General features: G+C 42.8%; 1 protein-coding gene across 2 annotated transcripts; it reads left to right on the forward strand.

The window, feature by feature from the left end:
- The first annotated feature begins 6689 nt into the window (after window positions 1-6689).
- Window positions 6690-20581, forward strand: SPIC (Spi-C transcription factor). Of its 2 annotated transcripts, none has more exons than XM_075205309.1 (5): window positions 6690-6878; window positions 11700-11793; window positions 12373-12482; window positions 17145-17253; window positions 19894-20581. In XM_075205309.1, exons 1-5 carry the CDS (start codon window positions 6876-6878, stop codon window positions 20322-20324), a joined length of 747 nt encoding a protein of 248 aa, XP_075061410.1. In that variant the 5' UTR covers window positions 6690-6875; the 3' UTR covers window positions 20325-20581. The 2 variants fall into 2 exon arrangements, with proteins under 2 accessions (XP_075061410.1, XP_075061411.1); XM_075205310.1 differs by having other exon boundaries at window positions 6692-6878; window positions 12376-12482.
- Window positions 20582-72089: the final 51508 nt, after the last annotated feature.

Raw genomic sequence — 72089 nt, forward strand, 5'->3', positions numbered from 1 at the left:
GCCCAGTTTTTAACTTATGGTAACCTCAAACCTTTAGTTCTTTCCTTATGCCTATCCCAAGCATGTTTAAACTGCCTTACTATATTAGCCTCTACCACCTCTGATGGGAGACTATTCCACTTATCCACTACCCTTTCTGTGAAGTAGTTTTTTTCTCAAATTTCCTCTGAACCTTCAGTTCCAGTGCATGTCCTCGTGTTCTAATATTACTCTTCCTTTGAAAAATGTGTACCTCCTTTACCTTGTTAAAACTTTGATATATTTGAAAGTTTCTATTATGTCCCCCCTGTTCTGTAGTTGCCACACTCTTGACTATTCCTCTAGTCTACCTAGATCATCAATCATTTGTTTTACCCCTCTTGGTGTGTCTACCCTGTTGCATATCTTTGTGTCATTTGCAAAAAGGTATACTTTCCCTTCAATACCATTTGCAATGTCATCAATAAAGATATTACAAAGCACGTTCCAATTATGGATGGGCAGCACAGTGGCCTAGTAGTTAGCTCTTCTACCTCACACCACTGGGGTCATGAGTTTGATTCCCGACCATGGCCTTATCTGTATGGATTTGTATGTTCTCCCTGTGTTTGCGTGGGTTTCCTCTGGGTACTCCGGTTTCCTCCCACACTCCAAAGACATAATGGTAGGTTAATTGGCTGCTATCTCAATTGACCCTAGTCTCTCCCTCTCTCTCTGTCTGTGTCTGTGTCTGTGTGTATGTTAGGGAATTTAGGCTGTAAGCTCCAATGAGGCAGGGACTGATGTAAATGAGTTCTCTGTACAGCACTGTGTACTTCCCTGGTAACCTTTCCCTCCTGTGAATGCACTCCATTCTCAACTCTACCTTTCCTCTCCTGATCTCTCTCCCTCCCTTCTTTCCAGGGTAACCGCATGCCTCTCTGCCATCTCCTCCTGGATGTCCTCTAGATTTCTTAAACTCAATCTTGCTAAAACTGAACTCATTGTCTTTCCTCCCTCTCGTACCTCCTTCCCCTCTGACCTCTCCATCACTGTTGACAACTCATCTATCTCCCCTGTTCCCCAACTCCGCTGCCTAGGTGTCATCCTCGACTCCTCTCTCTCCTTTGCCCCTCACATTCACTCTCTCGCCAAATCCTGCCGTTTCCAGCTTCGCAACATTGCCCGCATTCGGCCCTTCCTCTCCCAGGATGCCACCAAATCTCTCGTCCACTCTCTGATTATCTCCCGCTTGGACTACTGCAACCTTCTCCTTATCGGCCTCCCCCTCTCTCATCTCGCTCCCCTTAGATCTGTACTTAACGCCGCTGCTAGGCTTATTTTCCTCTCTCGCCGTTCCACCTCTGTATCCCCACTCTACCAAGCCCTTCACTGGCTCCCCTTCCCCTACAGAATCCTTTTCAAGCTCCTCACTCTGACTTACAAGGCCCTCGCCAACTCCACTGCTCCCTACATCTCTAACCTTATCTCTATTCACACTCCCTCCCGCTCACTGCGATCGTCCAACGATCGTCGCCTCTCTTCCCCTCTGATTACCTCCTCTCACGCACGTATCCAAGACTTCTCCCATGCCGCTCCCCTCCATTGGAACAAGCTCCCTCGCTCCATCAGAACTTCCCCTAATCTGTCCTCTTTCAAACGAACATTAAAAACCCACCTTTTCCTTAAAGCCTTCCAGTCTCATGCCTAAACTCCCACCGGTCGGCTACCTCTCTTTCTCATCCCTTCTTCCCTTCTCCCCCTTCCTCCCATCTCTCCGTCTCATCCATGTGTCTGTCTGTCTTCCCCTCCCTTTAGATTGTTCGCTCCTTTGAGCAGGGCTCTCCTACCTTCTGTTTCCATCACTTTTAACTGCGCTCTCCAGCTACTCAGCTCACCTCCTCTCTGTCCCTCTGTCCCTCTGCCCTCTGTCTCCTCTCGCTTCTCTCCGCTCCCCTCAGTGACTCTCAACCTGTCATCCGTGCCCACCCTCTTGGGCCATAGTTACCTGCCTGTACTCACTTTTCCCCTCCCTCCCTCTCTTTCATGCTGTGCCCGAGCCCCCAGAGTTATAGTGCTTACTGTTACTTGTACTGTGCTGTCTCACCTTGTACTGTGCCATTGTTTGTCCTTGTACGGCGCTACGGATACTTTGTGGCGCCCTATAAGTAAAAATTAATAATAATAATAATAATAATAATAATAAAATATTACAACTCTCTGTTTTCTTTCCTGCAGCCAAGATCTTATTTTAACAATGCACCTCTCCCAAATGGTTTCCTTTGCTGATGTTCTTTCCACCAGAGGTCCATGCCAACATCACCTGAGACACTGTTACTAGTGAAACATTACCAAGTTTAACTGTCTTGTTCACTGAAGCCCTGCCAAAAGAACGTTAACACTCACCACTTCATAGTCACCGAGGCAATCAGGGCATCCCAACATTTTTATACATGACCCTGGAATGTTATTTGCTTAATTAACCAATGTGCTACAACTGTGCGGAAGCCTATGGTTTTAATTTGCTTGATAGCCATCATTTACCTAGCTGTTTCCATTTTTTGTCCTCTAATGCTATACCCACTTCTTGTTCTGCTAGACCATTTGTGGGATTGTGGGCCCATATGGAAATAAAAAAGTGGCTTCAAAGTCCTGTCAACCTTTCTTTTAGAACAAGCCCCTTCATCCAATTTAATGTTTAGCTCAGTTAAGCCCTACTCAGTTCTTAAATAAGTTATAGGATGCAGAGGACTTCTGTATTGTTTTAGCTTCATATTTGTATTTTCATATGTTTTTATTTAAATGATAGACATGGGGTTATAAATGCACAGCCCCACGTAAAGTGGATGGGGCAGATGGTATCTTATTGAAAGTACCGGTCACCTCAGAGGATTTGTAAAAATGGGAATGCCCACCCAAAATTCACAATCTTTCCCCCTGGTGCTCCTTTAAATATCTCACCCAGCAATACAAAATTTGAAATACTGCATGTGGATGCAGTAAGAGGAGAAATTCTTAAGCTAGCCCACATATATTTAGGACCATAAAAATTCACCTTACTCATAAACAGGAGAAAACAGCCCCATCCAGGCAATGTTGAACCACAGCTCTAGCAGACGATAATGGGAGTTGCCGTTTACTTATAACTGAAGAGCTGTAGGTGACCTTCATCTATTCACAAATAATAATGATACACAGTACACGTTGAGGGATATTTATGAAAATGACTGCAAAAGTAACTGGAAAAGGGTACTATAATACATGCAACCAACCAGATTCTATCTTTTTTTAAGTGTAGTTTGGAAAATGAAAGGAAATGTCTGATTGGGTACTGTGGGTTTCCAGCATCTTTTTCACTTGCACCAATTTTCACAAATGTCATAAGTTTACATGACTGTTCTCATTATTTGTGGTTATAAAAGTTCCGATGTCTGCGTATATTGATTGTTTAACATTTATCTTGTTAACTGCTTGTATACTTAGACTGCACAACCCAACGTATATAAGTTATGAAACACTTTTCCCCACAATGACATTTAGATTTGTGGGTTTCCAAGAATTGTGCAAGATGGGATGTGTCAGGAACAATAAAAAACTGAGGCAAAACCATTTTGGAAAACCCCCAGTTGAGGCACTTCCCCAAAACTGTTATATATTGACAATGTATACTAATGTAGCCAAAGTACATTATAATATGTGAGACTATGTTAACTGGTAGCAAAAAAATATCTTGTGTTGATTTTCATCTCAAGGTAGGACGAACAAATCAACAAGAGCTTAAAAACAGTTTCTGAATGTAATATAATGCACTTTATTATCTTGAAAGCAGAATAGCAGAATAATAGGTATGTACCTGTGAAAATTACATCTGCCAGCTGCAGCAACAAATACTGTGAAGTTAAACAAATGAGCTAGGTGAATGGCATCAATTCCATCTCAAAGCTGGGGAATGACATAAAGAAACACATTTTTATGGCTGTTACATTGTTGCATGACCCCTATGGAACAGATTTTTATTATAATGTTTGCAAATACTGGCAGGTGAAAGGACATTTGTACACTGCTTTAGAGATGAATAGTGCTGTTCATTGTTTTTCTGTTCTAGAATGTTTTCTCACTTTTAGAAAATCTAAGCTCTTTGAACATAATTTGTATTGCTTTGTGCATGACAATAGGCCAAATGAAACAATAGTAACAATATTATGTGTAATAGAGGTTCCAATCTGATTAACTACTATGGGCAAATGTTAATTTAATAAGTGGTCCCTTTTAAATACAATTATATTGAAACATAAAAAAATATTATTTAGTTTACTGACAAATATAATGTTACTTGAAATAGATATGTATTTATCTTTGTGTAATATTTTTTTCAAAATACTTTTGAAGCCCATGGCAAGAGCAGGTTGTAAGAATTGCATCTTCAATACATAATAAGATAAATAATATTTGTAGAGTCAGTCAGTACTTAATACTTAAAATTAGAGATATTTGCAGGTAGAATAATTGCCAAGAAGAAAGCTTTAAGGACTGTGGACTAGATTCACTAAACTGCAGGTTTGGAAAAGTGGAGATGTTGCCTATAGCAATCAATTATATTCTAGCTGTCATTTTGTAGCTCATACTATATAAACTAGAATGTGATTGGTTGCTATAGGCAACATTTCCACTTTTTCAAACCCACACTTTATTAAACATACCCCTGAGACTCAGAAAATTAAGTTAGTACCTACAAGTATGTGTGTTGGAAAATTGTGTTTACAAAATGAAATATGGTTTCTGTTAATGACAGAATACAATTTATTTCATTGACATTATGATGAACTATATAGTAAACATATCTACAAACTGAGCTAGTCACATTTTATAGTGAAACATTTTGATATATTTAAGCAATCCATTAGTGTAAAAATAAATCTATAATGTTCTGGCTCATTATTCTAAGTATAGAAATGGTTGTTTAATCACCATATTCTAGTATGGTTATTTTGAGAAAATGGTTAGTTACAAAAGTGCAAAATATTCAATTGTGCATATGCACCTCTAATTGCTCACCTAGCATATTTATAGATGCACACCTATATCCTGATTTTTATCTAATTCCCCCTAAATATAAATATATACTAATTTTTTCTGGATTGCTTGGCTAAGTAGTAATACGCATGATGTAGTCCAGCCTACTACCATTTTAAAAAAAAACACTTCATTAACTTTTTGCTTTTTCCTCCTAAAATACATTTAGGGCTGGATTTACTAAGCTGCGGGTTTGAAGAAGTGGGGATGTTGCCTATAGCAACCAATCAGATTCTAGCTTTCATTTACTTAGTACCTTCTACAAAATGACAGCTAGAATCTGATTGGTTGCTATAGGCAACATCCCCACTTTTTCAAACCCGCAGCTTAGTAAATCTAGCCCTTAGCCTCAATTATGTCTTTAAACATGACAGTGACAGGACACCAGATCTATCTTCTCTACATGTGTCCATTTTTCATGTTTGAATGTTTTTATCACATTGGATACAATGTACCTAGAAATGTACACTCTACGTGACATTCCATTTCAAGGAGTTCAAGGATCAAGGATCAAGCTAGTATGTTCCTATAAATGCAGAGAAGTGCTAATAGAGTTAAATGACCCCAGCCTACAGACAGTATATTTGTCATTTGGAACTGCTCAAGCAATAGCAAGAGGTGAAAGTAAGTTCACCCATCACCTCTGTTGTCACAATAGTGGCAATATGGAAAATGTACCTTTGACACTTGAGGTACTGGCAAGTACTCCTGACTCCTCCACTGCCACAGCAGAAGGTTCCTATGGGGCCTGGTCATAAAAGCAACAAAAGCTGCGACCCTTGCTGCTATGCCACTGGAGACAAACAAACTGAACTTTACTATTATTTTTCATGTGGTAGAAAACGAGTGTCAGACTATAGCATACAGTTATGGACATTAAACATAAAGTATATTTTAGCCAAGTCATAATAACCTGTCTGCAAAAAAATCTACTTGTAAATATTTTGCTTCAAAATATTATAAAATGGAAAAAAAATATTATTACAAACTGAAACTATGTGAATCCTCTATAAAGAAAATATTTCTTTGGGATCGTGTGTTTCGTGCTAATCACAATGCAACACATGCCTTGTTTCATTTTTTAACTACCGTCATTAACTTTTCTTACAACCCTGATCATCTGCAAACTACCGTATCATGCACCTCTAATATATATTGAACAATAGGTGGAGTACCACTAGTTGTTTAGCCTTGTGTGTCATTACTTATTATTATTATTGTAAAAAATTTCTTTGTGGGAAATTCATCTGATGATACTATATACATCTATCTAGGTACTCTATCTATTTTCATATACAGTAAAAACCCTAAAATGGATAACCAAAAGTAATTTTACAGCTAAACCTAATAAACTTCATTAATCTTTATTGCCAGCAAAAAACCCAGGTGACACAAGGTACTTTTATTGGAAATGTTAAGCTGAAACAATATATGTACAGTTATACAAATGCTGGCTTAGTGGGATTCCATATTTACATTTAAGCTATTGTCTGACAATATGCTCAGAAACGTCAGGGGTTAAGGGCAGTGTGCTGCAATTTAAATAGTAGCACGTTTTAGTGACGTGTAAAAGGAGAAGGACTTAAATATCTGCTACCTCACTATGGTAAATTATGGAACCCTGCAACAAAGGTAAACCAATTTTACACAGCGTTCTGATTATTTTGTCATCCTGTTAACCGAAGCTGTAAATGACAATAACAGTAAATACATTGATAATGTAATTGTGAAGACAAAACTATCAATTATCGACAGTGGGTATTTCTGCTGCATTTCAACAACTCTTTTCTGAATAATAATTTGTATAAATTTTATATTGCAGGAACAGTGGGGAAATAATAAATATGGTAAGTTAAAAATTCATTTTTATTGATACTATTTGGCTATTGTGTGTTTTATTTTACTTTTAAATTTTTAACTATGTCTTCTGTAAGCACTATGTAATTCTGATCAATGTGTCAGTTTACAACAAAATGTAGCATTATTTTAACAGTTTTAAAGACAATTTGTTGAATGAAAACGGGCAAAGTACAAATTGAAAATTACTAGACTGTTATACTCTGTGATGTAAGATTATATGTCTCACAAATATTTTCAGCAAAAATAACTTTACATATAACAAGTATTAATTAGCTTTAAATCAGATTTTGCTAATCATGACATAAAACCAATTCAGTGTAAAGTTACAAATAAAATGTAAGTATGATTAAATCTTGGAAAACAATATGAATAGTGTATTCTAAGCATAGTAATAACATTATCTAAATAATCACAGTACATCCTTTTCATAATGATAAGGTTCTCCAGTATAACACTACTTAGTACAGTACATACTTCTCATAATGATAAGGTGCTCCAGTATACCACTACTTAGTACAGTACATCCTCTCATAATGATAACGTTCTCCAGTATACCACTACTTAGTACAGTACATCCTTCTCATAATGATACGGTTCTCCAATATACCACTACTTAGTACATTACATCCTCTCATAATGATAAGGTTCTCCAGTATACCACTACTTAGTACTGTATACCACTACTTAGTACTGTACATCCTCTCATAATGATAAGGTTCTCCAGTATACCACTACTTAGTACAGTCAATCCTCCTCATAATGATAATGTTCTCCAGTATACCACTACTTAGTACATTACAATATATTCGTGCATGCTTGCCAAGCGTCCTAAAAATGTTTCCATTTTGGTGGGATTTTATATAGTGCAAAAAGGTGCAGAAAAAAGTTTGAATATACAGTATCTCTCGAATTATTTGGGATTGAATTTTTTAATTTTTAATTTTTTTTTAAAAGTGCTGATATACTCAAATATGTTGGAGCTATATATTCTGTTTATTTGTGGATATCTGCAGAGTAAAATGGTTTAAATATGTTTCTCTATCACACAGTTTGGTTACAATATTATAAAAAGCAACAATAAAAACAAACTCATAGAACAATGCATATGCACAAAATTATTGCAAATTAAATTTAGCATAAATAATTAAAAAAACTAGAGATATCTAGATAGTTTTTAGACAATTTATTAAATTCTGGTGTAAAAATAGATTGTAATGATTTTTATTAATAGAACTAAAGGTAGGAGCAAACTATAATCCCCTCGTCAGATAAAAGGGTATCTTGATTGTACCACCTACAGAGCACCAGTCTTGAATGAAGGTTTAATTTGACACTGTAACACAAACAGGTGTGCAAAATGCTAAATCTCGGTAATCTGGTGCCCATGGTGGTACCCAATCTTTGTAGATAAAAATTGCAAAATAAGAGCTTAACTGAGAGATAGGACTAAATCCACCTAGAAGGTGCAATCTTACACCTTGGTAAAACTGTATTGCACTGCGAGGAAGGGATTTTACAATGTGGCACATCCTAGCTGAACACTAAACAGTGTTAAATTAAACTGGACCCGTGTTTGTGTGCTACCTAAAAAAATGGCATTATTTTCTTTGCATGCATTGAAATCCCTTGCATCACAACATGGTTTGTCCAGGTGCAAATTTGCACTCTTTAGTTGGATTTGTTCCTAACTCTAAATGAGGCCCAACATAATTATGGGTCAAAATGAACTTGATTCAAGTGGCTATGAAATATATCAGTTTATAGTTATGCTACTCAGATCTGTATTTGAATTTGAGTTGGTGATAGTTATGTTTTGGAGTGTTTGTACTTATGCCTTTCATGAATATTTATGACTAAATGACTATATTAAAATGTCAATCACATATTTATGGAAAGCCCTAGAAACCACTGAAATATGTTTCATAGTTTCTCCTAGAACCAGTGTTTTACATAAAAGCTGACACACAGTAAGAGAGGAAAGTAAGAGCGAGACAAAAGCAAGACTCTGCTGTAATGTACACACATTGATAACTTTGAAATAATGTGCATAATACACTGACCATATACAATGTATGTGTGGATATTATTATTATTATTATTATTATTATTATTATAAAATGTTCTCCTTAACAAGTCTAAGGACCAATAAAGTTGTGTACCTAGACCATTGTGCTCACGATAAAGTGTGTTATAAAGCCCAGACCACTGCATGTCATACAGAGGTAAAATAAATCTGATACGCTACCCCACTCCCATACAAACATTTTTAGAATTATGTTTTACTTAGGAAGTTAACAACAAACAGTACTTGTTGTAACATACTAGACTCATTCTCCAAACCCCCAGGAAGCCAATTGGTATGAATCCTAGTATTTTCCCTGTTTTGTGTAAAGATCATATGAATGTTCTCTCTATATTGTTTACTAAGATGCGTAAAAGGGCCACAGTAGCAGATGAATGGGCATCGCCAGACCCTGCTCACCTGTGGGCTGCATAATTTTGCCCCTGTTTTTTTTTTATCGTATAGAGGTTACTAGAATTCTCTGTGCATTACAGAGATCTCTAGTCAGATGGGGCTGTGTTGTATTTCATTATCGATATATGACATAGCAATTTTTTATATTTCCCTGGCTATATAAAACCATGCCCACACTAGACAAACCACACCAGGATGTTTTTTGCCACGCTAATTTTTCTGTTGCAGCAACTTGGTAGAAGGGCCTCGACCACTTGCTTATGTTTGCTTCCCAGGCTAAATGTTGCCAGTCCTCCCTTGTTAGCAGTTACAAGTGTACTATGCAGCAAAACAAAGTGCAAAAGCCATAAGAAAAATATATTTTGTGACATAATGTGCCTTCCTATGTGCCTCTGTGTTTACTTTAGTGTGACCATGCATGGCGTAGAGATGTATGATGGCATGTTTTGCAGAGGCACACAAATTACTCATGGCGATGATGTATAATCCCTGTTAGCAGGAATCACTGGCTCTAGGAAATCCCCTGTTAGATAATGGAAATAGCTATACCATTTACTTGAGTACAACCATTTTCTGCACCGGGTGCTGGGGGCTTAACAGGAAGATTCTTGAAGCCACACATGATCGGTGGGCTTCAAAAAATGAGTTCCAAATAGTGCAAGGGAACTTATAGTCACCCCTCAAAGCTTATGATTGGCTTTTTTAGGTAAAAAAGCAAACCCTTCTCCTGGGCTACCAGAGAATCGAGCACCTATTAAAACATTTTTCAAAAAAGTAAAGATATGGGAGGATGAGGGGAACATAATAAAACAGCTTGTGCATCTAACTGCAGTAAAAGCCAGCCATCGAAATTCTATGACACTGACTTCCGAGGATCGGGGCGGGTCATGGTGTAGAATTTACAGGAGTGGTAGTTAAAGGGTTAAGTAAACATAGGTTACGCTATGCCCCGTTAAGTAATTCATCTTTGTAAGCTGACAGTAGTTTTTTGTACTGTCTTTGCTTTCACTCTCTTTCCAAATGCTATTGTATAAAAGAAAAGGAATTGCAAAAAAACTAAATGTGTCAAAAGCACATATATATGAACCGAACTGAAAAGAGCCTGACTCTGTAAACTCCATGGAGATCGTGATCGTGAGTGCTGACACACTACATGTCGGTTGGTGATTGGTCTGAAAATATTAAACAGTACGACCTAACAAATGAGCCAACAATTGACACATTGGAACGGCTTTCAACCATCGTGTCACTATACACACTAACCCAACTTCCGACCAAACGGGTCGTATGTCGGCTGATTGCCCAATTATTGGACAAAAACACTCAAGTGTGTACCTAGCCTAAGGAAGGTGCCCAGAAGATCTTGGGCCGAAGTCATTAAGGAGTGCAAAGCAAAAAAAAGGAGTAAATGTTCTCCGGAACAAACCATGTTACAATGCAATGGGTGCAAATTATTATTATTATTGATTTTTATTTATAGGGCACCACTAGGTGTCCGTAGCGCTGCACAGGGACAAACGAAATTACAATACGAGGTGAGACAGCACAGTACAGTAAACAATAAGCACAGTAACTCAGTGAGCTCAAAGCACAGCTAGAGAGGGCGGGGGAGGGGAGAGGGGAAGGTCCGCCAACGACGGAGTCCAAGAGGGAAGGCACGGATGACAGGGAGACCCCCAAGGGGAGAGGAGGGAGCGAGAGGGGACGGGGGGAAGAGGGTCCTCAGGGAGGAGGGCTAAGTAGCTGGAGAGCAGAGTTAACAGTGGTGAAGACAGGAGGAAAGAATACCCTGCTCAAAGGAGCATACAATCTAAGGGATTTAGATTAGTTTATTACTTTGCACATAAGTTAAATAGTGGTTGTTTTTTTCATCTAGCACACAAATACTTGATAGCTTTATTTTTACACTGAAATGTAAACTTGATCTAGGACATGCCCTATCCTAACTATAAATCTGTCTCCGCGTTTTAAATTTACTTCCCCCTCCAATGCAACATGTTTTGCCCAGGTGCAAAGTTTTTTATGCTTTGCTCTCCTTTATGACTCAGGCCCTTTGTGTTTACATAGTTTAATTCACATTTACATAAACTGATTGTGGAAATAGACCTGTTTAGATTGATAGTATATGTTTTCATTTACTATTTTGTAAACTGTATTATTTTGTACACTAAGCAAAGATTATTGACAAATCACAGTGACACATGAGAGGGAATATAAAGATACGTTCCCATGTTGGACATTGAAAGCAAAACTATACACCCAAACTAAACAAAGTAATATTTAATCAATAATTAACGACATAGAACTTACAAAGTTATTGCCATATTTTCAGCATTTTTTCCAAGAAGACATATTGGGAGATGCATTTGAAGATGCCTTGGAGGTGCTACAGGATAATTCAACCAATGACAATCTTCATCCAGCAGGTACAAAAATATCTTACCATAAAAGTAGTTTATGGGTAACCGTCCATCACATTCTACAATATTCAATATTCATAATTTGTCTAAAATCATAGTCATCAGAGATCAAAGAACAATAATATTTTTTATCTCCCATCCCTCCCTGAAGAATACTGCCATAGGAAGACAATGAATTTGTTTATGTTCTTTCAAATAGTAAATATTACAAACATTAATTAGAATCTTATTTGTATAAAGATCTACTTGTTTTTTCAAAATATTTGTACAGCAAGTTATATGTCTTGCTGTATTCCCTCAATAAGTGTTCACACTTGAACATAAGCCCTTCAGAATTTTTTTGATGGTCACAATCATCATAATCAATTATTTATATATATAGCGCCATTAATTCAGCGCTGTACAGAGAACACACACACATCAGTCCCTACCCCATTGAGTTTACAGTCTAAATTACAATAATGTTCTTCTGCTTTTTGTATATAACGCATACCCCTGCGTATTTTTCAACCTTTAATCTAAATAATTTAGTAAAATTTATGTCAATCTAGAATTTTCCAAGTTTAACTAATATTTTCTGTCAAGCAGCAGAATGCAAAATGTATACAACCATCCTCAATAGCCAGCATCAAAGTGATACCTACATACCGATACCTTCTGTAGAGACAGCAGCACACCACTGGACAGATTCAGCAGTAAGTAAACATTCTGTGTTGGAAAATTTCATGGATAATTTGCTGCTGAGCAGATGTATTTAAGCACATCCTGCCCAGCAGTTTTTATAATACCCATCATAATATGATTATAACATGCCTCATGCTGAGATGGCCGTACGCCTGTTTGCTTTGAGTAATATACTCAAATTTGTAGTACGTATGCCCACCATAAAGGTGCGCTCCTACATCTGTATACAGATTTGGTGGCATCTCCTTACGCTTCATGAAACAGAACAGATGAAGGAGAGATGGAGCTGTCAAACATAGTCTCAGTACAGTAAGAACATGTGCACTACGACTGAGGCAGACCCGCACGTAGACAAAGATATGCCTGTCAGTAACCATATCACTTGCGGGTGCAGAGGGCTGGTGCAAATACTCACTGATGATGGGGATGATAGCATGGAGAGCTACTTCTAATTGGCTGATTGCCAATTGACCTCTGAACCAGAGAGTGCCTTCTTTGTTGATTGTATTTATATTATATAATTTAATTGGTGTATTCTAGAATTAATTTGTTGATACTTTTATTTATACACAAAAAGGTAGATTATACTTGCTGCATAGTTGTTGTTTTTTAAAAATTTAAATCAAACCGAATAGTGAATGCATTTTCCACTATCAAAACAAATTTTAAAAAACTTTAATTGTGCTTATAACCTGTTTGGTTTAAATATATCTGGGTGTAAGTACGCCTGATGCTACCTGGCGCATATGCTATCTTCAGATGCGTCTGATATGGTCGGAAATGCAATATATTTATGTGCCTCTTTTTAGAGCATATGCGCCCCACTCAGCCCCAAATGTGTTATTTGGCATTTAAAATAGATCACATCAATTCACATATAGAGAATAAAATGTGAGAGTGAGAATTGTATACTACACAAAACAAAATTGAAGAATATTCACATTTGCAGTTATAACATTTTCCAGGGACAAATTTTTAAAAACTAGCACTGTTCCTGGAAATGTGGGACATATAATAATTAATAGTTAACTGGTACACTAATGCACTTGGCTTATGTGGGAAGTGATATATTTATGTGCTACAGACATGGTATCCTGCACCTAATAAACCTAGATAAAGTGATACTTGGTCATACGTCGCTGTGGAGCGCTGCGTGTGGTAGCTGGATGACCTGGATATGGATGTGGTGAGGTAGAGGAACAAGGGTTCCATATGGTGGTTGGTGAGTTGTGGATATTGATGGTTAGGATGCACAGAAAACACATATCATGAGAGATCTGAGATGTTGGTAATGTAGTAACGGTATTAGTGCGTGGGCATAGCGCAGTCAATTATGGATAATATGTACAATGGAAAAAAAATGAGGGGAGATAGAAAGTAAAGAGAGAGATGGGGAAAAGGCAGCAGAAAGTAAAAGAAAGGGGGAGGGTCTCGTGTGATGCTGGGAGAGTAAAATGGAAATATAATGTGGACTGATCTAGTGAGAGAAAGTGGGAACATGCAGATTTATGAATGTGAGTGAAAGCAAGGATAGATGCCATATAAGATTGCAGGTATTAACTATATGTGAAGGAGGAGCGTGGGTGTGCAGGCAGTGGGATATATATATATATTGTATGCAGAGTGAGAAAGGACTGTGTGGATGAGATCTGAATGGGTGGGAGAGGAGAGCTTGAGAAGAGATCTGCGGGGTGGTCAGAATTGAAGGCTGGTAAAGATATATTTGAGTACAATGATGTTTAGTAGATTTGAAAAATGAAATAGATTTTTTTTTTTTTTTAAAGAACAGTGTTGGAAATGGATGATATATAACAGTTTGCATGAATAATAAGAACCTAGTATGTGGATAGTATGCGGACATAGACTATCAATATAAAGTTAACATCAAACAGTGAATGAAGATAGCTAAATATAATAATACAAACATAGTATTGTAAGTAAACAACAGACAATGAAGAGCAAATAACAAACAATAAACACATACTATAAGACAAAAGACATAAAATAGAAGAAGCAACTTGCGATATCTGTAGAGGTTAACTATGTGATGCTCATACCAAATGCATTTCACCAACAGTAGTGGTTTCCCTAGTGCGCTTGAAAGCGACCAAACTATTAAAAATCCTGCATTCTCTGGATTTATACTCATTGAACCCACTGAGGAGATTTCATGGATGCCTGACATAGTAGTCAACTCTTCCATAAGGGCGCTTTCCTCCCTGCATGGTGGGCAGAAACATGTGCGATGAATCCCAGTTTGGGCTCAGTTTTAGAATTAAAAGCCTGAACATGGATTCACTACACATTGCTGACTCTATTCTCAAAAGAGCAGAGCCAGGGCCTCTATAGCGGATTAGCCAGTATCCCAAAGCCATCAAGCCTCATAGCAGCCGCATGGTCAGTTCAGCTTCTGACTAATACTACATAACACATGAACTGCATATATGCTGATATGATAATACACTGTAAATTGTATTGTTATAATCAAAGAACAGTTTCTTTTATAGTTATAATAGTTTGATCTGAAATAGCAAGCTACCATACAGGGAAAGCATTTCAACACTCCACAGAGACTGCGCTGACCAAGGTTGTCAATGATTTGATCACAGCAAAAAATAATAACCATTACTCTCTTCTAATTCTCCTGGATCTCTCTGCTGCATTTGACACTGTTGACCACTCTCTCCTCATACAAAAGCTGCAATCTCTAGGTCTTGAAGGCACTGCCCTATCCTGGTTCTCATCCTACCTATCTTATCGCTCTTTCAGTGTTATTTTCTCTGGATCCACCTCTGCTCTGCTTCCTTTATCAGTTGGAGACCACAAGGCTCAGTCCTAGGACCTCTGTTATTCTCTATCTACACCACTTCTCTTGGAAAACTAATAAGCTCCTTTGGATTTCAGTATCATCTCTATGCGGATGATACACAAATTTATCTATCCTCTCCTGATCTTTCACCATCTGTGTTGTCTCGCGTTACTGACTGTCTTTCTGCCATTTCATCTTGGATGTCTTCTCGCCTACTCAAACTCAATCTTTCAAAAACTGAATTAATAATATTCCCACCCAAAAACAGAAGCTTCCTACCTGACATTTCTATTTCTGTTGATAACATGACCATAAATCCCACCCCGCAAGCTCGTTGCCTAGGTGTAATCCTTGATTCACAACTGTTGTTTATTCCCCACATCAACTCTATATCTAAATCATGTTACATACAACTAAAGAACATTTCCAGAATACGCACATATCTGACACAAGACACTGCAAAAACATTAATTCATGCACTCATCATCTCCCGCATCGACTATTGCAATTCCCTCCTTACTGGTCTTCCCAAGGTCAGACTTGAACCCCTACAATCTATTTTGCACGCAGCGGCTAGATTGATTTTCCTTACTAACCGTTTTTCCTCTGCTGAGCCACTCTGTCAGTCTTTACATTGGCTGCCTGTATTTCAACGAATCCAATATAAAATTCTTCTACTAACATACAAGGCCGTCAACAAAATTGCACCGACATACATTTCTTCACTGGTCTCGAAATATCTCCCTACTCGACACCTCCGTTCTGCACAAGATCTACGTCTCTCCTCCACTCTCATCACATCCTCCCATTCTCAGTTACAGGATTTTTTCTGGGCTGCACCCACTTTGTGGAATTCCCTCTCACACACAATAAGACTTTCCTCCAATCTTTAAACCTTCAAGCGTTCACTGAAAACCCACCTCTTCAGACAAGGTTATGATATTCCTCAACCACTATCTTAATTTCCCTAGATTACCCTATTACCATCCTCTACACTGCTAACGCAAGACAACAACCCTCTGACCAACATTGCAACACACACAGCCCACTCAATACTTTTACCTTTGCGTTCTAGCTGGTCCATTGTGCAATATGATGTAGCACATGCCCTTGTGTTTCTAACTCCCATTGTCCTATAGATTGTAAGCTTGCGAGCAGTGTTCTCTTACCTCTCTGTCTGTATGTACTACCCAGTATTGTCTTATCAATGTTTGTTCCCAATTGTAAAGCGCTACGGAATTTGCTGGCGCTATATAAATAAATGTTGTTGATGATGATGATTTCTCAACATGAAAGTTCCTTTTATTAAACTAGGCAAAAGACCAACTAGGTTCTCTCAATCTGTGATATGTGTACTGCCTATGTACCTCAGTCTTTGGTGGTACTTTAACCTTCTACGTTTAGCCCAAAATAACTATTTACCGTTCAAGTAAAAAATAAAGTATAGAAAAAGTAAAAATGGTTGTAATAATTAACCATTGATTGAATTATGTGTGTACTCAATAACCCTTTCCAGACACAGTGGGGTGCTTGATAAACATTTATAAATATAATGGGTATTGGGTAAAAATGTATAGGTATAAAGGTAATGTACACACAGACATTTTTTTGTCATAGAGGAGTGATTTGGAGAGAGTTCGAATATGAAGAGTACTGTTTGCATCATTTTTTACACTCGTTCTCACTCCAATGCTGGCTGCAAGCCTAAAAGATCATCAGTTGTTTCATGAGAAACCATGCACTAAGCTGTATTAAAGTAGTCAAGTCTATAGCTTCCACTAGATGGCACCAGTGATTTAAATGAATACATATTTTATTCTAGTTAGTTATAATTATTTTCTAAAAACAAATCTTCTTCCTACAGATAAACAACTCAAACACTTTTGTGGACTTAATGCACCGTAACATGCAGAGCAATGAAGAGCGTCAGTTGATGTACACATTACATGCAAGTAGGACCCCACAAAAACACGGTAAACATATTATTAATATATATACTATATGCAACATGATTTTTTTAAAAACAAAATGCTCCATGATAACTTCTGGTTCACTTAAAAATTCCAGTGTGATAACTTATATGAAAAGATAGGGTATGGATGATAGCCGGAACTCCTGGAATGCAGGAATGTGTCGACTTCCTGCAGCGCCCCCTGCTGCTTGGTGTCTTCAGTAAAGCATGCTGTATTTTCTCTCCCTGAATAGTGCATACTGTTCTGCTACACTGATATGTTCTCTGTACTGGGTGAGGTGTTTACAAAATATATACTGTATATCTCCTATGTGTATACTGGCACAACTATTCCACATATAATACTGATTATGTCTATATGTATATTTAACTACATCTGCAGTTGTCAGTATCATTATGTAATGCAAGGGAGAGCACGTAGGTTGCAGGAGATCCCTCTTCTGTGATACTCTCCCCATAGGCTTAAGTGGCTAATGCGATTTTTAGATTGTGTTAACCATTGGGGTCAAAATCTGAAAAGCTAAGCTTTTCGGAGCTTGATAAGTTTAACCTGATGGCAGTCCCCATTGAAAATTATGCAATACTTTGTGTGATGCAGGATGTATCTCTGATAGGCATTGCTACTATACTTAAAAATGCCTAAACTTTGTAGAAACAGACGTTTCCGCATGGTTTACGGCTTGCCAAACAGGCCCCTTATCCTCCCCATCTCCTCCTTCTCACTTTATGCAATAAATGATCCATTTATCTCCACGCATATTGTGGTTATGGGGAAACTTTGAATACATAGATTTCTGTGAATCAACTACTGAATTGTTAATTGTTCATTTTAAAAGTGTTGCATAACTATTGTAACTCGCTATTCAATACCTCTGTATCCCCTTTTTTCTGTGTCCTCCTTTTATTTTGCAAAAGTAGCCTACCTTTAGCTGCAGGCAAAGTAGTTGACAGTCCTACAAGGATGCTGTACCCTCACAATGGATCCCTGCTTTTTAATCACCAAACATGTAATAAAGGAAAAAAGACACTTGAGTTGTGTGAAGGTCACCTACAGCATTTTCTTTAACATAACACCACTTCATCTTCATCGTCATCATCATCCTCAGCCATTCATATAGCGCCACTAATTCTGCAGCGTTGTACAGAGAACTCACTCACATCAGTCCCTGCACCTTTGGAGATTACAGTCTAAATTGCCTAACATACACACACACACACACACACACACACACACACAGAACGAAAGAGACTAAGGTCAATTTTTAATAGAAGCCAATTAACCTAATAATATATTTTTGGCGTGTGGGAGCATACTAGAGCACCCACCCAGAGGAAACCCACGCAAACACGGGGAGAACATAAAAACACCAATTGCAGAAGATATTACTCTAGCCATTATTGTATATACCATAGATCAATCCTCATATACAGTCACTGCTAAACATAAAAAAAAACATAAAAAAAATGGGTAAATCATCTACGTGGTCCATCTCTCAATAGCCATGACTGATTTACACTATAATATGAGGATCATGAGTGGGGTTGTTACATCCATGGGGCGCAAGAAAAGCCCCACCCGCAAAAAAGAACAGCCCAACCTTCCACGTTTGAAAAGCAACACTGCGACTCCTGCCAATTTGTCAGGGCTGTAGGGGCCAGGATGATTAATGAGTGATCCCAGTATAAAGAACAAGTGTCCCTAAAACTCTTAACACATAATTTTGTCTAACTCTCTTCATCACTTTAATAAATATAAAAATCGTCTTTTCTAATGTCTTGATCCCTCATGGTCCCAATGAGAAAATACAAGTGGCCATCATGGGAAACACTTGCTATTGGTTTTTGTGGGTAAAGTAAATCTGGGTTACTCCCAGTTATAGTAATTTCAGTCATATTGGGCCTGATTCATCTTTGGAGATATCCTGCACACAACTTGCATTTAAAAAAAAGAGCGTAGTTCCAACATTATTTAAATCCAAGCAGATGTCATTATACATTTCCATTTGAATCTGGATATAAGTACGCTCTGGCTAAACATTACTTTCCGCGTATCTACAGACAGATCAGAGCGCAGGATATGCAGATGCATATGTTCAATATAAAGTCCCATCAGAACTCGTAAAAAAAAATGTCTAAAATAAATTAACAACTGATAATACTATAATCATTAAGAAAATATTTGTTAACATATCTTCTCTTTTTTTAAAGTAAATACATAAATCAGAATGTTCTTAATATGTTCTGCACATAACATGCATTTTTATAGATTTTTTTATCTAGTGGTATGCATATGTCAAGTCAAGTCAGCAAGATACCAACGGCAATATGAACAGCGGGACTGTCAGGGGCGGTTCGGGTCAGGCTGAATGTGCTTCTCATATCATTATAGCAGTAATGCATGAAACACCATTAACACATCTGGTTGGAAAGCATGGCCCTATAGGTTGCTCATACAGATTTTAAATGTCCATAGGAATTAACCATTACTGTTCCTTTATTATGTGATTTATGTGGGCAATGGGTAATTAGGATCATATCGGATCACAATATTTATGCAATCTAACAGAGCAAAGCTAGGTATTGTTGATGTAGAGACTTTTCTAGTCAACCTAAGTAATCACATTTTATGCTTTATAAATAGGAAGAAACAAGCTCCGTCTCTATGAATATATTTACGAGGCTCTGTGTGACATCAACATGATGGACTGTATCAAGTGGGTGGACCAAGCCAATGGTATTTTCCAATTTGTCTCCAAAAACAAAGAAAAACTGGCAGAGCTGTGGGGTAAGGAAAAAGGCAACCGTAAATTGATGACTTACCAGAAAATGGCCAGAGCCCTGCGTAATTACGGCAGAACCGGAGAAGTTATGAAAATAAAAAAAAAGCTGACATACCAGTTTAGTGAAGTAGTTTTACAAAGACTGTCCCCTGCTGGCTTATCGGAGAAAGAAACCATATACTGCCAATATCTTCCACAAGGCATGGAGTACTGTAATAGCCACCATTGTTGGGAGGTTAATACGTATGCTTATAACAACAATGTGTATCCTTTCAGCCATCAATATATATAAATTAATTTATCCATCCTAGGGTCCATAAATCCCTTTTGTTGTTGAGAACAATGTCTCACACATACATTATACACTGGGGAGAAAAGAATTATACTTCACTGTTATTTCCTTTGCAAAAGACAAACAGTGGATTGAGGAAATGAATATTGCTTTATGTAATTTCAAACAAACCCTATACTTAATACTATACTAACCCTAACCATATACTAAACAAATGACTGTATTACATAAAAAATAAAAAGAAACTGGAGTGATGAGTCTGATATACTGTATCTTTGATACTTTGATATGTATGATTGAAGTTGTTCTATGTTGTTCTGGTTGTAAACAAAAGACTGTTGTCAGTTATTGAAACAATGTATGTTGGTTACAGAAAAATTAGGGGTGTGCACCGGCCACTTTTCGTGTTTTGGGTTTTGGGTTCTGATTACCTTCAGGTTTTGGGTTCTGATTGGGTTTGCCAAAACACCCCACTTAAGGTTTTGGTTCTGATTTTGGGTTTTGTGTTCTGATTTTTTTTTTTAAAAAGCATAAAAAGTGCTAAAAATCCATATATTTTTTTTTCCACTCCTACGCTATTATTAACCTCAATAACATTCCTTTCCACTAATTTCCAGTCTATTCTGAACACCTCACACCTCACAATATTGTTTTTAGGCCAAAAGGTTGCACCGAGGTAGCTGGATGTCTAAGCTAAGCGACACAAGTGGGCGGCACAAACACGTGGCCCATCTAGGAGTGGCACTGCAGTGGCAGACAGGATGGCAGTTTGAAAAACTAGGCCCCAAAGAGCAAATAATGCCAAAAAAAGAGGTGCAAGAAGGAATTGTCCTTGGGCCCTCCCACCCACCCTTATGTTGGTGAAATAGGACATGCGCACTTTAACAAACCAATCATTTCAGCGACAGGGCCTACAAAAATGTGGCTGAAATGATTGGTTCGTTTGGACCCCCACAAAACGAGCTGGCAAAGAAAAAAAAGAGGTGCAAGATGGAATTGTCCTTGGGCCCTCCCACCCACGATTATGTTGCGGAAAAAGGACATGCACACTTTAACAAACCAATCATTTCAGTGACAGGGCCTACCAAACCACTGTGGCTGAATTATTGGTTTGTTTGGGCCCCCACACAAAAAAAGCAATTCATCTCTCCCTGTACAAAGTAAACTGGCTCTACTGAGGCAAGATGTACTTCCTCATCCTCACACATTATCAATTCGTCCCCGCTGGACTCCACAATCACAGGTTCCTCTGTAGTCTCTGGAGGCCATTGCTGGTCTTGATTGAAGAATTGATAATTCATTTTTATGAACATCATCTTCTCAACATTTTGCAGAAGCAACCTCCTTCGCCGCTCACTGACCAGGTTCCCCGCTGCACTAAAAACTCTTTCGGAGTACACACTGGAGCGGGGACAACTCAGGTAAAATAGAGCCAGTTTGTACAGGGGCTTCCAAACTGCCTTTTTTTCCTGCCAGTAAAAGTAAGGACTGTCTGACATGTCTACTTGGATGGTGTCAGCAAAGTAATCCTCCACAATTTTTTCAATGGTGACAGCATCCAATGCAGCAACAGTAGACATGTCAGCAATGGTTGGCAGGTCCTTCAGTGCGGACCAGATGTTCTCTGCATCCCCGCCAGCGGGTCGTTTATGAAATCTCAGCTGTTTCCTCGCAGCCACAGGTGTGGAAGAAAATGAAGGAGGAGCTGTTAACATATCACGGTCCTCTTTAGAGGACAATCTCCTGACCAGCAGGTCTTTGCACCGCTGTAGACTTGTGTCCGCCGGAAACAGAGACACAACATACGCTTTAAACCAAGGATCGAGCACGGTGGCCAGAATGTATTCCTCTGACTTTTAAAGAGTGACCACCCTCGGATCCTAGCAAAGCATACGAAGGGCTTCATCCACAAGAGCTACATACTTTGTGGAATCGCAATGGTTTACCAGCTCCTCCCTCACTTTCTCCAGCTGCTTCTGCAACAGCCTGATCAGGGGAATCACCTGACTCAAGCTGGCAGTGTCGGAACTGACTTCTCGTGTGGCAAGTTCAAACGGCTGGAGAACCTTGCACAACACGGAAATCAGTCTCCACTGCGCTTGACTCAGGCGCATCCCCACTCATTTGCCTATGTCGTAGGTGGCTGTGTAGGCTTGAATGGCCTTTTGCTGATCCTCCATCCTCTGCAGCATATAGAGGGTGGAGTTCCAGTGCGTCACAACCTCTTGTTTGAGGTGATGGTAGGGCAGGTTCAGGCTTTTCTGATGTTGCTCGAGTCTGCGGTAGGCAGTGGCAGAATGCCGAAAGTGTCCAGCAATTATGCGGGCCACCGCAAGCATATCCTGCACACCCCTGTCACTCTTCAGGTAATGCTGCACCACCAAATTTATTGTGTGGGCAAAACATGGCACGTGCGGGAAATTGCCCATATGTAATGCCCGCACAATGTTACTGGCGTTATCCGACACCACAAATCCCCAGGAGAGTGTAAGTGGGGTAAGCCACTGTGAAATGTTTTCTCTCAGTTTCTCTAAGAGGTTGTTAGCGTTGTGCCTCTTACTGAAACCAATGATACACAACGTTGCCTGCCTTGGAACGAGCAGGCGTTTGGGAGATGCTCCTACTGATGCAGCTGGTGCTGTTGCTGCGGAAGTCGATGCATCTACCCAGTGGGCTGTCACAGTCATATAGTCCTTAATTTGCCCTAAACCACTTGTCCACATGTCCGTAGTTAAGTGGACAGTAGGTACAACCACATTTTTCAGAGCACTGAGGACACTTTTTCGTACTTCTCTGTACATCCTGGGTATCGCCCTCCTAGTGAAGTGGAATCTAGACGGGATTTGGTACCGGGGACACAATACCTCCATCAACTGTCTAAATCCCACTCCACTGATGGCGGACACCGGACACACATCTAACACCAACATAGCTGTTAAGGCCGCAGTTATCAGCTTTGCCATAGGATGACTACTGTCGTACTTCGTGCTCATGGCAAACGACTGTTGTACGGTCAATTGTTTAGTGAAAGACGTAGCAGTCTTACGACTTACCCTCTGGGAAGATGATCGACTACCAGCAGCAACAGCAGCAGCAGCAGTAGTAGGCGTACCGCTGCAGGATCCTCCGGAAGAATCCCGGATTGAAGAGGACTCAGTCATGCCGGTGACATGGCCTGCAGGACCATCTCTGATCGAGATCGTGGAGGAAATTGACGAGGAGGGTGTTGCTGGTGTGGATACAACAGGACCAAGGGATTTAGGTGTCCCTGGACTGCTGACGGTCCTAGCCACAGTTCCTCAACTAAACACTGAATTATGAAGGTTCTTCAGGTGACATATAAGGGAGAATGTCCCTAGGTGGCCAAGATCCTTACCCCTGCTTATTTGAGCTTTACATAAGGTACATATGGCAATATATTTGTTGTCCGGATTTGGATAGAAATAATTCCAGACCGAAGAGGTGGATTTGTTAGTCTTTTGGCCAGGCATGACGATGGGCTTTTTCATCCCATGGACAACAACTGTTTATCCCCCTGGTGCCTCATTTAACATAACCACATCAGCATCCTCCTCGTCAAGTTCCTCCTCAGCGCCAGCTACATCAATATCCTCCTCCCGGTGTACAACATTGACACCTTCATTAGCCAAATCTGTAACTGCACTGTGGGTGATCCTTCCAGCATATGCAGAGAGCATGCTGCAAATGGTGGAAGGAGCCACCTCTTCCCGTACAGTGATGGGAAGGTCAGGCTTCGCAACCACTAACACCCTTGGACTCGCCTTGGGGATTTGTGATGCCATCTCTTTAGAAGGCAGGGTTGTTTGCTGTGTTGTTGATGACAGCTTAACTCTCTTAAATTTTTTACAGGGGGGGGAGGAGGAGGGCTTAGATCCTTGGGTGAAGCTGAACCGCTAGTCATGAACACGGGCCAGGGCCTAAGCCGTTCCTTGTCACTCCATGTCGTAAATGGCATATTGGCAAGTTTACGTTTTTCCTCAGATGATTTTAATTTTCTTTTTTTGCCAATTTTAGTGAACTTTGGCTTTTTGGATTTTACATGCCCTCTACTAGGAGATTGGGCATCGGCCTTGGCAGACGACGTCGATGGCATTTTATCGTCTATGTCATGACTAGTGGCAGCAGCTTCAGCATTAGGAGGAAGTGGTTCTTGATCTTTCCCTACTTTATCCTCCAAATTTTTGTACTCCATTATATGTAGCACAAGAGAGCATACCCCTAAACCACACACACCCGGCAAAGGCTTTACAAATTATATGTAGTTAGATTGAATGTAGTTAGATTGTAGAACCAATTTTTTTATACTGCAGGAACAGTGAACGTAGTTATATATTGCAGTACTAATTTTTTTATACTGCAGGAACAGTGAACGTAGTTATATATTGCAGTACAAATTCCTTTATACTGCAGGAACAGTGAACGTAGTTATATATTGCAGTACAAATTCCTTTATACTGCAGGAACAGTGAACGTAGTTATATATTGCAGTACTAATTCTTTTATACTGCAGGAACAGTGAACATAGTTATATATTGCAGTACTAATTTTTTTATACTGCAGGAACAGTGAACGTAGTTATATATTGCAGTACTAATTTTTTTAGACTGCAGGAACAGTGAACGTAGTTAGATTGCAGTACTATTTTTTTTATACTGCAGGAACAGTGAACGTAGTTATATACTGCAGTACAAATTCTTTTATACTGCAGGAACAGTGAACATAGTTATATATTGCAGTACTAATTTTTTTATACTGCAGGAACAGTGAACGTAGTTATATATTGCAGTACTAATTTTTTTAGGCTGCAGGAACAGTGAACGTAGTTAGATTGCAGTACTAATTTTTTTAGACTAAAGGGACAGTGAACGTTGATATATAGCAGTACCAATGGACTTAGTAGGACAGAGCACAGGACACAGCACCACTGGACTCAGCAGGACAGAGCACAGGACAAAGCACCACTGGATTCAGCAGGACAGAGAGAGGAGGTGTTTTGTTTCAGCTCTGACTTCCAGAAGCCTGCAGGGTAAAGTTCTGTGCCTAGCCCAGCCTTGATGGAGGATCCTGGGGGGGAGTGGAGGAGAGCCCCCAGGCTTCTGGGCCTATGGAGTTATGTATGGAGAATAATACTACCAGCCGGCCTGATATCAACCGGGCCACGGATCTGGTCCCTCCAACTGAAGGGAGTGGATGTGTGGATGTGTTTTCCCTAAGCATGATGGAGGAGATGGACGTACACCCAGGGCCTAGTGAACTTACCAGGCCTAAGCTATCCCGTATGAAGTCTAATACGGGGGGGGCAGGAGGTGGAGATGTGTACCCTGACTCCAGTGAGGCAACTGGGGCCCGGGGTGAAACTGTCAGCGGGGTTGAACATGCAGCCGTGTGTGGACCTGGAAACCCTGCAGCCTGTGCTGATACAACAGGCTAGGGGAGGATCCTCCCATACGGGACCCAGGATGGGGTCTGGAGGGGCCCGGGAGATCCAGGCATCTGACTCTGTGATGCAACAGGAGTCGGGATCGGGTGAGGTGGAGGACGGGCCTAATATGGCGGTGGATCCGGCAACAGTGTGTCTGCCCGATTCGGAGGACAGTGAGCCAGATGAGATGGAGATTGGTGCTCAGATCAAGACACTGGAACTGGAAATCAGCGGTCTTGACAGACTTATCACTAACAAGAGAAAGAAAAGGAATCGCGCTTTTAGCCGCGACAGAGCGATGTACTCGACGGAGATTGAAGAGCTAGCCGAAACCCTGAAAGAAAAGGAAGAATTGCTGGTTAAATTAAAAGTGATTAAACAGGCAACGCTCCTAGAAGACTCAGCGTCGCTGCCTCCAAACATGGCGGCCGGGTCGCAGGAGGTAACCGAAGATGGCGGTCTCTACAGCGAGATCCGTGTGTTGGAGGGTGAGCAAAGGTCGGTGAAGGGCCAGGTAGGAACCGAAGGTGTCCCCGGTGGGTGTACAGTGCGGGCTTCTGTAGGGGGGACCGTATTGTATTCCCAGCCGCCCGCAGCTTTTCCGGAAGATACCGGAAGTGACAAATCGGCCCAGAGACCGGTAAGCTCCATGATCCCTTCGGACTCAAAGAATGTTAAGATTAATGTAATAAAAGCAATACCTAGCGGTAATGTGGCAACAGCTGAGGCGGGGTCTGATCCAGGGAGTACCAGGATGGTAGCCTGTGACACAGCAGCTGTGCTGTCCTCCGTGGCGCAGTCTCGCTGTCGGCCTGACCCAGCGATCCTGATCAGTACATCCGTTGCTGACAATGCTAATGCTACAGATAATGCTAATTTTATTGATTGTGCTAATGTAGCTGATAATGCTAATATTACTGACAATGCTAATGTCACTGGTAATGCTTGCGTTACTGATAATGCTAATATTATTGACAATGCTGGTGTAGTTATCAATGTTACTGACAATGCTAATATTGCTGATAATGCTAATGTCGCAGATAATGTTAATGTTACCGATAATGCTAATGCTACTGATACGGTTGGAGTAGTTAAAAATGCTGTCTCGGTGTGTACAGATGAGAGGGTGGTTGCGATTGAGCATAAGGAGCGGGGGGGGGGGTAATTTGAGGAGTGAACTCAGCCCGACTCAGGCCAAAATCATTGATACTACATATGGTCCCTTATGCATAACAGACAGAGCCAGGAAAGCGGCTGCTTTAATAGAAAGTGCGTCTAAGACTATGCCTAACATGTTGGTTGGTGGGAATGTACTAGTGAGCAGTTCTGGAGTCTGTATGACAGCCTCAGAAGAGGCAGGCCCTTCATCGCGTCAAAACTTGTGGGGGGGTAGCAGTCTTAGGGTACAGGGAGATATTGTTGTCCAGGGCTCGATTATGAGGTCAAAAGATCCTCTCCCGGGGCCAAGTACAAGTTCTCTCCCGGGGTCAGGCCAGGTAGATCCAAGTTCCCTCCCGGGGCCAAATACAAGTCCTAAGAGTCCTCTCCCGGGGCCAAGTATTCACCCAGGGCTGATGTCATATGCGGGTGCAGTATCTAACTTAGGTTTAAGGCCCAGTATGAATACCCAGAATATAGGGCCTGGCCCAACGGCGGCTCAGCCCTTCAGGCGTCGCAACGTTGTACAACTAAAATATATGGGGAAAGACCCCCCTAACAGACCAGATTTTTTAAAAATTTTCCTAGAGTCATTTAAGTTTGTCCCAGCAGATCTCTTTGCCTGCATCCACCCTGTTAACACTGCGGAGTATGATGTAAGCTTCGTGTCATATCAGGGCCTGCAGACTTTCTGGAGCAGGTGGGGTGGGTGCAGGTCAAGAGATCCATGGGTTAATTATAAGGCTATCGCCATAACTCGCCAGGAGCGAGTTAAAATTACTATATTGGTAAGAAACGAGTCTATACCAGCAGCGGACCTTGGGTTTTGGGTGGGGAGATTTGCAAAGATGGTTTCGCCTCTGGTCAAAGTGCCAGACCCAAGTCATGGCGTCTGGGGTGGCGGATGGTCCACCACAGTAGATCTAAAATGCACGGAGGCTGGCCTAGTACACTTGCCGTCCGCGGCTTTCATTGGTCGCGATAGGATCCAATGTTTCTACCCGGGCCAGCCGAGGATGTGCCACAGATGTGGGGACTTCCGCCACCTCAGTGCCAACTGTCCCCAACAAAAGTGTGGGCATTGTGGGGGCATGGGCCACGAAACCAGGACATGCAACCAAATCAGGTGCAATTTATGTGGCACAATAGGCCACCCCTTCAGTAAGTGCCCCCATGCGGCTCATAACGCCGCGGTTACAGATGAAGAAATAATGAGGGCAGTCGAGGTGGTAGAAAATGTGGAACCAGTGGAGAAACCGGCAGAACCCATGGAAAGTCCTGCTCCTCCTCCAAATCCCCCGCCCCTTGTAACTAAGTTATCAGTACCTTCGATGGCCAAAGTTCAGACAAATGAATGGTCCAGGCAAAAGAGCAAAAGCAAGAAGAAGGGTACGGGGAAGGAAGGGTTAGTTCTATCAAACAGGTTCCAGTTCTTGTCAAGCGAGGAAGAAAGTATGGAGGAGGGGGAGATTAGGGTGAATAGGGAAGGTGCTTTAGTCCAAGTAACCAGGCAAAATAGGAAATCACAAAAGTCAAGGGACCTGCCTTTAGGGGAGATAGCAAAAATAATGAGAAAGACCAGTGTCAGGAAAACTGCTAGGCACTATTTGAAGGATAAAGTGACAACCCCATCTGGGCCTCCTTCCGTAGAAGACCTAGTTCCCCCCTTGATACAGGATCCCCACCCTGGCCATCCCATAGAAGCCGGCCCCCCTAGTGGGGTGCCAGAGTCCCCGGTGGTGAGAGATCGGTCTTCAGGGAGTGACCCGGTCCTTGTTCCTCAGAGTCAGGATCCTCCCATGTGTCCTGTACCCTTCTAATCAGAAACCCCTTGAGGTCCCCCATAGCAAACCCTCTGGTTTGCCTCATGATCCGGTTAAGTTGTTGGGAGCAGGGCCCCTGGGTGGCGGTGATCCTGGTGGGTCAACGGGTAGGATGCTAGGGTCAGGCGGAGTCCCTCCCTTGGGGGAAGAAGTTGTCCTCAGGGGGGAGGAGTCTTTGCAGGCAGGCCTTAGTTATAAAAGGTTTGGCTCCTCTGATGAGGATTCAGGGAGGAAAATAAAAAAGAAGTGAGTTGTTACTACTGTCTAAAGCTCTGAAGGATGGCTTCCCAGCCCATTAGATTTGCCACTATTAATGTGGCATCTATTCTTTCCGAACGAGCTCGTTATCTGGCCTTTGATTTTTTCAGCACGGTTGAGGCTGATTTTTTATTTTTGCAGGAGACCAGATTAGGTCAACTAGCCGACCTACATAAAGCCAAAAGAGAGTGGAGGCGTGGGCCCTCCTACTGGTCTCTTGCGGCCGAGCCGTACGGTGGGGTGGCGGTGCTTTTTACCGGCATGATAACCATCCAGCGAGTCATTGAGCTTGAGGTAGGTAGGTGCATGGTGATAGATGTCAAACTGAGGGGGCATGACTTAAGGCTGATTAATATTTATGGACCCCAAACAAAGTGGGGTCGGAAATGCCTCTTCAGCGCCATAAAGCCATACCTTTTTACAGCCCGGCAGATAGTCTTTGGTGGTGATTTTAACACCGTCACTAGGACAAAAGACAGGGGAGGTTCAAGGACTTCTCTGGGCTATGATTCCCTTTTTATAGTAAGTATGGTCAGGCAGGCTGGTCTGGTGGATGCACACATTCGTCATTTTCCAGACCACACGGGTTTCACTTTTTATAGAGGTAGTTGTAGGTCTAGGATAGATAGGTTTTTTGTTAAGGAGAGCTCGAAAACCTTGGCTCCAGAGCTGAGGCCGGTAGAGTTCTCCGACCACGTTTACCTATCTATGTCCTTGAATGCTTCGGAGACTCTTCGGAAGGGTAGGGGTCTTTGGCGCCTGAACTCTAAGCTCCTAGAGGAGGAGTTGATAAGACAGTCTTTTAGGGACTTCTTTGAATCCCAGGAATCACTTTTGGAGGCAGGTTGGAGTAGGTCTGAATGGTGGGAGATGCTGAAGAAAAGGACCCGGAGCTTTTTTCGGGGCCTTGTAGCCAGAAATAACTTGTTAAAAGAGAGCACCTACATGGCACTGAGGAAAAAACTTGGGTTCTTGATCTCTGGCCAGGGGGATAGTGGGGAGATCCCCTGGGTGAAGGCTCAGATGAGAGAGATACAGTATGGCCGGTATGCATCCTTGGTTCTGGAGAGGGATTATGGGAGGTACCATTTGCCCGATCCTTTCCAGAGCTGTAGGAACTCGGTAGATGCTAAGGAGGTGAGGGGCTTGCGCGATGCTGAGGGTGTCCTTAGGGAGGAGAAGGAGGGCATTCTTGGTGTTGTGCGGTCCTTCTATTCCGATCTCTTATCGGAGAAGTCACTTGACAAAGAGAGGATGGACCAGTTTTTGAGGGAAACTCCTGGCCTTGGTGATTTTAGCGGCCTGCTTGAGTCCTTGGGCGATGAAATAACGGTGGACGAGGTCAGGATGGCGATAGATGGTTTATCTGTCAAGAAAGCCCCAGGCCCAGATGGTCTTACATCTGAGTTCTTTAAAATCTTTGGGGACATCCTGGCTCCGCGTCTCGTGGAGGTCTTTAATGAGAGCCTGGGCAGAGGTTTATTGCCTCCCTCCATGAGGGTCTCTGCCCTTATCTTACTGTCCAAGGGGAAAGATCAGTCATGTATTGAGAACTGGCGCCCCATCGCTCTTCTCAATACTGACAGGAAGATTCTGGCGAAGGTGCTTTTTAATAGAGTGATGCAGGTTTCCGGCCAGTTGCTCTCTCCTTCTCAGCACTGCACTGTGAAGGGCCGAAGCACTTTCAGTGCTGTCCTGACGGTGCGGGAGGCCTTTGAGCGGTGCCGTGCGGACTAGTGGGGGAAGTACCTTTTAGCCTTAGATCAGTCGAAGGCTTTTGATAGGGTAAATCATGAGTACCTTTGGGCTCTACTTCTGTGGTATGGTCTTCCAGTGCGGGTGGTGAATTGGCTCCGTACCATTTATAGACAAGCCGAGAGCTTCCCTCTTGTGAATGGTTGGGTGGGTCAGTCCTTTGAGGTCAGCTCTGGAGTAAGACAAGGTTGTCCCCTGAGCCCCCTCCTGTATGTGTTTGCCATAGATCCCTTCGTCAGAAGGGTTGGTGGTAGCTCGTTGGGAGGTGTGCTGTTGGGTCCGGAGTGCCCCTTGAAGGTAGTGGCCTACGCTGATGATGTTACTGTTGTCTTGTCGAGTTCCGCGGAAGCTGAGGAGGTAACGACTCTGGTCTGCGGGTATTCCGAGGCCAGTGGCTCATTAGTAAACCAGGAAAAGAGTAAAGTTTTCTGGATGGGGGAGGAGGGTTGTGAATTCAACCTTCCAGACAGTCTTCCCCAGGCGAGTGAGAAGATCAAAATTTTAGGGATTCATTTCGGCCCTGGTGATTATGCCAAGCAAAATTGGGAGTTAAGGCTGGAGGAAGCTTCCCGGAAGGTAGTGAGCTGGAAGAGGTGGAAACACTCTCTCCGGGAAAGGGTGGACCTGATCAAGACCTTCCTGATCCCGGTATTCCTGTACATCAGCTATGTGTGCCTTTTGCCGGAGTCTTTATGGTCTAGGGTTTATGCAGTTTTCTTCCAGTTACTCTGGGGGAATAGGCTGAATCTGGTCAAGCGGGCTGTGACCTACCGACTGAGGAAGGATGGGGGCCTGGGTATGATTAACCCTGTGCTGTTCTTTATGTCAACCTTCCTGAAGTTGCACCTTAGTAGTCTCCTAGTTGAGACCCCTCCTCAGTGGGTGGGAGGCTTCAGGGTATGGGTGGATCCCTTCCTCAGTGCATGGTATGGGGGAGGCACCGTTAAGAGTTTTCGGGTCCGGGCATGGGTATCTCCCGACCTACGTTTCCTTGGGATTGAAGGTGACAAGGCGTTGGGGCTTAGGGGCGGGGGAAGTTGGGAGCTCTTCTAGAAGGGAGTTGGAGAAGAGAGTCCTGCACTCCCACTTTTGGGTTCTGCTGTCACTGAGAGACTGCCCAGGTGATGTGAGTTCGGTGGGGCTTTCCTTGATTAACTCGAGGAGAATCCCGTTGAAGCTTCAGGACATTGCCTGGCTCTCCTTTCACGGGAGACTTTATGTAAGAGGGAACCTTAAGCACAGAAATGCTGATGATCGTGGTTGCCCACGGGAGGAGTGTCTAGGGGTGGAGGAGACTATGGACCATTTCTTGCTCGAGTGTCCCTTTAATGTAAAGGTTTATAAAAGAGTCTCCAGGTCGCTGGGGATCCCCTGCCTTTCGGGGCTTAGTTACCCTGAATGGGTCTACGGGGCATTCAAGGCAAGGTGGAGGGCTTTTGATCTCTGTACACTTTTTTTAGTCAGTTTAGTGGTCAGGTATTTCACGTGGAACGCACGGTGTCAGGTCACCATCCGGCAGAAAGTGCTTCGCTGTGAGGTAGTGGTGGAAGATATTCTTCACGAGGTGTGGAAATTGAGGGGCATGGAGGGTCGCCGGATGTCCAATGCTAACTGGCTCAGGCTGTGGCAGAGTCTGAGACCTCCTTAGGGGGTCAAAGTCTGGTGCCTCTCCTTTCTAAGTGGCTTCTCTTGCTGTCCTTTCACCCCATTAGATTTTGTGTGGTGGAAATTTTTTCAAGTATGGCTTACATGCACCTACAACTTGCTTCTTAGTGGGATACGGTCATGTATATGAGTTTGGTTTGTTGTTTGTATGGTGGCACCTTCTTGTTTTATGTGATTTTATCCTTTTATATTTATTGGACTTATGAATTGGGCAAATAGTCCTTCTGGACTTTCGGTTAAGTTAGGCAAATCAGCCTTTGTTTTCAGTTGGTTTTTTTTAATATAGGTTGGTGCCACCTTTAGTAAAGTTTATTGGTTTTATTGTTTCATATGTAATGTTATGTTGCAAGTTTTAAATAAAAAAAACATTAGCAGGACAGAGCACAGGACACAGCACCACTGCACTAACCAGGACAGAGGACACCACTAAGAAAACACAACCTCCCGCTTCCCTGATCAATGCTCGAGTGAAGATGGCGGCGGCAAGCGGGGAATTTAAAGGATCCGAGTATCGCGAGATCCAACGGCAGGATTATGAGTCATAGCTTCGTTTTCAGTTTTGCTAAGCGCCGGGAATACCCGAACAGTGCTCGGATCGGGCTCGGATCCGCACTGTTCGGGGCTGTTCGGATAGCGGAGATCCAAGCCCGCTCATCCCTGAGAAAAATACACACACACACACACACACACACACACACTCTATGCTATCTTTGGAGGTTCAAAATAAATGAAAATTTTGGGGGTAAGGAATTGTTGTGGATTTGTATTCTGGTTTCTGTAGATTAGATCTCCCCATTAGGACAATACATGTGCTGTTCAAGTACTTACATGAAAGAGAACCATGATGGATAAATCACATGTCTGCAGGGAGTATGAAAATGATCTCTCTGCAATATTGTGATGCTGGACAGAGAAATATATTTGTGGTGCGGAAAAAACAATGAATATGAGTAGATTTCTGTTTACTGGGGTCAATCAAAGTAGGAAGAATATCATTACCATTAGGTCTGATGTAAAGAAACAATGAGGATCAGGTGGGCATTCAATGATAGGCAACCTGCGGGTGCCAGCTCCTTCGTGCTTTATGAATCAGCTGTCCTTTTCTCTGCTTTATGTCCTGTCGATCGAGCTCTTATTTCTGCTTTATGCCTCACCAAGCTTCACCTGTGCTTCAGCTCTTATTTAATAAGTGAGTGGGAAAGTTGAGTGATTTTTAGGGCAAGTGGGACGGGTGAGTGGTGTTTTTGAGTAAATAGGGGGCATATGGAGGTGATTTAGGTTAGTGGACATAGTGAGTGGTCTGTGTGCCATGTGGGTATTAAAAGTCATGTGGTATCTCTTGCTTTGATTAAATGCATTATTGTAATTTGCTTCTGAAAATAAGGGTAATATGTGGCCCTTTTGAAGGTTAAAGGGCCTTGAAGCATATCAGGTTGCTCATCACTGTTATAATTCCATCATTTCATATTGTTTTTTACAACCACAGTTTTCTCATTTGTGAATAATACTGCAGCAGACAAATTCTTAGAACTTCCCATGTGAACTGAATAACAGGAAACCATAATAGAATACATATACATATCAGTCCTGTCTACTTGCTGGTTCTTGACACCTGAGTGTCCCATTTGCCTTTTTTTGCCATAAAAGGTGTTGTTCAGATGAATACTGACAAGCTCCCGGCTGCCTACACAACTACATAAATGTGTTTTGCTATCCCATTCACTATTGTGTATTGGAGGCGTCACTCTTAAAATGTTTTTTTCTGTTTATGCTGGATATTTTATGTGGGTTTCAGTGCCTCATGGTGCAGGTAGGTGGTGCTGTGTGCTCAGAGAGACATCCCTGTAAGGCAGCTCTGACAGATGAGTTATTTCAGAGCCTAATTTGTGGGCTGACTATGTTAAGATCCTGGAGAGAGCTAATCCTTGTGTTGGAAGCTACAGAATTTGAATAAAGGTTTATTTTAAGGAGTGCTGAGGTATTACGCATTAATTAAATAAAGAATTCTGTAATTGTTATGTATAAAGAAAAAGCATTCAGAAAATGAGCGGAGTGATTCCAAATTTCCTTTTAAACAAAATTAATCCCTGTGACCAGAGCATTAATGTCAGAATATCCAAATACATTCCACCTTGTGTAAAGAAAATCCTGCAATTAAAAGTTAAAAAAAAACACTTCATTTACTGAAAATCATGTTTGGCGGTGGTTTAAAACCAGCTAGTTTAGTTTAGTATAGTGCTCCAAACCCTTGCATTTACTACAGGATGGTTTGAGTCTGGAATGTTAAATGACTGGAGATGTGAAGCAGATTGAAAACAGCTAAAGCACCAGAATTTTATTTTTAATCTAACTCAATAAAAAGGCACTATTGAATTATGAATCAAGGGGGCAATCATTATTTATTAAGGGGCAAAAATAATTTATACCTAACTTAAAGGGAACATTTTATTTTTCATTATATTATATATAATTATATTAACAGGCAGTACAATTTGATTTCTAACTGAGACAATAATTATTTATGATGCACACATGTGGTACTACATATTGCACCCATTAATATTATAATACAATAATATTGAACCTTTAATATAATAAAAAGTAAAAGTTGCCCCTGAAGTAAATTATAAATTAATTTTGTCTCTTAATCAAAAAATAATGTTTGTCCCCATATTATTATTATTATTATTATTATTATCATTTATTTGTTAGGCGCCACAAGATTTCCGCAGCGCCGTACACAGTACAAACAGTAGACTATATAGGGTGAAACAGTACAGAACAATAAACAAAAATACCAATACTTCAGAAACTCCAGGCAGGCTGCTGCAATAAGCATGGAGCAGAAGAACAGGTGAGGAGACAGGAGGGAAGAGGACCCTGCTCATGTGAGCTTACATCCTAAAGGAGGGTAGACAGAACCAGGCACAAGGGGAGCCAGAAGAGAGAAGGGAGAGTGAGTGGAGGAGGTGAGGTGGTTAAGTAGATGGTTGGTAGGCTTTGCGAAAGAGGTGAGTTTTCAGTGCACGTTTGAAGCAGCACAGAGTAGGAGAGAGACGGATGGAGCGAGGGAGGTCATTCCAGTGAAGTGGGGCTGCACGGGAAAAGTCTTGGATTCTGGAGTGTGAAGAAGTGATAAGAGAGGAGGAGAGGCGGCGATCATTGGCTGAGCGCAGGGAGCGGGCAGGAGTGTGTATGGAGAGGAGGTTAGAGATGTAGGGGGCAGTAGAGTGGGAGAGAGCCTTGTATGTGGTGGTGAGGAGTTTGAAGAGGATTCTATAGGGGAAGGGAAGCCAGTGTAGGACGAGGCAGAGAGGGGAGGCAGAGGAGGAGGAGCGGCATGAGAGGAAGATGAGTCTTGCAGCCGCGTTGAGTATAGAGCGGAGGGGGGAGATATGGGAGTGGGGGAGGCCAGTGAGGAGAAGGTTGCAATAATCCAGGCAGGGAGATGATGAGTGCGTGGATGATGGTTTTGGTGGCATCCTGAGAGAGGAAGGGACGGATGCGGGCAATGTTGCATAGTTGGAAGCGACAGGACTGGGCAAGGGAAAGAATGTGGGGGGCAAAAGAGAGAGAGGAGTCAAGGGTGACGCCTAGGCAGCGGAGTTGGGTGACAGAGGAGATGGTGGTGTTGTTTATGACAATAGAGAGGTCGTGATGGGATGGGAGTCTGGGCGGAGGAAAGACAATGAGTTCAGTTTTGGAGATATTGATTTTAAGAAAATGTGCAGACATCCAGGAGGAGATGGCGGAGAGGCAGTCAGATACCCGAGAGAGGAGGGTGGAGTAAAGATCAGGAGAAGAGATGTAGAGTTGAATGTCATCAGCATACAGGTGATACTGAAGACCAAAGGAGGAGATGAGAGCACCAAGTGAGGAAGTATAGAGCGAGAAGAGTAAAGGGCCGAGAACAAAGCCCTGCGGGACTCCTACAGGGAGAGGGTAGGGGGAGGAAGAAGAACCAGACGTGGATACAGAGAAGGAGCGGTTAGCAAGGTATGAGGTGAACCAGGCAAGGACATATCTCATAAGTCAATGGTGCCTTCTCTTATGTTCTGAATGACAAGATAGCTCAAACAGCATGCAGTAGGGAAAAAGTATCCAATCACTGGAGAAATTATCCAGATTTAGTTTGGGTTCTACCATAGGAGCCTGAGGGATCCTGGAGGACTCCTCTGAGGTGGATAACAGAAAGATCTTGAGCCTCTGGAGTCAAAACCTGAATCTGGGTAGCCAGCAAAGGACTAGGTGGTATAGTTTTCATTGGAACTCTTTCTCCTGTTTTTGTCTGGTGACAATATTAGGACAAACCTCAGACACAAGATGAGTCGATAGAATCGTCTTGAGGAGGCCTTCAGGAGTGCAAGACTCTGACAAGAATGGAAGAGTTACTGGGAGATGCAATAACTGACTTGACTTGTTCCCAGTGGGCCCGATTCAAGTCCAGGCTTACGCCCCTTTGTGTAAAATATCTTGCATCATTTCGCAGTGCGCATGCCAGAAACCAAACTTTGCAATTCATATCCACATGTATCTCTCTCCAGTGGGCCAATAGTATTCCAATAAAAATCCAATGGTCAAAATCGAACAAGACAAAGAGAGTAAGTACAATAGCAAGAACAGCAGAGTGGGAAATGCCATCACCGGCCGGGAGACATGGATCTTAGTGCTCTATAAAGGTCAAGGAGTTAATCAGCAGGTCTCCCAAGAACGTGCCCACCGACAGATTGCTGGATGCCGGATGCAATGTGGTCATGTGACTAACAGATGCCGAGTAATGCTGAGTCTAGGTTGCCTTGCAAACTACAGCCAGGTACATTCAGGTGCAGGTGCATAAAATAATTCTCTTACATCATAAATGCCCCCATATAAAAATTACACAACTACTGTAATATACTATAACAAAATATTCAGTTACTAGCGATGTGCCATGGAATGCCTCCAAAATGCACTCAGCTGCTAAGCAACATCTCATATATTTCCTTGTACCCAAAAAAAGTGTGCAGGCTATCTGTGATGTTGGGTTACCATAGTACATGGAAATGTGTACAGTCGGACATTGCAGGGATGTTTGTGGGCACAATGCTAGTACTTGGATCAGCTCCTAAGACCTACTTATAATTAATCCACAATTTATTTAACATTATATATTTTTCATATGGATGGTGCACCCTAGTTCTCATATGCCGGTCACCCACGGCTGCCACCCGGTAACCTGAGTATCATTCATTCCTCATTCCCTGCTTCTTCCCCGGCTGTCAGGGCAGCAATCAGCTCTACACATTTGCAGGTAATCATCTCACCTGTGCTTGTTCTTCTCGTCAGACTCCTGGCCTGGAAGCAGCTCATGCACTCTGCTGCTGCAATCACCTATTACCTGCTCCACTCGTTAGTGGTAACTCCTGCAGATCATCGCTACCATCTCTCCAAGTGTATTTCTGCAATCACCTATTACCTGCTCCACTCGTTAGTGGTAACTACTGCAGATCATCACTACCATCTCTTCAAGTGTGCTGCTGCAAATCATGAAATTTATTCATGAAACACTTATATACTTTGCAAATGGATAGTTCACCAGTAATACATTTTCAGATTCTCTCAAAATAACCGTCACTATTATATCAGCTCCTAATTACACTATATGGACAAAAGTATTTGGACGCTTGACCTTTAGACCAACAGGGATTGTAACGACATTATGTATTCAAATACATATACTTTAATGTGGAATTGGTCCCCCTTTTGCAGCGACAACAGTTTCCACTCTTCTTGGAAAGCTTTCCACAAGATATTGGAGTGTGTCACGTTCAGAGAGGACTTACTAACTGGTATTGACGCAGTTGAACAAAGAGGCAAGGAGTCTAATGCACCCCTGGTATTCACCAAGGACCCCCACAAGGGAGTTTGGGTCTTGCTGCAAGAGGGTGCACAGGTTGCAGTTCTCCAAGACAGCCACCAGCGTAGTAAAGAGTGGACAGAAGCGTAGTCAGACAATCCGGTTCGGAACCAAACGGGCAGCGCGGTACAAAGGAGGATCCAAAGAGTAGTCAGAGTCAGGCCAGAAGTCAGGAAACCACATGGGCAGCAAGGTACAAAGGTAAATCTACAAGAGAGGTCAAACAGATAGCCGGTTCACTATCACTGTAAGCAGGAACAATCAACAGGGAGCTGAAGCAGGGGTGCCTCCTATAAATACCCCCTGGGTGATGGCTGATAGGCAGGGAAGGGGGGGTGTCGGCGGTCAGGGATGCTGACCGTTGTCAGGAAGCCGCCTAGCATCCCCGTTGGGGAATAGGACTCCGAAGTAACGGCGCATGCTCACGCCAAACCCGGAATTGAGAAGGCGTCCCGTTGCTAGGTGGCCACCTCTCGTACCTACTGTCAGTGCAGAGGCGGCACCTGACAGAGTGTTTCTGTGGGATTTTGGGCCCATTCATTCTGTAGAGCATTTATGAGGTCAGGCACTAATGTTGGACGAGAAGTCCTGGCTGGCAACCTCCGTTCCAGTTCATCCCAAAGGGGTTGAGGTCAGGGCTCTGTGCGGTCTAGTCAAGTTCTTCCACACCGAACTTATCAAACCATGTCTTTGTAGTCCTTGCTTTGTGCACTGGGGCACAGTCATGTTGGAATATAAAAGGGCCTTCCCTAACTGTTGCCACAAAGTTGAATGCATAGCATTGTCCATAATGACTTAGTATGCTGAAGCGTTAAGATTGCTCTTCACTGGAGACAAGGGGCCTGGCCAAAACCCTGAAAAACAGCCCCATACCATTATCCCTCCTCCACCAAACTTCACTGTTGGCTTAATGCAGTCAAGCAGGTAATGTTCTCCCAGCATGCGCCAAACCCAGACTTTCCCATCTGACTGTCAAACAGAGAAGCCTGATTCGTCACTCCACAGAACACGTTTCCACTACTCCACAGTCCGGTGTCGGTCTGCTTTACACCACTCCATCCGACGCTTGGCATTGGTCTTGGTGATGTGAGGCTTGCATGCAACTACTTGGCCATGGAAACCCATTCCATTAAGCTCCCGCTGTACAGTTTTTGTGCTTACATTAATGCCAGTGGAAGTTTGGAACTCTTCAGCTATGGAATCAACAGAGCGTTGGCGACTTTTACGCACCATGCGCCTTAGCAGTCTTTGAACCTGCTCTGTGATTTTACGTGGTCTTCCGCTACGTGTGTCACGGGCACTAGGAGTCTTTGCCCAGGATTTCACCAGTTGACTATGCTTACCAGAGAGGCGGAGTTTGCACAGCGGTCCTCTGGCAGCAGGGTGAATAGTGGAACATATATAACAGCAGATGGAGAGAGGATGCCAATGGAAATGATGATAGTCAGTGACTTGCAGCTATACTGGTAAATGAGTCAGCGACTTGCAGCTATATTGGTAGATGAGTCAGCGACTTGCATCTATAGTGGAAAGGCAGGTTTGAACCACGGAGACCAGGTTGGACGTGAGCAGGTGTAGGAAGGTAACGGGAGAGTCAGTGGTCTGCGTAAGCAAGTACAGCAAGTTGTACCACTGCTATGATGAGAAGACTTGTCCAGGTGCAGGTAGGTAGCGGGGAAGTCAGTGGTCTGCGTACAGCAAGTTGTACCACTGCTAGTAAGTGAGGAGTAGATCAGGTGCAGATGAGTGGAGGCATGCAAAGAGTCAATAACGGTATGAAGACACTAAGAGCACAGAGGAACTTGTTCCAAACAGATATGCAGTGTTTACAGCTAATAGTCTATAATGGTATGTATACAGCTGCTGAGTAGAGAGACTTGCACAGAGTGGATATGCGGGATAATAACTGATAGTCAATGACAAGTGTGCATATCACTGCTGAGTAGAGAAGCTTGCACAGAGCGGATATGCGGAATAATAACATATAGTCAATCACAAGTGTGCATATCACTGCTGAGTAGAGAAGATTGTTCCAAACAGATATGCAGCGTAACAACAAATAGTCTATAGCGGGTATGGATACTGCTGCAGGGTAGAGAGGCTTGTCCTAAGCGGATATGCAAGGTAACAGTTGATAGTCAATAACAAGTAAGCATACCGCTGATGAGCAGAGAAGCTTGTCCACGAGAATATGCAGGCACAGCAGGGACGCTGAACCGTTGTAGAGGGTATGGGAACCACAGGTGAGCAGAGCAGGTAATCCGAAGCCAGCTGGGGACACGAGCAGGATACAGGAGACTGTAGCGGGTATGAGAACCGCTGATGAGCAGAGCAGGTAATCCAGAAGCCAGCTGAGGACACGAGTAGGATACAGGAATCAGTAGCGGGTATGGAAACCACCGATGAGTAGCACAGGTAATCAGCAGGAAGCTGAAGACACTAGTAGAACACTGGAGATACCTTCAGAGACTCACAGGGAATAAGACTCAAGATCAGGCAACGAGGTAATGAGCACAGGTGCCTTAAATAGGGAGAAGTGCCTGATCCACCAATGAGATTAAAAGCAAAGGTCATAAGTTCTTGGATGCTGCGCATGCGCAGTGCATCAAGATGGTGGGCGGCCGTGGCTCAGGACAGGCGCCGACAGGAAGGCTAGGGAACCACGCACCAGCGCAGAGGCACTCACGGTCCGGTGAGTGACAACGTGGTTGAGTTGCTGTTGTTTCTAATTGCTTCCACTTTCTAATAATATCACTTACAATTGACCATGGAATATCCAGCAGGGATGAAGTTTCACGAAACGTCTTATTGCAAAGGTGGCATCCTATCACAGTACCACGCTTGAAGTCACTAACCTCTTCAGAACGACCCATTGTGTATCAGAAATGCTTACAAATGGAGACAGCATAGCTAGGTACTTGGTTTTATGCACCTCTGGCAACAGGTCTGTTTAAAACACCTCAATTCAATAATTAACAGGTGTGGCCAAATACTTTTGTCCATATAGTATATATAAAGATACACATCACTGTAACTCACTTTCTCCTTTACCAGCCCTCCCACTATCCCTCTTCATAATCTGTTATTAATTAATCATTATTATCATCTTACTTAATCAACACCCACACTCATTATTCATCACACCCCCCCATCCTTTTTCTTCTCTCTCATCTGTTACTCATGACATCCCTCCCGTTCAATGAGACGATTATGTATTATTGTTATATTCCTTTAATATTCATGTATGACAATGTATATATTGAAAGTAACCTTTCAAAGTGTGTTCTGCTGACTGATCTCAGTGACCTGTGTAACTGACAAAGAGTCTTTTGAAATTAGCCAGGCCCAGGGAGAGATAAGCATCTCTGAAGATTTTCTGTATACAGAGGATGTGGACCTGATCAGCTGGGCAGAATGAGCAGAAGGGAGAATGATACTCTCTGGGATCCCAGACATATTTCAGGGAAAGATAACTCGCATTGAATGCCCTGTGTCATTCTGGGAATCAATCTGTCCTGTGGGGTTCTGGCAGGGAAGCCAGTGCCGGCTGTCCTGTGTGCGGGAGGACCCCAAGAACGCCCCAGAGGCAATCTGCTATCAGTTAAGGTAGGGCACTGTGAAGATACCAGGTTTAGCTGGCCCAATGCAACCCACTTCATACTGGCTGGCCACCCATGGGTACCATACTATGCCAGGGAAGTCTACCTAGTACCTTTTAGGGTTCTCAGTCACTCAGGCAAAATGCAGTTAGAAAGTAAAGCAATACATTTAATAATAATAATAACAACAAATAAATAGAATAATAAAAACAATCAATAGATTATTATGTACACACAGTGAATAAATGCCAGGCAGGTTTACCACATCATCTGTCCCTTACCCCACTAGCTTAAAGAGCTACAGTCACCCGGATGTCATGACTTAAAGGCCAATGGATCTCTCTCAGCTGCATATGTAGACTCTGGTAGAGAACAACAACTCAAAACCAGACCTTGCACCTTCCAGGAATCAAATCACAGAATGAAAGAATGAACACCACCTTTCCCCCTGGAATGGCTTCTTATATCTATGGTCAAATTTCCACAGTGCTTTCCCCTCCCTCGGCAAACCCCTGGGTCTCTCTTTCTTTAAACATTGGTAGGTCCTAGATCAGGGGGTTGGAGGGGGGAGTGGAGATGAACTGTGCTTCCAAAGAAACCCCTTGCTGAGATGCAGACAAAACATTTGGACTAGTCCTATGAAGAACAATGGATACTTATTGGCTTGACCCGACTTCAAAGATAGGGTACCAGTCAGCCCATCCTATAATAAACCCCTCACACTACTTTGTGATTTCACAGGTTCCCCAGCTGTTCCACGCTTCCTGTAGAGGCAGGAGGGGGGAGAATGAATGGAGCTCCAGTCCCCTCACTTGTATCCTAGACAACACCTAATCTTTACCCATAACCGACCCGGCTTCACTTTAAGGACAATGAATAACGACCTCACTGCCACAACATCAATATACAATACACAATATACATATTTACAATGAGCTACAATGTCCCCTTATCCACATATAATTAGATACTGCAGTGGTATTCTGTCGAGCTGGGGAACAAAGGCAAGGGCTATAAAAGTACACGCTATAATCCACATGTTGTGAGAAATGAGGAACAGGCTGGTTACGGTGTTATCAAACTCGTTTCGTCACAAACACCAAGTTGCACTTGGGTTGTTAGACTCTGACGCAGACTTGACTCTTGTACATCCAGCATTAGTGAGCCCAGAGAACATTGTTCCCGGGAACACTATTGCTGTACGAGGAGTGGGGGGCTTACACTCCACAATACCCTTAGCCAGAGTCTACCTAGATTGGGGATCTGGTAGAGGAATACGAGATGTTGGGGTACTAGCCAATCTGCCTGCCATGGTACTGTTGGGGACTAATTTGGGAAGGATGCATGCTGCTAATCACTCCGGAGTACCCATAGCCAGAGTGTACCTAGATTGAGGATCTGGCAGAGGAATACGAGACGTTGGGGTACTAGACAATCTGCCTGTCACTATACTGTTGGGGACTGATTTGGGAAGGATGCATGCTGCTAATATAAATGAATGAGATGTCATTTCTGATGCAAACTAACACTATTCTTTCCTAGATGAGTCTGCTGATCAGCATAACCTGAGTGCAAAAATATGTAATGAAATTTCATGTGCTGCTGAGTATACACATGCAGATTTACAGGTACATGTGATGCAGGGGAAGAGGTTATCTGGCAATCTGTCTAAAGGTAATACTCTAGTTGGAGACTAATGTTTTAAATCCACTGGGTTGTGAATTTGATCAGGGCAAAATGTGTGCGATTGTGCCTAAATGTAATACCTTGTCTGCTAATGTTTTAGATCAAGTCAATTTACAGTTCTGAAGGTGACCCAAAGTATGAAAATATATCCAATGTCTTAGCAGTAGTGACTTGGAGAGCAGCACAGAGGAGATGTGCATTAACCACTGCATGTGTGGAGGGAGGCTCACTAGAAACTAATCCCCCTTCACCCCCTCCCTCCCTGTCAAAGCTGCAGATTCAAACAGTGACCAGCTCAGAATTAACACTTTCAAAGCAGAGCAACAAACTGATCCCAGTTTATCAACAGTGAGGAGGAGGATCAGCCAATCCTGTCTAGAAGGTGAACAAGAAAGAATTTGGCCTTTTGTACAGAGAGAAAAATGTCACGAGTATGCATTCAGATGTAATTGCTGACAAACAGCTAGTTTTACCACAGACCTATAGGGAAGGGTTGCTGAAAATGGCCCATGAGATTCTAGCAGGACATTTGGGTGTTGCCAGAACTAACGCTCTTTTGATACACAATTTTTACTGGCTTGGCATGCTGACTGGCATTGCCATGTACTGTCGTGCATGTAATGCTTGCCAGGTGGTTGGGAAGTCTGGTGATGTGGGGAGGGCTCCTCTCATTCCCCTGCTCGTCATATGAGAACCCTTTGAACGGGCCGCTGTGGATATTGCGGGTCCCCTAGCCATTCCCAGTATCTTAGGGAAAGAGTACATTCTGAATGTAATGGATTTGCTACTAGGTACCCAGAAGCAGTAGATCTTTCATCCATTCGTGCAGACAAGGTAACAGATTGCTTATAACTATTTTCTCTAGGGTGTGGTTCCCAAAAGAAATGTTAACTGATCAAAGGAAACAATTCATGTCTAACCTCATGCATAATATTTGTAAAAAGATGCAGGTGAACCATTTAATTACCTCCCTGTATCACCCGCAGGCCAACGGGATGTGCGAACGCCTCAATAGCACCCTAAAACAAATGCTTAGGACTTATGTGGAGTAGCAGGGAAAATACTGGGAGAGGTTCCTGCCGCACCTCCTCTTTGCATACTGCAAGGCATCGCAGGAATCCATTGGCTTCTCACCCTTTGAACTCCTGTACAGGTGTCGGGTGCGTGGCCTGCTAGATATGATTTGGGAAGAATGGGAAGGGAAGTTGATCACCCCATAAACGTCAGTGGTACAATTGCAGTCCTTAATGGGGATGGCAGAGAGCAACCTGAAAGCTGCGCAGGCGAAACAGAAGCTGTGGTACGACCGCAATGCAAGAGATTGCATATTTCTGGTGGGGCAAAAGGTTCTGGTTCTGATCCCTATGAGGCAGAACAAATTGCAGGCTGTCTGGGAGGGGCCCTACACCTCAGTACAGCGCATTAATTATGTCAATTATGTAGTGGCAAAAGATGAGGGCCAAAAGTGGTAGAAAGTATATGACATCAACATGCTCAAAGCTTATCATGATAGGGAAGCTTGTGTATTAGCTGTGTTTAGCTTGCCTGAGAGTGATCAGGAACCTGGCCCCTTGGTGGATTTAGCAGCTGCTGCTAAAGAGGTGAAGTCCCTAGCAGATGCCCACTGCTGTGAAGAGCTGGATGACTATCAGCTAAAACAGCTAGCTGACACATTACGGGCCTATCAGTCCCATTTTATAGGGAAACCTGGAAAACACACTTGGTCACACATCATGCAAACACAGGCAACCAGACCTCCCTCAGACACCCAGCATATCGTAGTTCACTAGAAGCGCTGAAAGCCATTAAAATGGAAATTGATGAGATGTTGCAGCTTGGGGTAATTCAGAAGGCTTACAGTTCTTGGGCTGCCCCAGTGGTACTGGTCCCAAATAAATGTGGGGGCACCCGTTTCTTTATAGACTATAGAAGGTTGATGCTTATCCTTTGCCCAAGATAAATGGACTACTAGATCAGCTTACCTAGGCACACTACATCACCATCATGGATCTCAGTAGAGGTTACCGGCAGATCTCACTGTCACCCGAGGCCCATAAGCGGTCCGCATTTATCACCCCATTTGGGCTGTTTGAATTTTTGGTCATGCCCTTTGGAATGAAAAAATGCCCTTGTGTTCTTCCAGTGCCTGGTCAATGACCTGCTAGAAGGCCAGGAGGGACATGCAGTTGCCTACGTAGATGACATTCCAGTGTTCAGCAAGCCCTGGGAGGAGCACCTGATCAATCTGAATAGTGCGTTAGGCTGAATCACTGGGGCAGATCTGACTATCAAACCAGAGAAGTCCCAGCATGGGTGCTTGAAGTTCAGTACTTGGGGCACAATGTAGAGGGAGGTACCCCAAAGCCAGCCAAGGTAGAGGCTATCACTGCGTGGCCGACCCCTACAACGAAAAAGCAGGTCATGTCTTTCTTAGGTATGGCTGGGTATTACCAAAAGTTTATAGCCCATTATAGCACACTAGCCAAACCTCTGACTGACTTAACAAAAATGAAATTACCACATGTGGTAAACTGGACATGGGATTGTAAAAATTCATTTGCAGCTCTGAAATCTGCTCTGGCCCAATCCCCTGTGCTACAGGCCCCAGATTTCAAAAGGAGGTTTATAGTACAGATCGACTCTGACTCGTCTAATTATGGACTAGGAGCCGTCCTTAGCTGTCACACCTGAGGATCTGTCTGTTCTCAGACTGGGTTGTGTCTCTGGAGCTGGACTGGTGACTACGTGGAGAAAGCTGGGTGGCCTGATAATGTTCCTCTGCATGTAGTGAATAGACTGGTGCAGATGGTGATTACACTAGCAGAGGAGAGCAAACAGGAACTGAACTGCTGGACCGGACTGGAACTGGAATGCTGTAACCGAAATGCTGAAAGTGGATCACTGTAACCTTACTGAAACCAGAATGTGGTGACCGCAATTCTGGAAGTGGTTCACTGTAACTGGAATGCTGTAACCGGAATACTGAACCGGAATGCTGGATGTGGATCACTGTAACGTGACTGGAACCGGAATGCTGAAAGTGGATCACTGTAACCGGAATGCTGAAAGTGGATCCCTGTAACCGGACTGTAACTGGACTGTAACCGGAATGCTGGACCGGACTGAAACCGGAATGCTGTAACCAGAATGCTGGAAGTGGATCACTGTAACCGGAGTGAAAGCAGAATGCTGTGACTGGAATTCTGGAAGTGAATCACTGTAACTGGAATGCTGTAACCGGAATACTGAACCGGAATTCTGGAAGTGGATCACTGTAACTGGAATGGAACGGAATGCTGGAAGTGGATCCCTGTAACCGGATTGGAACTGGAATTCTGTAATCAGAATGCAGTAACTGGAATGGAGCCAGAATGGATGGAATCAGAGTGCTGAAATTGGACTGGAGTCAGAATGCAGACTGCACTGTCTGAGCTGGATTAATAGCTAGAATGCAGACTGCTGGGAACCATGCTGGTGTCTGAAATAAAACGTTGCACTGTCAAACAGGTAAGGGCTCCAGGAAGTCCTTTTATAGTTGTTAATTCCTGATTGGTAACTGCAGTCAGCTAGGCAGAAGCAGCACTCTGAGTTGCTGAAATGGATCAGGTCTATATCCAAGATGGCAGCTCCCATGGACTAGTTTTGGAGGGAATCTGAAATAGAGGCTGTTATCACCTGATTGACTGAAAGGAATCATGTGACTGAATTCAAGATGGCCAGGGCCATACTTTGATTCTGGAGTGGAGACAGACTGGACAGCATCTTACAGAGAGCCTGAGGACCGCAGGGACAACTTGAAAAGGCAGCAAAGAGGTAAGTGACATCAGCCAGGTAGCAGCGCTGGGGTAGGAGCACCCTATCATTTTCCAAAGTAGGAAACTACTCCCCCGAGAGGTGGCTTATGCTACCATCAATGAGAGTGCCTAGTCATTGTATGGGCACTTCAAATGCTACAATCCTACCTGCATGGATGGGATTTCACCATTATTACAGACCATAATCCTCTAAGCCGGCTGAATAGAGTTTCTGGAGATAATGGTAAGTTTTTACAATGGAGTTTAATTCTGCAGCAATATAACTTCATAATTCAACACCTGAATGGCGCAGAATCTGGAAATGCAGATGGCCTCTCTCTCTGTGTGGCGATTATGTGTTATTGTTATTTTCCCTTAATATTCACGTATGACAATGTGTATATTGTATGTAACCTTTCTAAGTGTGCTTTGCTTGCTGACCTAATTGACCTGTGCAATTGACAAAGAGTCTTTTGAAATTAACCAGGCCCAGGGATAGATAAACATCTCTGAGGAGGTTGTATATAGAGGATGTTGACCTGACCAGCGGGGCAGAACGAGCAGAGATGAGAATCATGCCCTCTGAGATCCCAGACATATTTCAGGGATATATAACTCACTTCGAATGCCCTGTGTTATTCTGGGAATCAATCAGTCCTGACTGACAGCAAATCTCCAATGGTGGGGGTGAGAGTTAAGTGAGAAAGGTTTAAATCAGCTGCCTTAACTAGTAAAATTTTGCATTTCTAAAGAGGAGACCTACAGTACCTGAAACAGCTGGCTGTGACTACAGTTACCTTGGTCACTTACCAATAAATACACCTTCTCTGCCACCACGAAGGATTTTCTATGGAGTCCTTACGTTCATCAAAACCACTTAATAATCTTACACACTTAAATCACATATACCTGTAGCATGAACCTTATTTGGCTTCATAAATTCACAAAGAATCACGGAGAATACGCTAGATTCAATTTATTTATTTCAAAAATGTTTCCAAGGCTTAATTACAAACAGTTAATAACAAGACATACAAAATGAGTTGCATAAATTAGTTTCAGAAATAAAACTCCTCTTTAGAAATGCAAAATTTTACTAGTTAAGATAGCTGATTTAAACCTTTCTCACTTAACTCTCACCCTCACCATTGGAGATTTGAGAATAATGTGAACAACATTTCTTGTGAGGGTAATATATGTACCAAAATGTTATAAAGACGTCAAGATTCATTTCACAATGTAATGAGTAATTGAAATTTAAGACATTGGGCCTAATTCACATTCAGACGCAGGTCTGTTTGCATAGCGTATCTAACGTAGCCCAGGTACAGTAAGGGCGTTCCTATGTAGATGGAGCCGATTGAAGTACTGTGTTTGTCATAAGTACGCTTTTCAGTCATAACCTTTGCAACCGCTACAGGGCAGGTGTAAATGCTGGATGATAGTGATGACCATCTTGGCATTGCCTCTCACGGCCTAATGGGATGATTGCCAATTCACCTACACACCGGACACCACTCATCTCATCAAACAACACTATTTAAGACCATTGGAGGGTGATACCTATTGTGCTACTTTGTTTCATTGAAACATGTGGTCCTTGTTCAAGAGGTAGGTGATACTTTCCCACGTGTCATTAGTGATAAACTGAAGACTAACAATGGTTTTATTTGGGGGTTTTAAGCACTTGTGAACGTTAGTCTCGCTGGTTTATATGTGTTTTTTTTTATTAATCTTTCAAAGCAGTCACATATGTTAGCATTGCTTGTTTTTATCTTTTTTTATTATTCTTTCAAAGTAGTCTCATCCGTTAGCATTGCTGTTTTTTTTTGTTTTGTTTTTGTTATCCTTTCAAGTGCGTACCTTAGACTTTACGTTAAACTGCTGAATGGCAATGAAGTATGTTATTGTATAAAATATATTACGTTTATTTGTTTATTTTCCCCACACAGAACCTGAATAAATATAAATTGCCCAGTATGAAAGTTGTGCTAGTTGTAAGTACTTTATGTTTATAATATGAAATTTCAAACAGCCCCGAAAAATCTTCAATGCATAAGGACATTTTGTTTCTTGGCCACATATAGCCACATTCTCATGCATTAGTAAATTTTTTCATCTGCCACTCGATGAGGAATGCCTTGTGCCCCTAAAGAAGCAATTTTGTCAGGATCTGCCTGCAGCCCTCTGCATTGCATGCTGCTTAGTGGCAGCTCCTGCCTCCAGGACCTTGGACTTGTTTTATTATGTTATCTGGCAGCACCTCTGTTCACCAGAGGTGCTGCTATTGTACCTTTTCCTTTGTTATTACTAGGGGTTAATTTGTCTCACTAATTATCTCCTGCACCTGGGTGTTCCCCACTTATACCTGCTTCTCTTCCTCTCCTGTGCTGGTCATTGTTGTTGCTGTTCCCTGCTGTGATCCTGGTTCACCTGTTCCTTGGGATTTCTTCATATTACCTGCTTACCTGCATCAGCCGAGTTGCTGGTATTTGCTTTCTGCATCTCCCTGCAATCCTCATTCCTACACCATCTGATTTGTACCTTCAAGCAATAAACATTGTGTGTTTCACCATATTCCGGGCTCCTTAGCTGTGATTCCTGCATTGAAGTGTGACAAATTTTCCATCATAGCTGGCTTTCTGCACAATATAGGTACAGAAGATGGCACACATGGAAATTAAGCTATTTTTAGAAATAGAAAGCATTTCCACTCGATAAATGTTCAGGTTATATGTAATACATATCTTCATTAGGCGCAGATTATCTCAGAAACAAGAAGGCGTAATGGAGATGCTTGGCTATTAGGTATTTTTGTTATTTGAATAATTGGTTATTGTAAGCCCTTTTTTTTGCTCTAACTCAATTGTTTTAATTGCGGTATTAAAAGGTTTATTTTGAAAGTTTACACATTTCTGACAACACTCTTTACATAATGAAGTACTTATTTAAAAATGTATTTAAAAATGTGTTAAATAATCTTATTGTTAATAGCGCCATATAATGCAAAAGTTTTACATTCATTTTTACAGAATTGTGTCCCTATACACACATTATTTTTTTTCCTCATTTTATTTCAAAAGAGACCATGCCTATCTTTGCCACACTTGGCTCCTCACTCCAATTCTACATACACACACGGAGCAATAGTTTGCATACAATTGTGCCCGTAGCTCAATCAGATCGGTTATAGATCGGACTTTCGGGCTTGTAAAAGTCACCAGTAAAAGTTCACTATTACAAATAAGAAATAAGATTAGAGTATTATCTGGACCATGTAGTTATCTCAGTGTAGAAGATAAAGTATTATATATAGTATATACACTATATGGACAAAAGTATTTGGCAACACCTGTCAATTATTGAATTGAGGTGTTTCAATTAGACCCGTTGCCAGAGGTGTATAAAATCAAGCAAGGAAGTTACAAAACCCCAAACAAGTCATTTCACTACTCCAAGATACACAAAAGACTTCCTCAATAAAGGCTTATTGTATCAGATATATACCTCAGATATAATGCATTTCCTCTAGCAAAGTTAAAACAAACAAATTTCTTCCCCTGGTCTCAGAAATAAAGATATTTCCTTTACCAACATACACACAATATCAAAAATAAGTACATTTGCTACTATATAAATAAGCGCCCTTTATATATCCGGTCACATCTATGTTAAAAGATCTCTTTATGGAGCCCTTGCACTGTAATTTGATTTTGACTGCACGGAGACTTCATAACTGCGTGCCACGTTCCCAGTCTATCAGTGACTGGAAGCCACATCACATGAAACTCCAGCTCTTCTACTGTGGCCACAGATGGCCCACCCCATGAGTGCAGGGTGGGAACATGAGTCAAAGGGTTGGCACGGGGCGTCTCTGAATCATGGCCTATATGCAACCTGTATCCATTATAGATAAGCAACTGGTGTTAGGACATGTCTTATTATAACGTTGCATCGTTCTATTGTTATATTGCTCCATTCTATTGCTCATTCTTTCCTTTTTCTCTCTACAATCATTCTTCCCTATTTTCTCCATGGGTTGCCTGCAAGTTAGGGCTTACTATTTCGCTATCTGATTCACTTTTTGGCTCTGTCTTCCGTGTGTTTTTTTCCTTTCTACTTCTCCTGTTGACTGAGTTGTAGAGCCCTTCAGCAGCAAACATATGCTGCAGGGCTTCATAAATTGCTCATCATTAGCCAACATCACAACTGAAATAAGAGATCATGTTATCTGTTCTCTGGTTAAAAACATTTAACTTATTAAAAAAAACTTACTATTATCTGCCTTATGGACTGCAACACTATGAAGTTCTTCATTCTCCAGTTGTTTACTTTTTCTTAAACTCTTTTTTTGGGATATTATTCTAATTAAATTATGTTTGTTGTTTTCTGTTATTATGATGCTATTAAGGGACTTAACCCTGCACTATGGGGGTAAATCTGTTTAGAGCCAATAAATAGACTTATGACAGCTTTCCATTCCAAAACAAAGAGGGCTCCAGTGAGTTTATAATTAGAAAGTTGACTCATATCCAATCCCTCTTTAGCACCAGAAAACCCTATTCTTGTAAGTCTGCTCAATAACTCCTGGTTGATTACAATAGAACAATAAGCCTTTAAGTGCAGGAGGTAGTCCAACGATGACCAGCTAATTAAAGCTGCCAACACAAAAGTTTCCACTTCTGGTTGAGAAATGTGCCGTGGGTACCGCTATGGGCTGTTGGGAAGATCATTCACTAGGTATTAAGTAAAGTTAGTAATTGCAGAAGAAAGTCTTATTCATAAATCAGGACCAGGACTAAATACAAGAGCAAAAGCAAGTAATATTTCTTTAATCCATATACACTTGCTACAATATATTGAAATGTGTGTTTTTTTATTCTTAAGTGAAACTGTCAAATACCTCTGAACTGTCCTGATTTTCTGTCTATCTAAAACATATTCTAGAGGCCCAATTTGTACAAATAAAAATGCATAATTGTATGCATTTTCATGAGGGGGTCTCTATCAAGACTGAAATGTCCCATATTTCTCAATTGTGTTCTCTCACACACACCATTTCCTATTTTATTTCTGAAACTTATTTTTGCAATGTATTGTATGTCTTGTTATTAACTTTTTGCAACTAAGCCTTGGAAACATTTTTCAGATTAAATAAATTTAATATATTGTATTCTCCGTGATTCTTTGTGAACTTACGAAGCCCAGGGAGACTTATGCTACATGTGTATTTGATTTAAGTGTGAAACATTAATAAGTGGTTTTGGTGAATGCAAGGACACAATAATAAATCTTTAAATTATATTTTAAACCCATTCTTACAGGCTCTTCACCCCCACCTGAGGAATTAAATTTTCAGTTAAGTCAGATTTATTCCCAAAATGACACAGTGCTTTCCGAAGTAAATTATCTATCACTAAGGGGGGTATTTAATTGTTAGCGTTAACGGGAAAAAACGAGCGCTCAAAAAATATTACCGTTTATACGGTAATATTGCGCGAGAAAAGCGTTAATACGGTAGTTTACTCGCGGAATTTCGCGGCGAGCTGAAATTGAGCGAGTAATTACCGTATTAACGCTAAGATTTTTTGAGCGCTCGTTTTTCCCCGTTAACGCTAACAATTGAATACCCCCCTAAGAAGCTCTCACCTCTGCTTTGCTTGAGTAGCTATTTAGTTTACAACTTTGGGGCTTCAAACTCCTCAAAGATCCTTATCTATCCTGGGCCTGTCTAGTTTCAAAAGATTATTGACACTTGCATAATTTCAGACTCATGTCATCTAGCAAAGCACACGTTGATATTACATTATAAGGTTACATACAAAGTCTCTAAAAAAAATTTTTGATAAAAAAAAACTAATTCTTAATAAAAGATTTCAGTGAGCCACTATTTGATGCAGTAGAACAATAATTAAGCCAGAGTGAGTTAGAATCTGTGCCAAAGAAATGTGAAAAAAATCAATAAGCACAATGATTTATCAAGCTTTTATATTGTGATAAGTAGATACTAGTGTAAAACAAACAACCACCATGTATCCACAGTAACTCTAAATATAGGATATGTAAACCAGTACAAAAGAAGTACAATTGTCTATAATAACCTTTGTCTCATATGTTGCACCATGCTATAACAGCCAATGACATAGCATCGTGGGGCATGTTGTTCTATTTCAGCTGGTTTGTATGCACTAGTAAAAAAATGACTGGGCATTTATGGTGGAACAGGACTTCTGTTTCCACCTTGCATCCAAAGTCCACAGTAATACTGTATACAGGACCCCAGCCTGGAAGGATTTATAAATGATGCAATGATTTGGGCTCTTCTGCTGGATCAGTGAATTTGATCTCACACATTCCTTCCGCAGAGTAGGGAGGTACGCCCGCATCCAGCCGTCAGGGGAGGTGATTTGTTGGCTGACTCTGCTCTCTCTCTGTAGAGGGGGACCCCACAGGTTGTGGGACCATGGTACGCTGATGGCCAGCCAAGCTTGGATCCTAATCTACACTTCTATACTCTATATAATGGACAATGCACTATTGCCCCCTACCCAAAACACCCCCTCCCCTTTCTAGCTCTGAATTACTGTGTCCCCACGCTGCCAGAAGGTTAAGGTCTTGCTCACCACTCTCTCCTTTGGAGATCAGTATGCTTTAATATATGCTTGATGTTCTCTCCTTCTAATTTAACCCATATTTTTCATAACCCTATGTGCCTCTTGGGATTCACCACAAATAAATTAATTTAGTAGCTCACTAATAACCTATATATTTTGAAAAATCATAACATAAACAGAATTCCTGATACTCTGCTGCATCTAATACCTTGGGCTCTATGTACTAAGTGAGTTATGGAGGAAAGAGTGGTGCATTTCCACTCTTTTCCCATATGTGCCTTAGTACATACACCCCAGTGTTCTTCTCTACTCTTCACTGCTTTGCACAACCCTCTGTTGACGAGCTGCTTGAAGGGATGGCACTTTAGCTTGCAAGTATGGTAATCAGATTAATCATTACCTTGCGGTGTGTTTGCCATTCCCTTGCTCAATATGCCAAAATCCTTTGGCATCTCTACTTCATTTTTTTTTCTTCTGATTTTTCCTTTGTACTAATCCTTTGCGTTACCTCTTGATAGAGCTTTGGTCTGTAGTTCTGTCATATAGCCTGGGTGCAACTCTGGATTGAAGTCTGGGCACATAACCTGTACGAAACTACTAAAATCAGTGAATTATCTAGTCTTGTTAGTTTCCTTTTTTACTATTACAACGAGAAGAGCTTAACTGTTCTTAATAATAACAAAGTGTAACAAATTCTCAAAGTGCACCTATCTTGTTTTTCTTAACTTTATCAATAACAAACATTGCCATCTAGATACAGAGCTATTTAAACACTTGGAAAGATCAGATAATAGTTGTTGCACAACTAACTGACAAAAAAATATAAGAATAACAGGAATATCTAAACAGGAATTGAGAATATAATGTCACATACCTATGCATAAATAGACATACATATGCTGTACCGTGTTTATAGTGTGAAAACAATATCACTGTAAGAAAACGGCAGTGGTGTCCAGGACTATGTAGATGAAACCTTAATTAATAAAGAACTTTCTCTTTTTATTACAAAGATCAGTGCCCAATTGTGCCTACTACAGAAAGAGATTTATGGACTTGTGTTTGCCACCTCTAAGCTTGCTGTCTGTCATATATCCAGACACCTCGCTGTCAAGGCTGACCCCACTACTAGCATACACATGCATTGTCATTAGGACATTGCCCTAGGTTACTATATTATAAGAGGATTATCACGCATGACAGGGATGACAGAAGGGCTCTGTGGTATGATAAATGTATTAGTGGGACAATCAATGACATTTCTACTGAGTGTGGAGTTCTAAAAGCAGATCCCTTTGAATCCCCCCCTCCCAGATTTTGACTGGGGCTGTATGAGAAACGGAGGAGTCCTAGGGAAAAATGGTACATCTAGGGAATAACTTTAGGAAAAATATTTTACTAGATGGCACCTTTTCACTGTATATTAATTATATTCCATAAATGTGAGGCTTTTACACATAAGTTTCATGTAGTGCATACTGTATAGCTGTCAGTTCCTAAATGACTACAGATCACAAATAGTATTTAAAAAACAATGGTGCAAAGCTAAATACAATTCAACTAAGTTAATATCCATTTAAAAACATTGCATGATCCAACAAACTGTAAGTGGAAGCAATTGGAGAATGTGACATCTCATGGCTTGCTTACCAAAACACTTGTTGCATGTTAGCAGATTGAACAAAGCACTTGTCATGGATTAGGTATGTAACAAACAAAACCATTTGTTTGTTTTAATGAACTCCCAGAACAGCCTTGCCAGATTATAAAGACTGATAGAATTTCAATTTTCCTGAGGAGAGGCCGTCCGCCATCTTGACTAAGATTGCGCATTTGCAGAAACCCTGAACTGTTAATACCTCGCCTCTAGCCTCATTGGTTAATTACCTTTCAGTACTTAAGGCACCTGTTGCCCTATTACCTTTGCCTGTTCTTGGTTCTCATTCCTTGAGGTGTTTCCTGTTTCTTCTCGTATTATCCGTTTGCTTCTGGACAAGTCTCCTCTCCACATCGGTAGTAGAACTGACCCGCTGCAGACTACTCTCGCTACCTCCATTACCTGCCTGCTACTGGACAAGTCTTCTCTCCACATCGGTAGTAGAACTTACCTACTGCAGACTACTCTCGCTACCTCCGTTACCTGCCTGCTTCTCTCCACATCGGTAGTAGAACTTACCTGCTGCAGACTACTCTCACTACCTCTGGTACCTGCCTGCTCCTGGACAAGTCTCCTCTATACATCAGTGGTACAACTTGCCTATTGCAGACCACTCACGTTGCTCCGTTACATGCCTGCACCTTGACAAGCCTTCCCTTCACATCAGTGGTACAACTTGCCTATTGCAGACCACTCACGTTACTCCGTTCCACGCCTGCACCTGGACAAGTCTTCTCTACACATCAGTGGTAAAACTTGCCTATTGCAGGCCACTCACGTTACTCCGTTTCATGCCTGCGCCTGGACAAGTCTGTCAGGATTCGAACCCAGGGCTTCTGCCTCTGTGGACTGCTGCTCTACCTACTGAGCTATTCTGGCTGCTGGACAGTTCCTTGTCTTTATTCAGTGTTCTAGATCAGTTCCAGTGATCTCCTGATCTTCCAGCATGCCTTAGCTCCACCCCTTGACTTCCTATAAAAGCCTGGCCAGTTCCTTTCTCCAGTGCCTGATTATTGTGCTCTGTGCCTGTGATCTAGCTCCTGCTCCTGTTGCTGTTCCTGTCTACCTGCATTTACTACACGTGCACCGACCTCGGCTTGCCCTCCACTACGCTTCTGCCTCAACCTTTGGACCGCTTCGCCTCTCTGTGTACCGAACCCGGCTCGTTTGACCTTTCTTCCATCTTATCTCCTGTTAGCCAGCCTTCCTCCCTGCCACTGGGCTCCTATCCAGTCTCCGGACCGTGACAGAATAATCAGGCACAAAAATGGATCCCGCGGGAGTAGCTGCGCTAAATACTCTGAAAAATCAAGTAAAGGAGTTGCAAGAGTATGCCTGCATTTCTCAAAACAAGATCAGAGAACTAGAATACCTTGTTCAAGCTCAGCAGGAACAAATAACTCAATTACTGAAAGAATTAAAAGACTATGACGCCACTGCTGCACAACTTTCGCATCCACCATTGCCTACAAAATTCAGTGGCGATCGTCGTTTATACAGAGGCTTCTTAAACCAGTGCAACATTTATTTTCACATGCTACCTACACAGTTCAAAGATGATAAGATGAAGATTTTCTTCATAATTAATCTCCTGATAGGGGAAGCCCTAGCCTGGGTCTCTCCTTACATTGAGCAAGACAGTGCTATTCTGACAAATCTGGAATCTTTTATGTCCGCTATGGGGCAAGTTTTTGATGATCCTAATCGATGTGCCACCGCTGAAGCTAAACTCCATAGATTGCGACAAGGAAGACGCTCTGTGGCTGAGTATACCGTTGAATTCCGATGCTTGGTTGCAGACACGACATGGAATGATTCTGCACAAAAGAGCCAGTTCCGTCACAGCCTTTCTGAGCAAGTAAAGGATGAACTGGCCATAGTAGACACCCCTGATGATCTGGATGATTTTATCCAGCATTCGTATTGCTTAAAGGCTAAGTGAGAGGAAAAATGAAAGATTAAGAACATTTGGTATGAGCAGCAATTTGCATCAGTTTAATAGACCTACAGTGTTCAAAGCTGCACCATCAGACAATCCAAGCGTCTTTCCTGAACCAATGCAAATTGATGTAATTAGGAAACCACTCAGTTTTAATGAGAAACAGAGACGTCGGGAGAAGAATCTTTGTTTATATTGTGGTGATCAAGGACATTATGCCTTCACTTGCCCAAATAAGATTCGCCAGACCATCGCTATGACTGACTTTAAGCAAATGGACTAAAAAGAGTCTAGTCAATCCAGTTCCATCTCGCAATAACTAGATCCCTTGACTCAAGAAAATGGAGATCCTCTGCCGCAACAATCACATTTTGTTCTCCCAATAACGCTTTCATCCGGGTCTCTTTTAATTTGCAGCCTGGCTATGCTTGACTCGGGTGCTGGTGGCAATTTCATGGATATCACCTTTGCACAGGAAAACTGCATTGAATCAAAGAGTAAACAAGCTCCTGTAAATCTGGAGACTGTAGATGGATCCCCTTTGTCTTCTGGGCCAGTAACTCACGAAACAATACAGCTACAAATGACTATTGAACCATTGCATCAGGAGGCTATAAGCTTTCATTTGATTGCTTCACCTAAATTTCCCATAATACTGGGAATCCCCTGGCTGTCTACCCATAATCCTTCTGTCAACTGGGATACTCGCACTTTATCCTTTCCTTCTGAGCACTGCAAACTAAACTGCCTATCTAGAACTGTGGTATCTGTAGACCAGCAGGTCACTGAACTTGCTTCTACAGATTTGAAATTGCCTCCGCAATACAGTGAATTCTCAGATGTCTGTGATAAAAAGAATGCAGATATATTACCTCCTCATCGCCCTTATGACTGTCCCATTGAGCTGTTACCAGGATCATCCATACCTTTTGGGCGACTTTATTCTCTATCCGAACCGGAGTTAAAATTCCTTCGGGAATTTCTGGATGAAAACTTAAACAAAGGCTTCATTCGCCATTCTACTTCTCCTGCTGGTGCTGCCTTATTCTTGGTTGAAAAGAAAGATTCTACCTTAGGCCCCTGTATTGATTATAGGGAACTCAATAAGATTACAGTCAAGAATCATTATCCACTCCCCTTAATCCCTGAATTGTTGGAGAGGCTACAGAAGGCAAAGATCTTTACAAAGCTTGATTTGCGTGGGGCATACAATCTTGTTCGTATTCAACCCGGGGATGAGTGGAAAACTGCCTTCAGGACAAGATATGGACATTTTGAGTCTTTGGTCATGCCTTTTGGCCTATGTAATGCCCCTGCAACCTTTCAGCATTTCATCAATGATGTCTTAAGAGACTTATTAGATCACTTTGTTGTTGCCTATCTGGATGACATTCTTATATTCTCCGATAATCTGGAGGAACATCGCAATCATGTCTGTACTGTACTCGAAAGACTTCGGAGGAACCAATTGTACATCAAATTGGAAAAGTGCGAATTTGAACAAGCCAAGATTCAATTCTTAGGATACATAATTTCCCTTGATGGTATGAGCATGGATCCCAGTAAGATTGATGCAGTCATTAACTGGCCTGTACCTAAGAACGAGAAGCAAGTTCAACGGTTTATTGGTTTTGCCAATTTTTACCGGAAATTCATAAGAAACTTTTCTGGAATTGTTTCTCCTATTACGCAACTTACAAAGAAGGGCGTCCCTTTTGAATGGTCACCTGAAGCTCAAGAAGCCTTTACAGAGCTTAAAACTCTTTTCACATCAGCACCAATCCTAATACATCCAAATCCTGAATTGCCTTTTATTGTCGAAGTTGATGCCTCTGATTCTGCAGTGGGAGCAATTCTTTCCCAACGTATCGGTGAGAAGATGTTGTTGCATCCTTGTTCTTATTTTTCTCGCCAGATGACATCAGCTGAGAAAAACTATGATATTGGGAACAAGGAATTACTGGCCATTAAGTGTGCTTTTTCAGAATGGAGACACCATCTTGAAGGTTCTATTCACCCCGAGACAGTTCTTACTGATCACAAAAATCTTGAATTTTTAGGTACTGCTAAACAATTGTCTCCTAGACGGGCTAGATGGACTTTATTCTTCTCTCGCTTTAACTTTATAATTTCTTACCGACTGGAATCCAGAAATGGCAAAGCAGATGCACTTTCAAGAATGTTCTCCGAGCCTCATCTAGAAAATTCTGGAAAGACTATTCTACCTGAGCACAACTTCTTAGGGGCAACTGTTTCTACAGATTTACCCTCTTTCCTGAAGAAAGGTTATGACGCTGATCCTTTCCTCAGAAGTCCTTCTACAGATGTAAATTTAACTTTTCATAATGGCTACTGGACTCAGCTTCATCGCCTTTATGTACCTGAGTCAGTACGAGTTGAAGTATTGAAATTAGTCCATGATTCCAAAGCCGCTGGACATTTAGGAGTATACAGGACTCAAGAATTGTTGGCACGTTCCTTTTGGTGGCCAAATTATAAAAGTGATGTTAAAAAATATGTTTCATCATGTCTGACATGTGCCAGAAATAAGACTCCTCGCTCCTCACCACTAGGTTTGCTACAACCTCTTCCCATACCATCTCGTCCCTGGAGCTCTATTTCTATGGATTTCATAGTTGATCTACCTCCTTCGAAAGGGATGACAACAATTCTTGTGGTAGTGGACCGTCTAACTAAGATGTCTCATTTTATCCCTGTTAAAGGAGTACCCACTGCTGAACAGACTGCAGAGCTTTTGATTCAGGAAATATTCAGGCTTCATGGCATCCCTGATGACATAGTCTCGGATCGAGGTGTTCAGTTTACTTCTAAGCTCTGGAAGAGTTTTTGCACTGCCCTGGGAATAAAACTGAATCTGTCCACGGCTTTTCACCCACAGTCTAATGGACAGACTGAGAGGACTAATCAGACACTGGAACAATATTTAAGGTGTTTCATTAGTTATCTTCAAGATGATTGGATGAATTTTCTACCAACTGCTGAATTTTCTTACAACAACTCTGAACACGGTTCAATTTCCCAGACGCCTTTTTTTTGCCAACTGTGGACTCCATCCAACGTTCATTCCAAATCTTCCGGTTTCCACATCAATTCCAACAGTGACTGAGAGAATCACAAGTTTACAAGAGGTTCAAAAGAGGCTTATTGTAAATTTGAAAGAAGCCCAGGAACATTACAGGCAAGCTGGCAACAGACACCGTAGAGATGGACCCAATTTTCTTATTAGAGACAAGGTCTGGCTTAAACAGCGGATACCCTCACCAAAATTGGGTCAAAAGTTTATTGGGCCATTTAAAAATCCTATCCCAGAGTGGTCAAGTGGCATTCCGCTTAGAACTTCCTGCCTCTATGAAGATACATCCGGTATTCCATGTCTCTCTGCTTAAGCCATTTCAAGACAACCCATTCCCTGGCCGTATTTCGGCCCCACCACCACCAGTCATGGTGGAAGGCGAAGAGGAATTTGTTGTCAAAGAGATCCTGGACTCCAGAATCCGCAGAAATAGGCTGCAGTACTTGGTGAAATGGAAGGGATATGGTCTGGAAGAAAATTCGTGGGAGCCTGCAGAAAATGTCCATGCCTCCAGATTAACCAGACTGTTTCACCAGAGACATCCTGGTAAGCCAGCTCCTGAGACGTCCAGAGGACGTACTGGAAGGAGGGGAGTACTGTCAGGATTCGAACCCAGGGCTTCTGCCTCTGTGGACTGCTGCTCTACCTACTGAGCTATTCTGGCTGCTGGACAGTTCCTTGTCTTTATTCAGTGTTCTAGATCAGTTCCAGTGATCTCCTGATCTTCCAGCATGCCTTAGCTCCACCCCTTGACTTCCTATAAAAGCCTGGCTAGTTCCTGTCTCCAGTGCCTGATTATTGTGCTCTGTGCCTGTGATCTAGCGCCTGCTCCTGTTGCTGTTCCTGTCTACCTGCATTTACTACACGTGTACCGACCTCGGCTTGCCCTCCACTACGCTTCTGCCTCAACCTTTGGACTGCTACGCCTCTCTGTGTACCGAACCCGGCTCGTTTGACCTTTCTTCCATCTTATCTCCTGTTAGCCAGCCTTCCTCCCTGCCACTGGGCTCCTATCTAGTCTCCGGACCGTGACAAAGTCTTCCCTTCACATCAGTGGTACAACTTGCCAATTGCAGACCACTCACGCTATTCTGTTACACACCTGCGCTGGACAAGTCTTCTCTACATATCCGTGGTAAAACTTACCAGCTGTAGACCATTCATTTTTCCTTGTGATATAGCTACTACTCTGTATGGTACCTATTAGCTGGACTAAAGTCTACAAGTGCCTCTGTATTGTAGCTGCAAGTCGCTGACTCTTCTACTATATTGTTGATTGGTCTTTGCCTAACGTTATCCAGTTATCAAGTACTGGCCTGCTATATGCTACCTGCGTGCTAAGGCACATGGACTCTTTCCTCATTTTATCCTGTTTACTAAACTGCTGTATCATCACAGTTCCACGGTGCCAAGACTCAGCATTTATACTATTGACATTCCTTTCCTCTATTCTACTGTATGGTTCCACTCATTCACCACACTACCCAGAGGTCCGCACTTCTGGTAAGTGTAGCTACACCTGGTGAATTCTGGGTAAACCTCCTAGTGCCCGTGACAGGGAATCGCCTGACTCAAGCTGGCAGTTTCGAAACTGACTTCTCGTGTGGCAAGTTCAAACGGCTTCAGAACCTTGCACAACACGGAAATCAGTCTCCACTGCGCTTGACTCGGGCGCATTCCCACTCCTTTGCCTATGTCGTAGGTGGCTGTGTAGGCTTGAATGGCCTTTTGCTGCTCCTCCACCCTCTGCAGCATATAGAGGGTGGAGTTCCAGCGCATCACAACCTCTTGTTTGAGGTGATTATTAATAATAATATTTCTGGACTGCAGGAACAGTGAACGTAGTTTAATATTGCAGTACTAATATTTCTGGACTGCAGGAACAGTGAATGTATTTATATATTGCAGTACTAATATTTCTGGACTGCAGGAACAGTGAGCGTAGTTTAATATTGCAGTACTAATATTTCTGGACTGCAGGAACAGCGAACGTATTTATGTATTGCAGTACTAATATTTCTGGACTGCAGGAACAGTGAACGTAGTTAAATATTGCAGTACTAATATTTCTGGACTGCAGGAACAGTGAACGTATTTATATATTGCAGTACTAATATTTCTGGACTGCAGGAACAGTGAACATAGTTAAATATTGCAGTATTAATATTTCTGGACTGCAGGAACAGTGAACGTATTTATATATTGCAGTACTAATATTTCTGGACTGCAGGAACAGTGAACGTAGTTAAATATTGCATTAATAATAATTCTAGCCCGCTCTTCTCTAACAATAACCATCTGATTCAATTTGTTGTAAACAATCTCTTCACTGTTGAATATGTGAAAGTTCACTCGTGATGAAGAAATAATAGTGACTTCCACCTCACCGTCACCTTCATATAGAAAAGTAAGAAATCAATTCCTACCAGAGGATGTTAGGTAATGGGCAGAGCCATCTCTTCCAATGGGCACGATGGGCAGGTGCCCGGGGGCCCCACAGGCAAGGGGGCCCCATAGACAGGGCTCTTAAGTAAAATAAATAATCCTGCAAAAACAAAAACCCTGCAAATATATCTATGTATATCTCTATATCTATATATATATTGTAACAAAAGGAGGCATTTAGCTGGCAATATGCAGAGAAAGCAGGGAAGTAGAGTAAAACATTGGCACAGTTATGTACCTAGGTGGAGATTAAACCAGGTAAAAACATATGTGTAGTTTAAAATTGGTTTACTTACATGATTTAAAAGCTGCTCCCTCTCAGCAAACAGACAGGGTGGGTCTGATAGTCTAAACAGAGCCAGGGATGGGCGTTTCCTTTTAAAGAGAAGGTGGGTGTGTCACCTGTCCATCAAGCTAGGCCTATGGGAGGAGTGTCAGGTATAAAACCCTGCTTGTTTTATTGTTCAGGAAGATCAACGCTGGGCTAGCTGGCTGATCTGGACAGAGAGCTGGACTATGTTCAGCCAGGATTTCATCCTGCTCGGACGTGCCACGTGAGCTCTCCACTGGGGCCCAGAGCCTGGGCTCCTTACTTATGTGGAGCAGCCTCCCGGCACCTCTTCGCTGCCTGCCTGCCTACCTCACCTCCACCCGGCCTCTCTCTGAGTCCTGCACCCGCTTGACTTACCTGCTCTCGGCCCCCTCCGGCAGTACTTCTATCGGGTCCCGGGCTCTGGCCCAGCTGCCTCCTACCTGGCTCTCTTCCACCGCTCCTTCATCGATCTTCAGCGCTTCCTGGCCAGGTTCTTCCCTCCAGTGGACCTCCATTCGGCTGTTCTTCCCGGGTCCTCCCGCTGTCTGGTCCGCCCGTCCGAGGCCTACTTCCGGTCGCATCCACGGTCTCGAGTGCCGCTTCTCTCCACCTCGTGGGCCTCTTCCGGTTCTCTGCCTCTAGCTGCTGCTGCCTTCGTCCCACGCTGCTGTTGACCGACCGGCATTGGACCTGTGGACTGCTCCAGAGATCGCTCCTGTCTCCGCTCCTTGGCCTGCTCCAGGGATAGCCCGGGTCCTCCTGACGACCGACCCGTATCGTGGCACGTGTTCTACGGATCCTCCGACCTGCACTGTGGCTTACTCCCGGCTGACTCCACAGTCCCCTCGCTTCCGCCTCCCTCCATGCCTCTGCCCTCCACTGGTGCTCCTCTTACCCCCACGTGTATTTCCGTTCCACCGCAACCTCCGACGCTAACGGAGGCTCCTCTCCACGGATGGTCTCTTCACCCTGCTGCTCCTCCTATGAAGTCTCCAGGATCTCCACTAACTCTCACCCTGGGACTCTGCTTCATCCCCCTGGATTGACATTACAGCTCTCTAGGTATCTTTATTCAATTGTCTCTCTGGTATGCCCCACTGACTCCTTCCCTGAAACTCTGCTCCATCCCCGGGGTTGGCTTACCATTTTGCCTGCACCTAACCACGTTTAGGCACCGGTTGTTATTTACTGGTACTCTATTGTCTATATTTTATCTTACTTTTTGTTATTTATTGTCTCTATTTTTTCTTTCTTTATTTACTGTTACATTTACTGCCATTTATTGCCTCCTTAATTTACTTTACTTACTGTTATTTTACTTAGTAACTTATTACTTATTTACTTAATTTTATTTACTTATTATTTTTCTTTATTTACTGTTATTTACTGTCCTCTGTTTATGCTCATGCCCTTGCCTTATACTTACTCTCATCTCTCTCCTATGTTCTTTGCATACTCATATATCTCTTTGTCGCATTAGCCCTCAGTCACTCCCCTCAGCTCATACTACACGGCCTGCCATACTCCTATGCCTCATCCTCTCTCACCTCCATCTTAGGCCTATCTTACCGTCCTTATCTCACTCTTTTTTCACTCCCTTCCTCACGTCTTTTGCCTCCCCTGTCCCCTGCGGCTGTTTCTCTCTCTAACCGTCATTCTACTTTATCTCACATTTCACGCCCTTCCATGCCCTTACGCCACCTCCTCTCTCACCTTCTTACTTGGCCTCTCTAACTGACTTCTTCCCTTTCTTCCTAGGTCACCCACCCTCCACCCTCTATTCTGCGCTCCCTCCTCCTCTCTCTCCTTACCATGCCTCCCCGCTCTCGCCTCATACCCTTACTCTACCCCCGCCCCACCTCCCCCTCTCCTCCCCGCATTCCCCCTCGCACTGCTCATCTTGCTAACCTCATTTCCATCTTCCCCCTCTCCTCTCTCCCTTTCACCTGTGCCCTTTGTAATGCTAGATCCGTCCGTAACAAACTGACTGCTATCCATGTTCTCTTTTTATCCAACTCCCTCAACCTTCTGGCCACTACCGAAACCTGGCTCTCCGATTCAGACACTGCCTCCCCTGCTGCCCTCTCCTATGGTGGCCTCTCCTTCACCCACTCAGCCATACCCGGGGCCCGCCCTGGCGGTGGAGTGGGCTTCCTCCTTTCCTCCACCTGTACTTTTCGTGTCATCCCTCCTGAACCCTCCCTCTCCTTCTGCTCCTTTGAAGCCCACTCTATCCGCCTCTTCTATCCCATCCATCTCCGCGTCACTGTCATCTACTGCCCCCTTGGCCCCACCTCCCTTTTCCTTGACCACTTTGCTGCCTGGCTTCCCCACCACCTATCCTCTGACCTCCCCTCCATCATCCTCGGCGACTTTAACTTCCCCATCGACAACCCCGCCTCCTGCAAACTGCTCACCCTTTCTTCCTCTCTTGGTCTCACTCAGTGGACCTCTTCCGCTACCCACTGCCTTGGTCACTCCCTTGATCTTGTCTTCTCCTACCTTTGTAGTCTCTCTGACTTCTCCATTTTTCCCTTTCCTCTATCTGACCACCATCTCCTCTCCTTCTCACTCTCCTCTTCACCTGCTCCCCGCCCCCAGCCCAAACCTACTCTGTCCATTCGCAATCTTGATGCTCTTGATCCAGCCACTCTGTCCTCCTCTCTCAATACTCTCCTTTCTCCCCTTTCCTCCCAAGCCTGCCACAACCAGGCGGTCTCCCTCTACAATCACACCCTCACCTCCGCTCTCGATGCGGTTGCCCCCGCCCACTCCGTCCACCCTTGCTGCTCTAAACCCCAACCCTGGCACTCCAAATTTACCCGCTTCCTACAAAAATGCACCCGTACCGCTGAACGCCTCTGGAGAAAATCCCGCTCCCTGGCTGACTTCCTCCACTTTAAGTTCATCCTCTCCTCTTACAGCTCTGCCCTCTCGCTCGCCAAGCAATCTTTCTTTAAATCCCTCATCTCTTCCCAGTCCTCTAACCCCCGCCGCCTGTTCACCACCTTCAGCTCTCTCCTGGCCCCTTCTCCTCCCCCTCCCCCCTCCTCCCTGACTGCCACCGACTTCGCCTCCTTTTTCTCCTCTAAAATTGAGTCCATCCGACTTGACATCTCCTCCTCCACTCTCTCGTCCCCCCCTTACTCTTCCGTCCTCTCCCCCTAGCCACGTTTCCCTTCACTCCTTCTGCCCCACCATGGGTGAAGAAGTCCACTCCCTCATCTCTTCCTCCCCCCATTCTACCTGTCCCCTGGATCCTATCCCCTCCCACCTTCTTCGCTCCCTTTCCCCCACCACCTGCTCCCACCTCGCTCACCTCTTTAATCTTTCCCTCTCCACCGGCATCTTCCCCTCTTCCTTTAAACATGCTCTCGTATCTCCCATTCTTAAGAAACCTAATCTCGACCCCACCTTCTCTCTCTAACTATCGCCCCATATCTCTTCTCCCCTTTGCCTCCAAATTACTCGAAAGGCTCGTCTGCAGCCATCTCACCTCCTACCTTTCTGTTCACTCCCTCCTTGATCTTCTCCAGTCTGGTTTCCGCCCCCTTCACTCCACCGAAACTGCCCTGGCTAAAATTACCAATGACCTCCTCTCTGCTAAAGCCAGGGGCCACTTCTCCCTTCTTATCCTCCTTGATCTTTCTGCTGCTTTCGACACCGTCGACCACCCCCTCCTGCTTCACACCCTCCAGTCCTTTGGTCTCTCCGGCCCTGTCCTGTCCTGGTTCACCTCTTACCTGGCTGACCGTTCTTTCTCTGTCACCACCTCTGGGTCTCTCTCCCCCCCCTTCCACCCTTTCAGTCGGGGTCCCTCAGGGCTCTGTTCTAGGACCCTTACTCTTCTCTCTATACACCTCTTCCCTGGGTGAACTCATCAGCTCCTACGGCCTCAAGTACCACCTTTATGCTGATGACACTCAACTCTATCTCTCCTCTCCTGATCTCTCTCCCTCCCTCCTCTCTAGGGTGTCCGCCTGCCTCTCTGCCATCTCCTCCTGGATGTCCTCTAGATTCCTTAAACTCAACCTCGCCAAAACCGAACTCATTGTCTTTCCTCCCCCTCATATTTCCTCCCCCTCTGACCTCTCAATCACTGTCTGCTCCTCCTCTATCTCCCCTGTCCCCCAACTTCGCTGCCTCGGTGTCATCCTCGACTCCTCTCTCTCCTTTGCCCCTCACATTCTCTCTCTTGCTAAATCCTGCCGCTTCCAGCTGCGTAACATCGCACGCATTCGGTCCTTCCTCTCCCAAGATGCCACCAAATGTCTTTATCCACTCTCTGATCATCTCCCGCTTGGACTACTGCAACCTTCTCCTCACTGGCCTCCCCCACTCTCATCTCGCTCCCCTTCGTTCTGTTCTTAACGCAGCCGCTAGGCTTATCTTCCTTTCTCGCCGCTCCTCTTCTGTCTCCCCCCTCTACCTAGCCCTTCACTGGCTCCCCTTCCCCTACAGAATCCTGTTCAAGCTCCTCACTCTCACATACAAGGCCCTCGCCAACTCCACTGCTCCCTACATCTCCAACCTCATCTCTATTCACGCTCCATCCCTCCCTCTCCGATCTGCCAATGACCGTCGCCTCTCCTCCCCTCTGATCACCTCCTCCCATGCGTGTGTCCAAGACTTCTCCTGCGCTGACCCCCTCCACTGGAACAAGCTCCCTCCCTCCATCAGAACATCCCCTAATCTGTCCAGTTTCAAACGGGCTCTAAAAACCCACCTCTTTCTCAAAGCCTTCCAGTCTCCCACTTAACTTCCTACCTTTTTCTGCCTCTCCCCCCTCTTTCTCCTCCCTTGACTCTGCCCCCGTTCCCCCTTCTCTCCCTCTCATCCCTGTGTCTCTCTGTCTGTCTACCCCTCCCCTTAGATTGTACGCTCCCTTGAGCAGGGCTATCTCTCCTCCTGTTTCCTTCACTTCTAACTCTGCTCTCCAGCTACCTTTCCCCCCACCCCTCTGGGGGTCTCCCCGTCATCCGTGCCCTTCCTCTTGGACTCCAGCGCTTGCTGGTCTTCCCTCCCCCTCTCTCTAGCTGTGCTTTGAGCTTACTGAGTTACTGTGCTTATTGTTTACTGTACCGTGCTGTCCCACCTTGTATTGTACTTGTTTGTCCCTGTACGGCGCTACGGACACTTAGTGGCGCCCTATAAATAAAAATTAATAATAATAATAATAATTTGTATAGTAAGCGTTGAGGGTCTCCATAATTGCTGTGCAAGTATACGGTGTCAAAACATTATTACCATCCTGACAATAAAGAACCATAAAAAGGAAGAAGTTGTACGCGTGTGCTTCTGCAGTAGCGGGCTCTTGCCACAATATATATATATATATATATATATATATATATATATATATATATATATATATATATATATATATATATGATACACATATATAGAGGTAGGGGCCCCGCTGCACTGCTTTGCCCGGGGGCCCATAATGTTGTTATGGTGACGGTATGTCACATTCGGTTGGTTACTTTCAGTTGCAGTCAATAATGATAGCTTATGTCTGGAGTAAATATATATTATCTATCAGATACATTTTGACATTCAGTGATATTTTTGGTGGATATTTTGTGATCCAGTCAATTCCGATGTAGAGAGCAATATGATCGGCATTTTAGTTCTTTTAAATGTTGTATGTAATATTTGTTGTCTCCGGACGTCTCGGTATCCTAGCAACTATTAGTATTTTCAACTATGAGAAATAACGATACGTCACATCCGTTTCTCTCATTTGCGGGGATAGCGATACGTCATATCCGGATTTAAGATTTTGTCTTACTGTCGTTATATGGACTATTTCAATTACGTACCTTCTGCTATGTTATATTTTGGTATGTATTATTATGTCAAGTTGTAGGAATCATATTTGTAACTATCTGTTTGAGACCCAGAACTATGACGCCGGAAATATGATTGGTCACTTCCGATTTAAAAGGGGCTCTTTTTCTATCGATTAGTCTGACCTTCTTGAAAAAGACCTTATTAACGGTTGAAATGCGTCGAAGCCCAGACTGATCTATCAATGAATTTCGATATTGGATTTATGATATACGCTTACCTATTGGCCACATGATTTTGATGTTATGAGAGACATCATGAAGAAGGAAACATGAACTAGCAAGAGATTTCATTATTACTATTCAGAGGAAATGGAGAAAAGCAATAAAGAACCTGCTTTGTGCCCATTACCTAACATCCTCTGGTAGCAATTGATTTCTTACTTTTCTATATGAAGGTGACGGTGAGGTGGAAGTCACTATTATTTCTGCATCACGAGTGAACTTTCATGTATTCAACAGTGAAAAGATTGTTTACAATGAATTGAATCAGATGGTTATTGTATTATTTTGATTCCTATTCATGCCATCCATTTTATTTATTATATGTTTTTTTATATTTTATGTTTTTGTTTATCCTTGATTTATTTTGAAGATTTTTCTAGAGAACCCTGAGTACAACGCCGTGAATCTGGATTTTTTTATTATTTGTATATTATCTGATAGGTCTGTGTACCCTGTTTTATCCATGATATTTGGCAGATTCATTGACCATGGAGCGCTGATAGTTTTTTTCTGCTTTTATTGATATCTAAATATAAACAGTCTATGAAAAAATATTTTTGCAATAATCTCGCCACAACTAAGGTCATAACAATTAGCACAGCATTTATATTCATTTATGTTTAAAAAAAAATATATCTTGCATAGTAGGTATTCCTGATGTGATTATTTCTCCTATGCCGTGGTTGATGATACATCCCAACAAAGGTGTTACTGTGGTTCTTGCTAACTCATGTTCTGCCAGTTGTCAAAGTTGAATAATTGGATGAAATAAACTATATTGATTGATATGGTTATGATGCAGTCGCAAGGTAAAAATACGCTCACACTCTCATATTTAGTTATTTATATATTTCATATTTATTAAGGTTCCAATCCACATTCATTTATTAGTAAAATGTATTAGATTGTATATTTATTCATATATAATACTGTAGTAAAGGTTTTTATGGTTCAGGTGTTTTAAAAGATAAAGAGTTTAAAGCTTATTTCACCAGCATTAACCCGGTGTGGACGGAATAGCGATCGCATCTAGCGATCGCAAGATACAAGCAATATGAGATTCATGCTAAAAAAATACTTTTGTGTGGGTCAGTTTGAACTGGTCATTCAGAGTCAAATCATGGGAACAATAGGGTGGGGGATGTTCCCCTCACCCTTTGTAAGGATCAAATGAACTGACCTATAACTTTCAAGGAACTGGAATGCCATTAAGCCTGGACCAATTAAGAGCTTACTAAGTGTTAGCTGGACAAGTATGCTGGCTTTTGTTCTCCCCTTTCTTTTGAAGCTGGAAATGTGACCACATAGCTGCATTCATTGAACCTGAGTGAACCCTATAAGGAAGATGTAATGTATTTTGTGTTTTATACTTTCCTGCTTTAATGTAACATCTTTAATAGGTATCATGTATCGGCTATATTGTACTATATTGTACTTTTTTATTGAACTACTAAACAAATTGCTTTTGCTAAATAAATTGCTTATGCTTCGGAACCACACAAATCTCTTAGACAATGCTTATTGGAAAACGATAAAATTACTTTAATAATTTGGGGGCTCGAAAAGGCACTACATTGCTCACAGATTCACAAAACTGCCGGATTTCGGTTTACCAACAAAGGGTGGGATGAGAACGTATGCCTTTATATCATCTAGTGCTGCTAAATCGAATATCCGCTTTGTGCAATCTATGGGGTGCTAGTGAGAATCTAGGGACAAGAAAGAAGAAAAAACCTGTTTATTTTTCATGTCATTTTGCGATTTAAATGTATTGCATTGCTTAGCATTTGTGTACTTCCGGTATTATTGCCACGTGTTTAAACAATCATGTTCATAGTCTGTTATATATGTATAATATAATCACTTGTTAAAGCCTCTGAAACGTTATTACTATTGTTGGGAACTTTGATTTTCTGCGCAGAAAAGGTGTATGTCGTGTGATTTGGTGACTTTAAATACACTGCGGTTTGATCTATTGTTGAATAGAGTGTCAGTTGCTGTCTGACGAGGCAGGTGCCCAACTGGTGTACGGTATACAAGGCAGGTATACTGGTCGCGGAAACAAAGCAAGTTTTCGCAATGCGCACCCAAGAGTAATCGCAACGTTTACTGATAACTAGTATCTTTAAGCGTTGCGATCGGACCGCACGACAAGCGGCAAGGAAAGCCGTGATTGGGACTTGGGAGCGACGGGGAGGAATTCTGTTGGCAAGGCCGGTAATTGACTTTAGCGGATGCTGCCAGTTGTAATAAACTCAACAGATTTGCTGGAGAGTCAGGGGTAATCGAGGAGCTGATAGCCCTTTAGTCCGCATTGATATTTCTGTATTAGGGGTCCTCGTTTAGTACGAGAGGAAGCAAGTGGACGCGGCTTGTAGCAAATACGTCCACAGGCCGGGAAAATATCTCTAGCGGTAGATTGCGGGTGGCCGAGTGTTGAAAGTAGTGGCAGGATGTTATATTTTTGGGACCCTATATTGTGGCAGGATATTGTGATATTCCTGGGACCCTATTGTTCAACATGGGTGCTAAGCAGATGCTAGAGATGG

The sequence above is a fragment of the Mixophyes fleayi genome, chromosome 4, assembly GCF_038048845.1.
Source record: "Mixophyes fleayi isolate aMixFle1 chromosome 4, aMixFle1.hap1, whole genome shotgun sequence".
NCBI classification, from domain to species: domain Eukaryota; kingdom Metazoa; phylum Chordata; class Amphibia; order Anura; family Limnodynastidae; genus Mixophyes; species Mixophyes fleayi.

Bases quoted from the DNA above. Each gene is read 5' to 3' on its own strand.
- SPIC (XM_075205309.1), top strand. The intron at 11,794-12,372 runs GTACAAAAATAT...TTTTCTGTCAAG, and splicing joins TGACAATCTTCATCCAGCAG to CAGCAGAATGCAAAATGTAT. The intron at 17,254-19,893 runs GTAAACATATTA...CTTTATAAATAG, and splicing joins TAGGACCCCACAAAAACACG to GAAGAAACAAGCTCCGTCTC.